A 72089-nucleotide genomic window follows, 5' to 3' on the forward strand; every position below is an offset into this window, starting at 1 on the left:
CTTTGGGCTATCATAACCTTGACACTATCCTCCTGAGAGGTGGTGGTTGGTTTGGAGACCTTTGCTGTTCAAATAAAGCCGGGATAAGTTTTCCCCCATGTGCATCACTTTACATTTATCCCCTTTTGGTTTTATTTGGCATTTTTTGCTTGATATTTGGAGCACCGTAAAGGCCCTGTTTTCCAGAGGATGCTCATCTTTACCTAAATGACTGGATATCGTTGGCAAAATTTGCTGTTCCCCCTCTTCTAGCCACTTTGTACTTTGAGGCAGGTCCTTTGATAAGTTGCCTGTAAGAATAGCTCTGGCACGGTGGTATTGCCAAATTCCTCCTCCAGGAACATGATAGAAAGTTTCACTTCATTCTTTTGCCATGGCATTATCTTTTTTTGCTCGTTCCCCTAATGTGTGGGTCATGCCTTGGCCCCATCAGCCTCCTGGGAGGTTGCTTCTGCTGTCATTGCAAGAGGCTTGATTTGCTAGTCCGGGCGTTTGCAAGTTGCTCCTTTGGCCTGCCTTGTTTTTACGTGTGACCTTCCAGATCTCAGGAACATTTCTATTTTCCTCATTTGTATACAACCTCAGCTTCTCAGAGGATGACTTATTGATTTTAATAATGCCTTTTACCCTGCTGTTTTGGTATGTTGGCTTCCCCTCTGCAGCCCTTACTCTGAGCTTCCAAAATCTGTTTGTTTTCCTAGTTTCCATGCCGCCTGCAAGAATTTCGCTCTTTTGACTTCCCACTTGGATGTTTGTTGTATATATTCGGTATAGGAAACATTCTTATATATTGCACATAGATACTCCAGAAACACTCAAAGTGCAAGAAGAAAATGTGACCCTCAAGAGGAGGTGGTCACAGGTTCAGATGTTTCTGGAGTGGCATCGGCAGGATTTAGACCTTGAGGTGTCTGTGTAACTTTCACAATCGTGGTTTCAGAGTTTAACAGCATAAATATGTTACTTTTGTCAACCCAGCTGGCAGGCTGCTAAATTTGAAAGCCTTTCTGTATGCTTGTTTGGGTGTACAGATAGGGATGGTGCATGCCTTTGCATAGGGAGTTTTTGTAGACCAGAACTGCAGAGGCTTTAGGGGGTATCTTTGTGGGGGGGAGGGAGGGGAGGGGAAGAAAGTTTCATTAAAACTATGCAATAAAGTGCACCCGAGTGTGCGTTTGCAGGGCAGGAGCTGCTGAAGTGCTTAGCTGAGAGCTGCAGAGCTGCACCTTTCACTTTCAAAGGTCTGCTCTGAAGCATGTTAGTGGGAATGTTTCCCCTGTTTGAAAATGTGCTGTGTGGTTATGTAGAAATTAGAAAAAATATTAAAATTAAAAAATATTATTACCCAGACATATTTCTGGGAGGGAGCAGAGATGCAGAGCACTGATGTCCCTTCTGGGACTGTTGGGATTCTGGATCAGAAAGTGAAATTTCTCTCTCAAGTGAGAGCAGAAACAGCATGTGACTGACACAGTGTAACTGTGTTCACAAGCGAAACCTGGAGCTCCCCTAAGTCCAGTATTTTGATCTGCAGGAGGCATTGTTGCATGTCTTGGCCACACAGCCCCTAATCCAGTATCAAGGTGTTTTCTGAGATACCAGAGACTAAATCAGAGGAAGCCTTTAATACTACTTTGTCGTATTGTTGTGATGCAATGTTTGCAGCTTTTTCTGCTAAGCAAATATACAATAAATGGGAGGCTTTAAAAAAGGTTAACTTTGAGATCACTTACATTGAACAAGCAATTTTTTTTTAAAGTACATAATCTATATCAATATAAAATTGGAGTGTATTTTTTCCCATGCAAAAATGACAAAAGCTGTTGTACTGTCCTTCAAATTTGCTTTGGCAACTATAAGCCAACTCCATTTTATTAAACAGCTCTCTTTCCTCCTAATATATACAGAAATGTTTGCAGTATAAACATCTTAACTAGACATCTGCTTTTCCCCAGATATAAAACACAGTTAACTTTTTGCCCTCTTTCTGTTCACTGGGGCTGATAACTTTTTCTGCTGGCCAGATGAAATAAATTGGTTTTTGTACCAGATGCAGCACAGTTCAGTTTTGCATTACGCAGGTGTTCCCCCAGCTGGGAAGTGTGGAAACGTGCCATTTTGCTGAGATGATGGTGAGGTTTAGAAATGTGAGGGCGTTAAAAATAATTCTCCGTGTTAACAGTGGGCTTTGTCCCTGGTGGGCTCCATATGCCGAACAGCTGACTGGGGCAGCAGCTGTTCTATATTTTAATAGGAGAGTTATAAAGTTAGAAACATGGATGATCATTCAAAACATAAGCAACTCTTTGCAGTCATGGAAACAGGATTCAACAATAAACTTGCATTTGTGAGCCTTCCAAACAAAATAATCCCACTGCACTCTGTTCAGGTGGTCTCGGAGAAGTGAATGAACTTGCATTTCTATTTCCTTAAGTTCTGTTTACTCAAACTCCTTTTTTTTACTTTTTTCTCCCTGTTTTCTATTTCTGAGAAGATATTAAACTTTGCATGTGATCCTGATTTAGATTCTTCTCCAATAGTGACAGAGATTTATATGAGAATGTTTCCTGGAGTGTGGTACTGACAGTGGTCATGCTGGTAGGATATAGCGAAGGCTGAGCAAACACTTTGCTCTAATATAATTTCTTGGTATTTCAGTGTCCCTTTTAACCCAAGTAGCTATTCAAACTCTCGTTGCATGTTTGCTGCAGCTCTGTATCCTTTGTAAGGAACATAGAAAGTCCTGCTTTCCTGGAGAATTGGATGAACCTGTGGGTTTTCCTCTTAACAACACACAGGTCTTCTGGCACAGTGTGGTGTACAAAAGCTCTCCTTGTTCAGGTTCTGAACCATCTTCTCATTTTGATTATGGGCTGCTTTCAGACACCCTCACGCTCGCTCATGTACCGCACCCCTATCCAAAACAATACCAGCCACCCCCTTCCAATTCCTCCACAGCCCTGCTGTAGTCCCTGGCTTGCTCTGCTTGCCTGCTTGTGTTTTGGTTTGGAGGGGCTGCTGTTATTTCAGCTCCCTGCTTCCATAAAAGAGCTGCGATGAATAATGTGCATGGAGAGCGGTGCCCACACCCAGTGACTGCGTTTAGGTCTCAACCAACCCGTAGCAATGTAATGGCAAGCAGCTGGATCTGCGCTCCTGAGCTGTGTGATAACCTCTGACTTGGCTAATTTGGGCTGTAAGTGGTCTTATATAGACCTGAATATTGCAAGCAGATGGGGAGCGGGGTGCTTGGCAGGACAGTTTGTGCGGAAATAAAATAGGTTAAGCCAAGTCTATGAGCATGATGAGATGTGGAGGAATGAGCGGGCTGCATGTGGCTTGGGCTCGTGTACGAGCTACAACTGCCTCTGCTGTTTGTGCCATTTGATAAATAGAGAAAAATAACATTATATACTTAGAGTGATCAATTTTGGGTTATTGTCAGGTAAGCAGAGATTTAAAAGGAAGATTTAGAAGTGCTGGTGACGAAACTGGTGTAAATATTGGCAGAGCATGAAGGTAGAGTAAATCCTTGAGGCAGAGCCTGGCAGCTTGGGGCTGTCAGGAATGGTTTGTGGCCACTTAATTGACTGCAGGGACCAGCCTGGTGCCCTGCCAGTCCCAGGGCTGAAGGAGGCAAAGCAACTTCAGCCTCCTCTGGGCACCTATCAAGAGAAAACTGCCCATTTTAAACCTAGAAACAACAACATAATCAATTGTTTCTTGGAATGGGCAGTGCTGAATTACACAATTTGGCAAGTTAAAAGTCAGTGTCAAAGAACAGCGCTGATGCTGCGGGTGGAGGGGGATGCTTGAGGGCCAGCACAGCTCGTTTGGGAGGACAGACTACATGGGAAATGTTGGTTGACACTAAGTGTGGAGGTGAGCGTCTGCTGCTTGCCACAGGAATTGGAGGGAGGAGGAGGAGGAGGTCGGGGGCATTTTGCTCAGGACATGCACAGGATGAGGAGCTGCCTTTCAAACCAAGCTGATTTGTAGTGATGATGAATGGGGAGGAATCCCTCGGGGGAGAGGAAGGAGCTTCCTACAAGCCAGACTGTCTGCATTGGAGAGTTTTCACCATGGAAAACACCAGTTAAATCCCTCTACAAAGCAAGTGGGCTTGTATTGGTGAGCTCCTCTCTGAGAGGGATGAAGGCTATCTGGGGTTTCACCCCACAGCTCTGGGGCCCCAGGCAAAGAAAATGCGACCCGGTGCCAGCACTATTTTTTTGGCCTATGCCACAACCATGTGCTCTGACCCTTTTGGCAGATGAAGTATTTGTTTAAAGCCACAAATGACTGCCTGAAGGAATGATCATTGGATAATGGAGTCCTGCTCTGCAATTTGTCTGAGCGTGAGGGATGTGTCACCCTAAACCAGAGCGGTTGTGGCCTGTTCCAAGTTATATTCTGGAGCAAATTTTTGCTGTTTTGCCGTGCAGGACCTCTGGATGCCAAGTTCTCCAGCCATGCTCGTTGCTTCTTCGGGCACATCCCCCCCGAAAGCAATTGCTGAGGGTGATTGTCATAATAAATACAAATTCGTGGGTCTGCGCCACAAGAGGTTGTTTTTTTGTGTATAATGTATGCACTATTCACAAATATTTTCTATAGAAAATGAATTTTAAGTAGAAAAGAGGCTCCTGCCTGTAAATTGGCAACTAACTAGCAATGTTTGTATGTTGGTATATTTTTTCCTTTTTAACAGCAGTAAAACTGAAACTCAGTAGGTAATATGTTTGTCCTTCTACAAAGGAATTATGTTTTTAGTCTTCCATGAACTAATACTGTACGGACTGAGATCTGGGTCATTCTGACTCTGTAGAACTCGACGGGGCTTTGCTGACTCCCACAGCAGCTGACAATTCAGCCCTCTAACAAACTACCTCCAAAAAGACTAAATACAATATGGTAAGAGATCTTTATTAAAAATTTTGTACATCAAAGGATTAACTGCTACATTTTAAACAAGAAACAAGATTTTACATATTACAAAAGATGTTATTAGTTCTTGAATTAGAAATAAATTTTATGAACACTGTACATGATACATCTGAGTTGTAAGAGCAGGAATAGGACTGAGTGCCTGAAAATGATATAACTTAATAAGCAAATGCACTCAATTCTTAGTGTACAACATAATATTTCTGGAATATTAGCATGTTAACTTCTGTCTGAAAATGCTGTATCCCTCTAACCAGTAACTACCAACAGTGTTCTCAGGAGAAAGCATGGACACATGTGCCCTGCGTGGTGATTTTCCATTTGGAGTTTCTTTCGTTGTTGGAGAAATTTTCTTCCTATGGTCTGTTTTTCTTGGAGAGAGCAGAATGTTATTCCGTGGTATGGTTAACACAATCTGCATATAAAAACCCAATGCAAAACATTTCTCACAATGTAACTTTACCTCCAACCCAGACTAGAAAAACCAACTGATAGCACATAAATGTCTACAGAAATAGATTTTTATTGACTGTTACCTTTTGTTACAAAGTAGTTAAAAAGAAGAAATATATTTTAGCTTATCAGATAACCGTTACTTTGTGTATCATTCATACTATATAATTTTTTTCTTTTTGAGATTGTCAGTGTAGCTGCATTAGGATTTAAAATAAAAACAACACAGAAGATCACCTTTTAATTGCATCACCTATTTGGCTAGGAAGGGTGTGTGAAGTTTTACAGGAGAGTATGAGCATACAGTTCTCATACAAAAGTGTAGTATGTATCTAGTCCAAGAAAGGTAATAAAAAAGATGTAAATCTTTATACAGAAAGTGACAATGCCCATGTTATACTATGGAACACATCTACTAATTTTGAATTACAGGTGTAATGCGTGGATTAAAGAGATCAACTTACTAAACAAATCTTAAAAAAAAAAAAGAGAGCAAAATCTATAAATAAAATAGTAAGTGCTTTCTTTAAGATAATATTCTTTGGCTGCTTTAAGTGCCAGTGAAGGGTTATTGAAAACCACTAAAATGCATAAGGTCCCACTATTATTGTTAATCTTAACACCGAGCTTGTACGATAGTTCAAACTGTTGACTGTTAGCATCTCCAGATCCACAATGTGTTCTCTTGGTCCTGATAGTGATTTCACCAGTACAAGCATTGCACTTACGGCGCTTGTTTGCTGAAAGAACAACAAAAAAAAGAGTTTAATTCAGTCAAATCTAGAACGATTCCCTAGTTGCGTCAAGAGTGTGCTTGTGTGTTACTACACTGTAAAAATGCTCTGTCTCAGCACAGAGCGACATAATGCAAGTATTCTTTTAACATTTTTAAATGGCTGTGACTAATCTCACACCTGGCTTTGCTGCAGGGAAAACTTTACCTGACTAGGGCTCAGAGGAATAAACTGCACTGCAAAATCTGTTCCTGGTTATGCTGACCCTTCTGAAGGATGTGAAAAGCGGTAATCTATCCCAGGATGGTCTTTGTTTTTATCCCCATCTATCAGCTTTTAAAATATATGGAGAATAAGTAAAACAAGAGACACCTAATGTCTTTAACAGTGATATAGCTTGTTCAGCGGAGGGAAACTCGAAGTCTAATTCATGGCTCATACTCCAGAAGTCGTGCTTGGTTCATACTCCAGAAGTTGTGCTCCCCTTGTAAACACTGGGAATTTTTGCAACTGGTGTGCCTATTGCCATCCCCATCTTGTACTGCTCCGAAGCTCTTTTCCCAGTCTGGGATCATGCCGCTGGGGAACCTTGACAGGCCTTGTCTGTGGCATGCTGCTAGTTTGTTAAACAGCTTTGTAATTTGCAGATGATGATAAAAGGGTAAACTCAATCTCTCCCTTCACTGACTACAAATATTTTCTCACTGTGTCAAATGAGTAGGGTATACAGATGAATCCAATCCCTCTGCTGTATCTGAGACCCAGCTCAGACTTTTACTAAAACAATAGGAATAACTTCGAAGCAAGCCTTTGTTTACCATAGTCCCTTGGCAGGAATAAACACATGCTTCCTTATTTAAGGCCTGTGATTCCTTGTTGGGTGGCAACTGAAGACTGGAATTGTTAGTCTAAAGCAAGCCAGTCCGAAGGCTAGATTGGGGTCTAACCCAAGCTAGAGTTGCACTGATCTTGGTCTTCTTTTAAGCAAATAACTGTTTGTATTTTGGGCGTAGGTATGGGGTTTTGATGTCTAATAAATCCAGAGAAAAGCACTGGATTATAGGTTATACCAGAACAAGCGAGATACAGATGAGTAGATCCTTGTTCCTATCTTGGGGAAACATGGTGTAAAAAGGCAATGCTGTATCTTGGGACACTTTTTGGATGTATTATCAAACTGCCCTAATCTTCAGATTTGAAGAAAAATAAAAATGAAAACCTTCCAATTAATGTATTTCTGATTTAAGTATTTTTGTGCTGATTCTGTTTTACTGAGTGTAAAGCCACATATAAAGCAAAAAGGATTTCCCAGGAATTTGTAAATATTACAGGTGTCTAAGGAAATCAGATTTCCTCAAAAAAAAAAAAAATCTTAAAAAGCAGATGTTATAGACACTTTCATGTGTATCTCCTTGAATGCATTATACCAACAGGAAATACTGCTATTGTAAGTCATTTGAACTTTCTGAAATAGTTGCAGCACTTTGGGAAAATAAAGGTTTAAGTATGTCTCAACGCAAAACCTTTGCAAGTTGGTCTGAACTTAGCACTCCAGAAATCAGTGTGCCATCCCAAGCTATTATTTGTCACTTTTTCACAAAAATGAGAAATTAATAAAAGTAATTGTACAAGGAATCTTTCTAGAATCCTCTCCTAAATACATATATATGGGGTGTTGGTAGAGAGAGTGAAAAGCATAAAGGTATCTCATTTGTATCTGATGTGGGTGTCACAGGATTGCTAAATATTCATGATTGCTACTAGCATTGTATTTATTTGAAAGAAACGGTTTGATTCTCAGTTTAGGGTTTTCAGGTAGAGAAGTAAAAGGCTTTTTAAACTTGGAAACCAGACATATTTAATAAGGAATTATGATAAAAATTTATAAACTTTGAGATGCCGTGATACTCTTATGGGAACATCTGATGGATGTGTCAAAATGTGGCAAGGCACTGTAACACCTTGGTAGCACCAGTGGTCTTCATAGCCTGCTCAGGGTCCAGCTCCCACCAATACTTACTCTCAGGTAAAATTCTCCATTTTCGTTTCCAGACTTGATCCGGAATGTGTTAATGGTATTAGGGTAAATAGTGGTTGCCTGAATCTGGAAGATATCAGAGGGCACTGTTCTGTCTGAACGGATGCTCATGTATTTATACACAACAGAGTAAGGCAGCTCTCTGCAAATGGCATTTGAAACGGGGCAGACACAGCGGCTGAAAAACAAAAATGCATGGAACTGTGATAGTTGCAAACAAATGGTACTTGCTTTTGGTTGTATTTGATCATGTTGCCTGTTGAGGATGATGCTAAAAAAAAAAAAAGAGACTTATTTTTCTCTTACTTCTCAGATGTAAGGACATAGGGCTCTTGACAAGGATTTCTTGGGTAACAACGAAATCCTCCGTGGTAATTCCAGCAAATTTCATCCTCTCTGCATTCATTAGTAGTCTCGCACTCATTTATATCTAGGAGGAAGGAAAAGCAACTCTGTCAAAGCAGATGGAAATGAGTTTGTGACAAAAACAAACACAATGTCCTCAAAAGAACCACCAAAAAAAAAAAGCCATCTGCTTCTCTGTTGACACCCGACAGGTTTCCATGTTCTTTACCTGCTTTTCTGGGGCCTGACTATAATGGATTTCTCTATGTAGAAATGGAATAAATTTGTTTATTGAGTGTTAATTAAGTCTGAAGGTTTTTTCAGTTGACTAAACATATTAATCATATGTAATGCAACTGCAGAAATACTGTGAAGTTTCTAATTAGCAAAGTGATTTTATACCAGAAGATACCTTGTAGACAGAAGAAAAAGGTTTTGAGGAAGAACTGTGATTTCCTGCCTTTTGCAAGTTCTCATTTTTAATTACCTGAGTTTCATGGTCTAACTAAAATGCTCAGTTAATGGCTACATTTTAATTAAAATAGCTTTGAATAATGAAATTTTGTTTATTGTGCAAAGTAGAGCTTCCTTTTTTGCTGGGGAAGATAACCCTGGATGAAGGTGGGGACTGTGAAACTTGTGCTGTATTAATGCTCTATTACCCTGTCAGTGCCAGAACCCCACTACTGCCTACCTACATGGTCTCCCCAAATTAACACAGTCACAGAAAGGCTTTATTCAAATGTACTCTCTCAGAATGCACACAGGTGTTTAGATGGTCAAACTATCTCACAATGTTCAGTATCAGCTGCTGTTCTTAAGAAGGGAAAGAAATTAATCTGAATTTTGTAACTAAATTTTTTAATTAATATTTTTTATTTCCTCATGCCTTCTGCCAATAATTAGCGCACCTATTTATGTCTAAAAATGAGTGTTAAATCGGTTTCTGGATTACATAAACAATGGTTCTTGCACTTAATATGTTGTTCTGCAATATTCTCTAATAAGATGCACAGACATTTAGCACCAGTGAGGAAAAAACACAAACTTTAAAAGTCTGGCGTTTGGTGGCACCTGACCAGAACATTTATTTTCTAAACACAAATTAGCTAAGCTGCTCAAGTCTTGCATTTTTTTCTCCTGTTATCAGAAGAAACGTATCTTTCATTTCTACTGTGGCTGGATTTAGGAACCTCTATAAAATGAAACATGGCATAAAGCCATGTTTATTGTCTGCAAAAAAAAAGGCCTGATTTTTTTTTGGAGGTACTTATCTCAAACTTAGACTAATTAGACATCCAAGAACAGTTTTACCTGAGGGTTACAAAAACTGAAATTTTGTCCTAGGAATCTGAAGGGCTTAGAGTTTGAGCTGAAGGATTCAAATAAGAATTAATGTAAGATATGCAACTAGTCATCGAATGCTTTATCAACATTTTGCTAACATAATGGTAGTCCTGTCATGAAATAGAAACACTTAGATAGTGAGCATTCTCAGTTCTTGCCTGAAATGGTGGTGTTAATAATGCAGTATCGAGACTGCTAAAACGAGGGCACTTACCGTGACATGTTCTGCCTCCGACTACCTGGTATCCTTCAGGGCAGATACACGAGAATTTGCCTGGTTCGTTGACACACTGATACTGACATATATAACTTGAGGTTCTGCATTCATCAGTGTCTGCCGAGAGCAAGAGAGCTTAAAGTTACTGGTTTTTAACATCTACCTTGTTATAGAACTAAATATAATAGCTAAATGCCGGTTCTAACAGGAAGAAAAAAAAAATAATTCTGTCTAAAAAGAATAAGTTGTCAAAAACCTTCTGTGTACTGCTTAACACCTCAAAGTTGCAAATGGAAGTGCTAGTTCTACTGGTGTTTTATCCATAATCTTCCAAAATGAGAATTTTGGATTTGAGGGAAGCAAAAGCTAAATTAGACTTCAGAACAAGTTTGGGAAAATAAATCTTGAAAGAATTTATACTTTCAGTATTCCAAACTGTGATTACTTTCACAAAACCCACAGATTTGCAATTAGTCAGTAAGGCAAAAACACTGCCTTTGTGTTTGTGCCCTCCCCTAATGGAGCAGCTCTGGGAAAAGGGGTAAGGCCTATTTTTTGCCTTCAAATATAATATTCAGTGTATAGCATTCTCTTTTGCTTTTTTTATCCTTGTGTAGCCATCAGTCCCTTGCTAGACAAGTGTGGTGTGAAACATAATGTAGCAGTACATGCCATTAGCTGGAAATTAAATTAAACCTATCAAAACCAGGGAATGGCTTGGAAAACAGCGGAACTCCCTTCTACTACCTCTGAGGCTCGAGCCCAGTTCTTCATTTTTGTCAGGGATGTCCTTGGAGGCTGCATACTTGCTGCTCCCTGTTCTGTTCACTTGCAAGTAGGATTAGCTTAAGCAGCTTGGAGAGGGAGCATCTGTAATAGCTCTGCTGGCTTGTTTGGGAGGGCAGTGGTAAACCAAAAAGACCTCTTTGGCTCAAAGACTGGTAGAAAGGATATGGGCTTTAAGGGTGAGATCATCATGTGTCCAAAAGGAGATTAGAGGACCCCTGTGGAGACTCTGGCAGAGGAAATAAAGTGTTGATTGTATAATCATGAGGAGACATGCTGTTTGTATACACAGGCTTGAAAGCACCTCAAAAGCACAATTGTTGCTTCCTTAAAATCAAAAATTTGAGGTTTTATTTTCAGAGGAGCTTAACAACACACAAAATTGCACTTGTTTTTGGTTTGCATTCCTTTCCGATTCATTTAATGGTCATCAGCATTAGACCACACACAATTCAAGTGAGTTTGTGAAATAAGAATTCAGAAGCTTTATTCTTCCCAGCTGTGATCTGAAATGTAGTAACGTCTGTCCTGTTCTGCGCTTACTATTAAAGAGATACTCATATCTACATGTACCTGAATGCAGCTGCAGCTACTAAGGTGTGTATTAGCAACCACATTTGCAATGTAAAAAATAAATGGTTTAAGGGTTTTGGCTATAAACTGCACCCACGGTGTGGCTCCACTTGAATTATATCCCTTAGTTCACAGAAAGACTTATGGGAAAATAATAATAAAAAAAAAAATTGCTCTTCAAGATAAAAAAATAAAATTGCTTACCTTCACAGTTGATTCTGTCACTGCTTAACTCAAATCCTGGATTACACTGACAGATGAAAGAACCCAGTATATTGTAACACTGTTGTGCACATGGGTTATTGGCATCGCATTCGTTTATGTCTGAAAGGAAAAATTATGGATCTTTATCTTGTGTAGCTGGTGATTAGGCTGATTAAGTGGATTAGTCCTTAGTCTGGGTCTATTGCTTAGCAGAAGCTCAGTTGACTATATCAATATAGATCTGCAGTCACTGGAACAATGTCAGATCTATGCTTTACATTCCATGTAGAAGAAAGAGTATTTTTCCAGGAATGAGAGTTATTCTAATGTGTGATGAATTCTTCCAAAAATGTTTAGTGTGGCTATTAAACTCCACATTCCACTGTCTTTTTTTCAGGTATGAAATGCCAAGTCTCTATAAATAATTGATATAAGGAACACATACTGATAAGGCCTCTCAGCATGCAGTGGTTAAGATTTATTTGAGCTATTTATTACTCTTAAAATTTGTTCTTTTAAATTCCATTACAATTATAACATGAGTCTTTGAGGCCAGTAGGGTTTTGCAATGCTCTAAGGCCTAGACCATATTGGGGGAAGGTATGTTTCTGTGCTAGATTTTTTCCATGATGTGTCCACCCTAAGAACATATGTGGGAACACTGTGGTATGAGAAGAGAAGCAATTTTTAATGGGAAGTTTATATAACTGTAATCACCTCTGGAATCTATAACACTTGTGTTTTCATAGGCTGTTGACTAACTGCTGCTCCTCTGTCATTCACTCTGTAGATTTCAGTGTATTTTTTCCCTTGTATTCCTCCCCTGCATGTTTTCCATTCATATTTGTGTTTATCAGATATAACCATTGGTAGAGAGCTGCATTTGAAAAAAAAAATCTTGAGTTCATGGTTTTTGCAAATGCTTATAAATGTTAGCCACACTCAGTCATTTACAGATGCAACTAAAAACTGACAAAGATGACCAAGATTAGGCATTCACAAAAACTAAGCTAATGAGGAGGATATAAATTCTCTATATGATGAACCTCCTAGTCCTGAAAACAAATGGTAATAGAGGAAAACAGATTACAAAGTTTTTTATTCCTCCTTTTAGTTAATTTCTGGCAACAGTGCAAAGAATGTACATCATGACAGTGCTACCAGAAGGAATAAATAAGCTAGCCAAAGCCACAACTCTGTTTTCCTTCCAAGAAATATTGACCCACTTTCGATATATGCAAAAGTTGTAACACAAATGCAATCGGTACAGCTGTCAAGTATCACTTCTGCCAGATGACTGTTGCAGATGTGGAAGTCTGTCTTGATGCAGCAACCATTCATTTACAAATTTTCTTCTAAAGATTTACTTCACCTTTCCTGGTGGGAGTATGCTGCCTTAGGCTGCTAGGCCAGCAGGTCAGAGAAGGGGTTTTGGTGAAACACCTAGCAAACTTAGAGCTGTCGTGATTTGTGAGTGTAACTGATGGAATACACCTTGCATTTGAGCCATGGAAAGGGTCAAAGTAGTAATAACTTGTCACATGCTCATGTTGCGTCCATGTGCAATTTTTTTATCTTTTGGTGAAAAACAAGAAATTCCTCTCTCACTTCAGTGCTCTGCAGTGTGCCAGGGCACTTGGTAAGATATAGCAATGCTTGGAAGTAACGGTAGAAGCTGGAAAACCCAGATTGATTTTTCTATATATAAAAATATGTATATAATACAAATTTTATATAAATGATAGCCATAAAGAACTTCTGACCATCTCCATCACCAATCTCTTGATTTTTTTTTTATGGCCATTCTCTCTACACAGCAGACAGTTACCTTTTTATTATTACTCTAATTCAGCTAGAAAACAGAACGTACGATTTCAAACTTAACAGTAGTCTTAAAAGTTTTACCGCAAGGCTTCCCTTAGTGTTTTACTTCTAAAGGGAGGGTCACTCTTTAGTGACCCTCACTCCCATTTTTGACGTTATTTTCTAATATTCAAATGTGACATGTGTAGATGCTTTCTTTCCTTGCTACGTTTATGTGCTGAGGATAATTACACTTAACTGCAGAGGTATAGTATTGCTTCCCCTGTTTCTGGTTCCAGCCTTCATGTTGCATGAACTGGGAATAATATAATGACAGCCAATGATAATGCAAAGCGATCCACCAGAACTGAAAGAATAATTAAATCTAACATTGAATAATGAATATAAACCTCCAGGGTTCCAGTTGCCAAACTAGATGCTGCTCAGAAACCTGCTATCCTGACAAAATAACTGCTTTTCAGTAAGGCTCCAATTTTCTCTCTAACCCTCCTGTGCTTCTCAGATCACTTGCAGGAGAGCCTCTCAGTACAGCAACCGGTACGTCTTACTGGTTGGTATTTATTTCCTTTAAGTTGGGATGAAGATAGTTGAAATTTCAACCGTGGCAAGTCACGTGTCAGTACATGTCTCTATACTGAGGGAGCTCATGTGTATGTACGTGCAGAGAAGTTCTTACCCACACAGGTGTGGTTGTTAGATGCTAACTGGAAACCGGCGTTGCACTGGCAATAATAGGAACCAGGAGTGTTCACGCATCGGTGGTGGCAGTACGGAGGCAGGGTGCATTCGTCGATGTCTGAGTTACCAAAAAAGAGAAATTAGTTCAAATAGAATCACGGCGGTTCACCGTTGCTGTCTTGTGTCCAAGGAAACTGTAAAGTTAATTGCACTTGATTAAAAGCAGGGGGCAAAAAAGCTATTGTGAGCTAAGTACTGGTTCTATGGGTATTAATGGCAATACTCTTATACTTTTTCTGAGTAACTTTTGTACAGATCTGGGTTTTTGCTGATTGTCTTCCAGCCACTGAGATCAATACACATTCCAACTTTATTTTTTTTATTCCATTCCACAGCATTGCTTAGTCTTGTTGATTTTGTATAGGTAAAACCCAGAATGTTTTGTTCTGCTTTTCAACCAAGACTTCTCATGATGAGACACAATGCCAACCAAGACAGCAAATGTGGCTTGTAGCTCTTGTTCTTCCAAAAACTCACACGCGGCACTCTTGGCATGTACTAAATCTTTTCAGCTCCGTTAGGAATGGTCCAAATTTTCTGTGCAAGTACATGGGAACGGCAAGGACAGAAGATTAATGGGCCTGAAAAGGAAACAGGTGGCTGTGCTTCCGCAGGGATCCCCCAGAAACTGGCTTGCTCCCCCAAGGGGCTGCTGTTGCTCCCATTCCCCTCCCTGCCTCTCCTGCGTACCTTCCCGCTGCGCGCTCTGGTGCTGGGGAAGGTGATCAGGCTGGCTGAGGCTGGTGCTATCTCAGGCAGCATTAACTTTCCGCGGACTCTCCTTGCAGATTAGCCCTGGTTTTGAGGTGGAGCAGGCTGCCTTTCCAAGTTTCAGCATTCCTAATGTGCATTGGAGCAGGGTTTTCACCTGCGAACTATACAAAATGTGCGGCAGCCCATTCTTTTACTTCTCTGCATTTTAAAAGGTTTCCTTGCATTCTGGAGGAGATACTGCCTCTGTTTCTGTCTGAAAAACAGTTTTTTTAGTATGCCACAATGCTGAGCATGCATGTATGTGCAGCAGCCGTCTTCAGTTGTGGCCTGCTTGAGCTTGGTGAAGAAATCCATGCCGTGTTCTGTACATGTACACAATGTGAGATTTCAAAGGCTCAATGCTCAGACAAATAAGACCAGTTTTCACTGGAACAAAGAAAGGCACTTCCCATATCCATGCCAGATCTTGAGTTTCCTACCTCCAGCTGTTTCCACCATAGATGTGTTTAAAAAGAGGCCAAGGCTTTTTTTTTTTATAATGAGGAAAGTGTTTGTTTTAATATCAAGTGAAAAAATAATCTTTAGAAGTTAACCCTTTCTTTGTCAAATTTGCAGTCACTGTTCGGGGCTAAACTTAGCAGTGGAGTGTTTTGGATTGTTCTGAATGAAAAGGCTTATGCTAGAAAATTCCTGGCTGTCCGTACAGTAGCGATTGTCGCTGTAACTCTTTTGTTGCAGAGAGAAATTTGGAAGTAGAAATGGAATAAATTAGGAGGCACGGTAGATCTCTTCCATCCTGGACTTTTACAGGACTAAGCTCTTACAAATTGCTGTTTAAAGATCTGATTATACAATGTAGACATATGAGCCATGCTTTGCTGCTTAGGCACTGCATTTACGCACATAAACGCTTCCAGGATCTGACTCTAATTCAGTGGGAGTTTTCCTTGTGGGATTAGGCACATCAGCTCCATGCAGATCTAAGGGCTAAGCATTATCTAATCAATTCAGCCAAATCTTCTGTTTGAAGTAATGCTGGAAAACAATTCATTCTATCTGCAGTCCCGCGTTTCAGGAAAGACTAATTCTGCAGTATGTGAACAAGCAAATTAAAAAATCTCAAAGATGACAGAAAAGATTAGTTGACTTTAGATTAAAAGTCAATTGTTAGAAATGAGTCCTTTTCTCCCTCTACCTTGAAGCCAAAATAGTCTGGAAAAATTTCTTTCAAATTTGAGAAACATTTCCTCCCATATGGAGAACCTCTATCAAGATCTGGCCCCAAGAACATTTTCTGGCTAAGTTGTTATAAAAATCCCCAAAGACAGGCTTTATTCTGAAATGCTGACAGTACTAAGTGTAGGGATGTACTTATAATTTAGGTCAGTGTGTAATATGTAACACAGGTGTTATTCTTGGTTTTGACCTAAATAGGAGAAGGGAAATTTCACTTTCCAGACATCTTCATGTATAGACTTAGATGCAAAAATGCATTCACGTGTAGATATAAGGCTGTATCATTCTGCTTCTTTTCTTTCAAGTGCTGTAGTATGTGTCCCGTGAGACTTTCAGGTGGTACCACAGGTCTTGACATTAAAAGTGCTATTGCGTAGCAGTAATATACTTTACCTGCTCTGAAAAATCTAGATAAATCCCAGATATTTAAAATAAAAAAAAAAATCAATGACTTGTCAAAACTATTCCTCCACCTACGTTCCAAACTACTCATCCTATTCTTGCACAGAGAATTGAGGCAAAATCAGATACATCTGTGTGTGTCAATCTGTCAGTTCCAGGCCCTGATCAACATCATCTGGGATAGAGATAAGAATATTTGGGTTGATTTCTATAGCCTTTGGCTCAGAACCCTACAGAAAGAGCCATGCCCTGAAATTTAAGTTAGTCTAGATGTATACTGAAATTTTCCCAGTTTTCTTTGTGCTCATTAGGCAGTGACTACCTATAGCCTTTGCAAGGGTTTTTGAAAGAGATTAAAAATAAAAAAATTCTTAAATGCTTTCAAATGCAGGATCCCTAACACAGAAAAAGAGGAAAACCTGAAATTCTCTTGTTCCTGTTTTGCTGAGGACAAAAAAAAAAAAAGCTTTTCTCCTAGGCTGCATAAAACCAGTCTTGTGTCTTATTCAAGACCACCTCTTATATCACCTCATGATGTATATATTTGATTCTTTTATTTCATAGTTGTTTTTATCTCTGACAAACCTAAGGCTTAAGGCCGGAGTGCCTATGAAAGCAATTCATCCATTGAAATCTCGATTAAAGAGGTGTTAAAGGCTGGAGGAGGACTGCGGGAGCAGAGTAATGGCACTTTTGCATAATGTGCCCAAATGAGGATGGAATAGGAGAGATGCAGTGTTTACACTGCACTTGGATTTAATTTAATGCTATATTTGTATAGGTCCCAAGGGTGCTGATAGTTTACTTTGGCACAAGGAACAAAGCGTAGTGGTTTATAAGTTGCAAGTATCGTATACCTGCGTTCAGAGTTTCCATCTCTTTCATTTACACTCATAAAACCGAGTACCGAAACAGGCTGTGCGAGGGGGCTCTGCAGAGCGGGGATTAGGTCCGGGTGAAGGCAGCGCTTTGTCCTACAGAGCTGGAGTCAAGGCTCACCGAGCTCAGTGGAAAGACGTGCTTTAGTTTGCTGCTATAGTAGACTTATGACTCTATCTGGGACATTAGGCAATCCCCCAATACAAACAACACAACGGTAACTTAGGAAAAGTAATCTTGTGAAGTTCAACTCCAAGTGTTGATTATACTTAGAATAGTTTCTAATTCCACGTTTTAGTGAATGGTCATTGCGATAAAGTGGTAAATCCATTGCATTTCAAAGTTATACAGCTATTTTACAGTACACATACCTATATGCTTTATAGTCAGTATCAAGTTTGCAACTGTAGAAAATAATAACTTAGTCTAGAGCAACACTTACCGACGCATTGTTCCCCTCGTTTCTGATAGCCTGGAGGACACTGGCAGCTGAAGGACCCTCTTAAATTTACACATACTTGGTCAGCTCTACAGTTATGGGTTCCAGTTGCACATTCATCTATATCTTTATTAAAAAAGCAAATGCAATGTTAGTCATAAAGTTTACTTAAAATATTTAGCCTGTTGAAATGCTTTACCCATCTCCAAGCTACCTAAAAGTGAAGGCAGCAAAGTTCAAATACAGTCCAAGGATGTCATCTCAATGCTTATTCTGTTTGCAGGACAAAATGTTATCAGATTTCTAATAGCTTCTAATTCTGATATACTGCATTTGGAAATATTTTCAGATGTGGTTATTTTAAACAATCAGATACTTTTCAGAAATACCATTAATATTTTGTACTCAGAACTATAAAACTTTCTGTAAACTTCTTGCAACTTTATCACATTTTTATCATATTTCAATCATTTGACTTTTTTGGGGTTTTTTTGTGTTGTGTTTGTTCCCCCCCACCCCCGCTGATTGTTTGTTGCATGCTGAATTACTCTGGAAAACTTCAGCAAATGTAGTTCAACCCTCTCAAGAATGAGATGAGTTAGAAATATGTTCTTTTGCTAATATTAAAAAGACTCTGGTGATCTCTTCCGCATGGTTCCTGTGCTCCATACTTTGGACAGGGACTTGGAACTTGGTACGTGGTGGCCTTCTCATCAGGAGAAGATCTGCCTCTTGTCATTCCCAAGAAAATTCCCCTAATTCAGTCAATATATTAAAGTCTTTGGAAACAGTGTACGTATGTTTGTATTTGAAGAGTACAGCTACAAATGCAAATACCGGACCGACACTTTTCAGTGTAATTCAGGCAGCTTTTTAGTTCACATTAAATGCAGGTTTATACAAGCATAACACCAACATTTTGATTTTGCCTATTCGTTGTAACTCCTGGAGGTACTTAATTATAATTAAACTGCATGTGCTGACAAATAGGTTGCTTAAAATGGAATTGCAATTTGCTTTCTCATCTGAATGTCCCAAATGGATGGAAAGCTTTTTATTGTAACCTGACACAGTACAGTGAAAGGACTTTTAAATTTTGGCATTGTACACAATTTGGAGACTCTAGGCTGAATAAACAAATTCCTTAAAACTTATGATCTCTAGTTGACAAATCTCAGCTGACCTCTCTATTTGTATAGGCACTGGGGACATTAGAACATCACCAGTGGCAGATTCTGGGTGGTGCTTTGGAAAAAATGATGGATTCTTTCTCATAGCAAATGAAAACAATTTTGACCACAAGATTCAATAAAAAATAAACCATCAACAGTTTGAATTCTCAATGTTTGCCCTCTCCCCAAATGTCCGAATATTTTATACCTATCTTCTCATTATCTGACAGGAAAAATAAAGTCCTTTTATGTTAGCCTGCTCTTTGCATTTCTGCATAGTATCAGTCCTGAAGCTGCTGTGTTGATGCAGGAGTTGCTGACTGCATTGTTCTGCACTGACAGCTGAAAAGCACATTCTCAGGTGTAAAGACTTTCAGGGACTCTAGCTGGCTGCCTCATACCAACCTGACACATCATTAAACGCTTGAGCCAAAGCACGGTGGAGTTCAGTGCAAGTCTTTGCAGAGACTTCACTGGGCTTTGCGTGTACTTCTAGTTTCTAGAAAAGTTGAAAATAAAATGGCTGTGATACTCATACAGTTCAAATCCTTTTTGTTGCAGAGCATACTGGAACAAAGAAAATTGATTTGATCTTTAGGAACTTCATATATGAGTAAACTTGAGTTACCTTTCAAGATGAATTAGTTGAAATGCATTAAGTCCTTATGTTGCCATTTGCATCCACAGCTTGATTTCTCTTTAGCTTAATTTCTATGGAATAATAAGCTACACCAGCTAAAATGAAGCAAACTCGATTGACTTACGTGCTCAAGGTCTTTGATTTTTCCAATGGTAAGTTCAGTTTGCAAGAAAAACATTTATTCAAAAATACTGTTTGACTGCTAGCTGCCTCCTCATTTGGAAACTCTTGGCCGATTTGATGTTATGGACACAAAGATCTGTGTGTGTAAGAACAACCTTTTCTTGAGACTCATTTAAAGGAATCCTTTAGAGCTCTCCTAAGCTTCTTACTCAAGTTAGGATCCTGAACTGGGTTGCATATTAGCTGTGACTGTACGTCCTGTCTCTTCTACATGCTGTGAAAATGCATATAGGTGTGTGGTGTATTTTGGTGGACTTCAGAAGAGCTTTATCAGTGTTGCTACTCTGCATCGTCGTGGTATTTTTTGCTCTTTTGGCTGGTTTTGCTGGATGGCTTTTGTTGAGATGTGAGTTCTTAGGCAAGCTAGGGAAACAGATACATGGAATGAAGTATCGATGGGAGTTCTTTGAAAACACCAACCCTCCTTTATTTTGTGGATTTACTGAACTGTCTAAGGTGGGGAGTGAAGGCGGACAGGAGAGCAGCCTGTAGCCTTCACTGGGGAAGGGCAGTAGGTTGCCATGCTTGGAGCAGTTCTGCTCGCATCTGTGCAAAGAAATCAGTAATGTTAGGGGAAGGCTGATGGCCTGAAGATCATGTTTAAGTGCTTCAAGGAAAATATTGTGGGAGGAGAACAACAGGCAGCTAGAAAGGTTTCAGTGCTGGAACAGTCAGTCCTGAAATCTCTGGTATTGCAATAATTACAGATATGTCTACTGTTGTGACTGATACAAGGGTGAGGAAGCGAGTGGAAGATTTCAGTGCTGAAAGCGGTGCCAAATGTGAATTGTATTGGTGCGATACCAGAAGCAGCCCAGCCCTTGTGGAGTACAGAAAGAAGCGCTGGTGGATTTTGCAATGTGACGTTGCTGCACAGATCTTTGCATCTATGCTTTTGGTGAGCGAGGGCCAGAGAGAAGTTTTCAGCTTTTTGGCACTTGATGTGACCTGAATCATCCTCCATTAGAGAAACAGTCTTTTTTTCTAACTGTCCTGAGAGTTATTAGAGCAATAAAGGAGTGGAAGTCATAGGAAGGAAGCAACATCGATGCTGGAGGTCTCCTTGGGATGAGGCAGATCAGCTCCGTTTTTCTCCGAGGTGGCACAGGTAGTTATCTACCAGTACACATGCACACACTTCTCCCCATATGAAATAACGTAATCTTACGCTGGCGGTGCTAATATTGATCTGGGATTCCCACTTATGTGTTCGTGGTTCTTGAACGGGTAGAGTGTCTATCTGCAATTATTTAGGGTCTGACTGATCTGAAGCTTCCAGACTGTTTTCCCAGTTATGTCCCCTCTGTATGGAAATCAGTAACTCCCAGGTCTTCATTCCATTATTCTAAGAACTTCTTTTTGCAGTTTAAATCGGACTTTTCCAATCCATTAGATTCCTAGCTTGTTTATCATAACTTGCACAGTGCCCTCTGATTCTGTGACAGTGATCTGGAAGCTGCATCAATTCCTGCTTTTAGTCTGTATCAATTGCAGTAATGCTGGGATGAGAGCGCAGTTATACAAAGCGTGTGCTTTTCCTTAAATCCTACTATCTCATCCCATTTAATCTTTCTTGACAAAAATCCCTGGACTTAAGTGTGAAGAGCAAATGAGGGTATTGGGAATCCATACTTTTGGTTTCTGCCTATTGCAGACACCCATGAGCAGAGTGATTTGGTATCTGTGAAGACACAGCAGTCTGGGGCAAGGGTGTGATAGGAACTTCTACAGGACCATCGCAGAGCTCACCAGCTTTAATCCGAAGAGCAAGATAAATTTGTCTGACCTCTCCTCTTTAGCGTGAATGTTTAATGATGTTACGTGCATGTGTATTTATAACAATTAAAAAAATTAAAACAAGACACTCCACTGCACACACTTGTCTCTGGGGAGAGGGTGAAAGAACAAACATGTGACAGATGTTTGTCATGTTGCTTAATGCACTACTGGAAAGCACTCAAGATACCACAGTGATGAGTGCAGTATAAGAAACAGATCTAGAAAGAAAATATTGGGCTTTTACAAGCTCATTCTTGAGCATCTTTCCTCTGCATCCTCTTTTCCAAATTTAGCGTCACCAGGATAAAGTTGGTTTCCCTGAGTGTTTTGACAACTGATGCCACAGCTGAAACTTCTACCTTAAGCAGGTATCTTGTAAGCTGTACCTGAAAACACCCTCAACTCAATCCTCATCAACTTTGTTGTTTAAATTTCATTTCTGTATGTTACACATACATTTGCTCACCCAGGTAGGCAATTTAAATTACATTAGTAACCTGTATTGAAAATTATCTTCTAACATTACCCTTTGTTTCTTTCAATTTTCTAATCTCAGCTACCATTTTAAAAGGTTGTGCTGTTCGCTACAGATAAACAAGAGCTGTAAGTTTGTATTAAATTGTTAACCAACCTGAATGGTATTTGATTATTGATGCATGCAACCTGTGAAATATAGATTAATCCTTAAACTCACTGTATCTTTGAGTCTGACCTCAGATGTTGCTCACACTTTTACTCCCAGACAGTTATTCTCTGGACAGTTACAGCCTGTGTAGTTGGAAAATTTCCTTTGAAAAGGAGCCTGGGTGTCTCTAACAATCCTTCTGCAGATCAATCTTACTTGAAAATGGAGCTGGGTTACCTTCAGTGTCTTGATCACTGTAATTGAACTCAGATAATTATGCAGCCTTTCAATAGGCCACTCAAAAGCAAATTTATTATGTGATTTGTTTGGACTTTAGTTATAAAAAAATTAACAAAACTTGTTAAATGTGTTTGGCTTGAGTACTTTAGTTTCCATATGTTGTTTATAGGTGTTGCATCCAGAATACTGCACTGAAAGAATGTGACGGTTTCAAAGTCAAGTACATGGGGGATTGCAAAACACACAATTTGGGTTGTCTGAATTCAGATCTATTAAGTATCACAACACAGTCTTTAATTATATGAATCTCATATTCTGTTTTTCGCACAGGCTCAGGCTTGGTCAAACCTCACCATTCCCCAAATGGGTTAGGTGGTATGGTCCTCTATCAAGTTGCAATGATTACTGCTATATAAAAATCTTAAACTGATGTAAAGAGTCAGAGTCAATAGAGAAGTGGCGGGAGGAACATTAAGGACACTGGTCTCCCAGTTAAATTACATGTAAACCACACTGCTCTTTCAGAAATGCTTATGGAAGTCCTCAACTGTACTCTGGTAAATATGGCCATCAGACCCCAATGATTCATCCTAATATAAGTACCGCCTTCTGCAGTAATCTCCAGGGCTATTCTAGAAAGTCCATTTTAGAAACTTTCATATTGAGAACTACCTGCCGGTTAAGATAATGCTCTGATTTGCATAGGCTACTGTTTGAAGTTTGCAGGGTGCTACAGAAATAATGCAAGAACCGTGGAGGGCAGCAGAGCCTGCTCTTGTATTCCTTCAAAATATAAATCAACTTGCATTTCATAGTTTTAATTCCACAAGCCTCACTAATAGCTATACCCAGTGATTCTCTCATTTTCCAAAAATGTACCCGCGCTCCCTCTTGAAGTGATTTACACAATTATGTCCTTCCATTGCTGACTTTGGCAGCCTGCTCTATATTTCAACCACCAGTTGTGTACAAAAATTTTGCCTGACCTGCTTTTTAGCTATAGCTTTCTCTAAATCTAGCGTACGGTTCCCTGTTTTAGAGCTAGTTAGTTTTTCTACTGCAATGCATTCTGTCAGGCTCTTATCTACATCCATAAAATTCTTTCCTAGTCTCTCTTTCTGAGCTACAAACCTGGCTCTGTTCCCTTCATGCTGTGACTCATTTTTCCCAAACCCCCTGACTCATGCTGCTTGCTCTCTTATGCAACATCTTAATCTCTGTAATTTTCTTTGTATCATTATGAGAAAGTACATAAATTTGTGAGATGCATTTCACCGGTGCTTCAAACTTTTGTAGGAAAAAATCAATCCACATCTATCCTTCATCTTAAATAAGCCACTTAAACTTTTCCTCCTCTAGCTCATACCTGCATGTTGTGCTCAGAGCTGGAGAACGGCATTCTTAACTAACTCAAGTATGTCTTAATCCTGGAATTGAAGTGCTCAGCTTCTTGCTGCTCACTGGCTCTCAACATATTGCACTTCACTACAGCATCTTCATGCTCTCCTTGCTTCTGTGTATATATATATTCATCTGTTCAAACAAGTCACAAAATATTTGTAGGTTGCTTTCTCTATTCTGATCTGTAGCAAACTTATAAGCAGAATATTCCACCAGATCAAAAAGTGGACTCTTAAAATGACCTTATGGGACTCAAATTCTTACTTCTGCCCCCACTGAGCAGTGCCAATGGACCAGCTTCTGAATGGTTTATACAAATCCAAACCCAGAATGATTCCACCGATGTCAGTGTTGCACTTGTCATTGACTCCAGTGAAGCTGCTCTCAAATTGTTTTGAATGTAAATGATAAATATTTTAGTTATTCAGTTTAAATTTTTTTGAGTTCTCAGTGTGAGTGAGACCAGAAAATGGCTTGGTGTATTTTTCTAATAGATTCATCTGAACTGAAAACACTGCCTCCCACGTGAGCAATGGCACCAGTGAGTCTGATGTCAGGCGTACAATGATTGCAAGGTACTGCAGGTATCGTGGACACTTTACTTCAGGATTCTGTAAAACCTTTCACTTTCTGTCCACTTTGTTAGCTTTCCTTCTGTAAGACACCTATATTAGTATTTTTCAGAAATAAGCAGCTGAAGGTAAAATACTTGAAGAAATTAGAGCACTAGGGTTCTTCCATGAATACGGGCTTGCTTTATTTTACCAAATTAAGTATTCTGTCTTATTTATGTTTCTTATATAGTTCTTGCAACTGAAGCCAAACTCACTGCTATGTTGTTTCCTGGATCCTCCCTGATCCTTTCTTACACATAGGAACAACATTAGCAACCTCCAAATTCCCTGGTTCCCTCCCCAGCCTTAGCAAGCTATCAACAATTTCTGTCAAAGGCTTTTCTATTTCCCTTGCTACTTCCTTCAACATTTGGGATGTTATTCATCTGGGCTGGATGCCCAGACAACTTTTAACTCATTGGTGTTGGGAGGCTGTGCTTTGCGGTGGTAAATACCAGCAGAAAATCTGTTACATAACATCAGGTCAGTAGGTACCGAAAAACTAAATATTTGGAGAAATTTCTCACTTCTGGAGTGGCAAAACCTGCTAACGTAGAGCCCTGCACTCTAACAGTGCAGTCACTATCCAGTAGTGTCATGAGGTAGCGTCTATAATTCTGTACAACTGTAGCAGCCCATAAACTCCCTCTTTATTGCTGGTTTTTCTCCTTCCCTTTTACATTTTCCTTTGGCTCTTTCATGTTAAGTATATTGGACTGATCGCCCTGGTAACAAGTTTTCACAGTTGAGCGAAGGTAACCTGCACAAATACTTGTTTGCACAGGAAAAATATATGTAAGAGCCAAGACCTACATTTAAGCAAATACGTGAGGTAGAATGTTTAAATTAATGAGATTTTCATGAAAAACAGCATGACTTCTTTTGGTGTGCCGAAATATTTCCCCTCTCAAATTTTGGGAGTACAGCAAAGCAAGCTCCCAGTCGACTTGTCTTTTGGTACTCCTGGACATCACGGCACAACGAATACAAGTAATGCAAAGTATTAATGTAGAAAATCTTAAAAAAAGAGAAAAATCAAATGCAGTGCAACTTCTTGTTCCTTGCATGATTTCTGTATTTGGACTGCAAACGTGTTAGTACCTACCATGAATTTGGGAAAGTTACCCAACCACAGTGACTTCATGAATATGAAGGTACAGGAAAAGCATCCTTCTATTTATTCAACAGAGTTAGCAAGGGATCAAGCTGTAATAATCAAGTCGGGACTGCAGTACTTTGTCACAATTATGCATTGTCTTTGGTATGTCCAAACTGAATTGACTTATCACATAGAATAGCTAAATAAAGGAGTTAGCCATAGCTTTCAGCACTAGAACATCTCCCACGTTTGTTTGGGAGTGGCAGGCAGCTGAAAAGGGGGGAAAAAAAAAAATGAATGAAGCTTTGAATTGATGCATTACTTCCTTTCTCCTCCACTTTGCCTCCCTCTGTGATGCTACCTTCCTTCTCTAGTGTATGCTGTGCAGCCTGTAAATTACACTGCAACAGGTAAATGGCTTTTAATTCTGAGATCTATTTTTTTGACTTTGAAGACTGAGATGCCATATGCAACTGAACATGCTTTTTCTACCATGTATCTTAACATAAGACAATACTTATAATCGTTATATTCGGGACAGCATTTCAGAGGTGACAAGGTAAGGGTGCTTCACCCGAATCAGTGCCCAAACGTGTTCTGCTCCTATGCCTTCTGCACAGTAGCTGTCCATGCTGGAAATGGTACGGCAAGTTAAAAAGCCTAATGCTTAGTACAACTTTTCCTCTGTTGTGCTCTGTACTTTGCCAGGCCCCACCAGTACAAGCCATGGTTCAACACAGCTTGTAGGAATGTGCTCTGATAAAAAGATATACTTCATTATCAAATCACAACCATAGCGAATTCAATGGATGGGACACATAAAACAGTGTTCAAGTAATACAGTAATTAAAATGATTATTACAAATAAAAGTGGTACGGCTAATATGACAAAAATGTTAGTCTGATACAAGGCCACAAAAACTATTCCCAAAAGACATTTAACAATAGTATTTTCTATCCACTGTTACTTCAACATGTATCCTTAAAACAAGAACACAGGTGCATTAACACCTGTTATATATATTATCTTTGTGTCTCAAGTTTCTCAAAAGGAAGAGTACTTTATTCCCAATAGAAGACCACAATGTTAACTACTAGTCTTCCTGCTCATCAAAAAGAAAAATATGCCATGATTTTGATCTGTATTAATTTAAAGTTTGTATTTTTGGCTTTATTTCTCCTGGGGCAATAAATGGAGCCATACTTGCTTTCAAGTTACAATCCAGTAATTCAGTGCAATGCATCTGCAAGCCTCACAGTGCTTCAGAATGTGAGTTGTCATAATGGTAAACTTTTTGATTTGCCTTGCAATAGCTTATTTTTACTTTCAGTAGAGTATTTCCTGCTGTTGCTTTCTTGTGACTTTATGCTAGAGGTCTAACAACTTTGTGCTTTTTGGTTCATGCCTGCCTAAGTGAGGATCACCCACCCATGATGACCAATACACTTGGACTATACTCAAAAACAACAAGGGTGGATTAAACTATTCCATTATTGCAGATGAAAGAGTTCTCCCCGACATCTGGCATATCATCTTCAAAACTGATATGGAACATTTCCATAAATTCAGCTTAACATTGTTTTTGTGAGTGTTCCAAAGTATTTTTAACATGAAGAAATAGCATGCAAACTAATTTCCTATTTGAAAGTAAATCTTGTTCTTATTTCTAATTCACTCAGTTATTAAAAAAGAAAAAAAAAGATGTTCACTTAACTTGAAGCATACTGGTTTGTTTATTTAAGTTAATGGAAAAGCTAGTCAGTGTTTGATGTAAAGCTGCCCCCTTGCTTGAAAGAAAACCAAACAACTGGTTATGAATTATGAATATCTCCTAATAGTTTCCAGAATTATCTGAAGGATGTATTTTTTTCTTAATTATGTACACTTAAAAGTTCCAAGTTCCCTATTCATTTCCATTTTGTTTATTTCTCTCCTTGGAAACCTCATAAGCATTTTCCTTTAGCTAGGCTTGACTGAACAAAATATTACTGCTACAACCTGTAATATTAGGGAAATAAAGGCCTGAAAGCTCATTGTGGTTTTTAATTAGGAAGTTGAAGAATCACTCATTAAATCTCTGCAAGCCTTTTCACAGCACTTACACTGGCAGCTGCTGGGTCCCTGCGAAGGAAAACACAAACTTCTACCTAAGAAGTGTGCTTCAGAGCACACTTTTTAAAAATCAACTTTTAGTCTGAGATAACACAGAAAACAGTTCCTGCAAAAAAAAAAAAAAAAAATCTTGCTTTTCTTGTATGCTGGCATGTCTTCAACTGGCTTAGTCCTAATCAGACCGTTCCTCATGTGAGGAACCAGTGTCTCCTTACGGTGAGGGAGGCATCTCCACGTGGGAGCTGCTGGCAAAGGTGCCGCAATGGGGGATGCGGTCCGAAAACCTGCTCTGTCTGTGCAGCTCTACTGTGGTCTGCAGGGCTGACAGTAAAGGCAGCTGGTTATCCACCGAACAAAATTAACAGAGCGAGCAAATGATGCACTTGATCATCAACTATGTCATACCCAGCCCTAGCCTGAAATACAATAGCCTGATTTTTTTTTTTTTTTTTTTTTTTTTGGGTAGTGAATGCATAGCTTGTCAGTGCACACTTTGCTAACTTAAGGGATCTTAAGACATAAGGGACTTAAGATATAAGAGAAGGGACTTAAAATATTTGATAAAAGGGAATGTTTTATCAATAAAATCCTATTCTCCTTCAGCTTTTGCGGGCTGAATGAGCTGGTTTAGGAATTATAACTGTAGTTCCCAAGCCCAGAACATTTAAGTTCAAGTCGAGTTCAATAGCAACTATCAGAAGGAGAAGGCTTATCTAAACGATGATATTGTTTTTAGCACTAATCATCCTATCTGTTGGCAGTACCAACATGCTGCAATCTCCACAGCTCCCTACGTAAATAAGCAGATTCCTGATGCTGTTCCAACTTCAGAAATGCCTTTGAAGGCATTATTTAGTTATGAATTTTTCCTACGTGGTTATGTGATACTTCTAGCGTGTTGCTCTCTGCACCCGCAGATGCCTCGTTTTGAAGAAATGTATCTAAAACTTATTTACTTTCAAAGTATAGTTGGGGGGCATTGTACCTTCTCATGAGAGAAAAAATGAACTGGTTAAAAGAAATTCCCTTTCACGCCTTCTACAACTTTTCAATGATAGAACAATAAAAGCAAATTATGGAAATAGTACTTAAAAAAGACACATCAGTTGATTTGGTCCAAAATATACTCCAGGGATGGGAGGGGATTGGAAGAGCTGGGATAGAAAAACACAATGTTCAGGTTGCACAGTTCAAGTGCAGTGAAATGGATGTGCGAAACTTAAGATTCCTGTGGCAATATTGGTTTGACTGTGCTACAAACAAGCAGTGTTATGTGGTACTGATCTAACAAAACCACTGGGAACAGTATCTTGTAAATTTTTGTTTGTCTGTCTTGCCTTAAGAATTCACATTTGCTGGCTCTCCATTTGAACTTAAGTGGAAAATCCAATTTTCCATGTAATTCTTAACATGAAGAAGGCTTAAAATGAAGTTTTAAAAATTGTTTGTTTGAAAGAGAACAGATACAAGAGGCGAAGCCAGGCAGGATCAAAAGAGAGGCAGAGGCACCAGGGAAAAAGAAATCTATTCTTTGAAGGTGAAAGGAAAAAAAAAAGGCCGTATGAATATTTATGAAGGAAGAAAAATGAACATCAAAATTCAAAAGATGTATCATGATAGAGGTGACTAAGTGGAGGCTAAAGAAAAGAATGGGGGGGAAAAAGCAAGGTACATACGTAAGAACGCTATTAATGCAGCCGCTTTTCGCTTACAGAAATAGCGTTCATCAAGCACTTCGTTCTAATTCAAGCCTAGCAGTGTGATCTGGTTAGATCACCAAGGCGTTTTCGATGCTCACGTTTTGACCGGAGAGCTGGTAAGTACCTGCCAAGGTCTGTGTTTTGCTGCTGTTTTTCCGATTCAAAGTATAACGGAGCTGTTAGAAGAATGCCTAAATAGCAAGCGCGGAGGTGGTGCCAGGCGCCCCGCGTAGCGCAGGAGAACGTGTCCTGCTGCGGTTGCGCGTGCCCGGGACGTGGCGAGAGCGAGACACGAGCCCAAGGGAGGCGACGGTGGGCTGCGGGCGAAGGGGGGATGGACGAGGAGGGTAACCGAAATAAGTTGAGGGTGTGCAGTCTACTGAAGATTGCAAGTTGGAGCGGTGCTTGGGAAGTATTTGTTGTTCTTTCAAAAACCTGACAAAAAAAAATCTTAAAACTGAAAATTATTATTATTTTTGGCCCCAAACTGAGATTTTTCTGGGGTTTAGCCACATTTTTTTCCTGTGTTTGGGAACAAAAAAGAAAAAAGACACCAAAAAATACTTTGTTCTTTCAATGAGCCAGTAATAAATAAAAACTAACATTTTAAAAACCAGAAGTTTCCTTGGGAAGAGAGAGCTATTTTTTCTTCCAAAATTACTTTGCCTTGAGATTGTGATCAACTCTGCTCTCAGGCTAAGGATCTGACTTCCCAGCTGCCTTTAAGCAATCAAGTAGAAGTAGCAATTGGGACAGCTTTTTTCCCCCCCTCCGCCTCCCCGGTCTTTGGCTGGGAAGTTACATGGGTTTGCCTCAGAATAGATGCTGTGCTACCATAATCCTGGCACTTTTCACTGAAAATGAGACTTCGGCAGTGTTTCCTAGAGTAAGTAGAGTACTCCTGAAGTCTGCTCGCAGGGCTGTTGGGATGGTGAAATGGAGCAACCTGCTTTTGTTTGCCTCAGCATGTGATTTTTTTTTTTTTTTCAATACCTTGTGATCTTCACAGACTTCTGGCGAAGCTTAAAAGGTTAGTTTGAGAAGGGAGTGGCTATCATTTGTTTAGAAAATAAATAGAAAAAAGTAGGCCAAATACCAGTAAAGTTCCAGTTTTAAAATATTAAACTAACACACACCATTGCTGGCCTGAAAATGTCACATGAAGTGGGAGAAAGGATGTATTTAGACTATTGCCAGGCAGGACATGGGATCTCTCACTGACTTGGCAGTAGATACTTCAGCTCTATTTGCTATCAGTGCTGTTTCTAATGCTCCTTATTTGCTAGGTTCTTAAGTTTGACAAGATCCATGCTTTATTTTCCAGTATTTACATGGTATTAAGCAAGTGTGTAAATCCATTCAGAGAGTAACCGAGGCCGCCCCCTTTTTTCTGCTTCGTCTTTTGTTCAGTAGGTAGGATGCTCAGAAACCTGGGAAAATGGAAGTTTTGAGGGGTTTTCCTTTGGGGTGTGCTATCAGATAACAAGGTTATTTTGTAATGTGTTTAAACTTGCTAAATATGGTGGAATAGGGCCCTTTGCTTCCAAATTTGTCAGTGAGAGTGAAGAAAGAAATGCCTACTTAAACTACAATAGTGCTGGTATGATTTCTTCGGAAGAAAGCCTAAGATTTAATGAAATGTAAGCATCCCTTTCTATGGTCTGACTCTAGGGTACTTGGCTAGCACGAAGTAGAAAACCTAACGCAGCAGCTAAATAATTGCTGCCACATCATCTAAGCACATCATTATCACTGCTGGATGAGATGAAAGGTATTTACAAATGAGAGTCTGCCAGGAAAACACAGTCAGCACAAGCTTGCTCCAGCTGTAATCAATAGGAACCTTCAACTACGCTAGAGCTTCAAGAACAAACTAACTTCTTTTTGAAATGTACTACCCTTCAAGTTTTGCAAAATTAAACCTGGAGCTCATCAGAAGTCAGATGTAGAGGGATTCAGTGCCTAACAAAGCCCCTTGGTTTACTCCATTGTTTGATGGTGGTCAAAATTATACCTTCCACTCTGACAACTCAAGCCCACTTCCCCCCCCCCCCCCCCCCCCTAAATTTCCCACTTTTACTTTTCGTCCTGTTTTTCTTTCCCTGTTCCTCTGGGTTCTGCCCTTCTAATTTTTCAAGGCAGAGAATGCGCCTTTGTGAACAGCAAAGCGAGTTTATGGCACCCTATTCATTATATTTATGAATCATATCTAACTGAATTTTTCCCATAGCCCAAAGGTGGCTGTTTGCCCAAAGGCGCTGCTCTCAGCGCCTGTATTTTCTATTTATAAGGTGTATTTTAGTTTACATCAGAAGCTGAGGGAAAGACTTCTGCTTGATATCACTTCTGCCAAATGAAACCCACAGAGAAGCTGTGGCCAAAGGAACTCTGTACAAAAGTTGTCTGGGCTCTGTAATTTTGTTCACGTGGGTGCATGGTAGTATACACTAGCTGCCAATAAAAACAATCTAAAATAGATACAGTGCTGTGCAAGTCTCGAGACGATCTCAAAATGTACAGAACACAGGTAAGTGAGCACTGGGAGACAAACACACTTTGTCAAAACACAGTTTGGTGAGAAAATCAGCTTTTGCAAGATGGTCATGAAAGGACAAGAAGCTCCTCTGACAATCCCTTCTACTCTCTGCAAGTTGATGAAATTCCTGAGAGAGTAGTTTACAACCGAATTAAAGAAAATTGTTGTTTTTGAAACTATTTGTGGTTGTGACAAAGTGTGGGCGCTCCCCAGAACATGTTGATGTGAAGTAGGCAGTATAGCCAAGGACATTGAGGAATTAACCATTTCGGCCCTCCGAGGGGTACACTAGTACGAGCAATTGCTCAATGTCAGGCGAGTCTTTTGGCTCCGGGTCACTGGCAGGCAGTGAAAAGCAGCAGCCGTGTGGAGCCTAGTATCCGTGTAGGAGGAGATCTACTCTGGGACAACTGTTAGTACAGATGCCCATCCAAAGCAGGCTTTTTGCCTCCAGAGACCTGCAGGAATAAATAGGAATCGGCTCTGTAGCTACCATGGGGAAGGGAAGGAACACGCCCTGACAGATTCACTGGACAAGTTTTTTTAATACTTTGTGGCATGAGATGTTTCTCTCGCTCCTGGCTCCAGGAAGAAAGATGAGTGGGAAGCTTTCGCCATCCTTCCTGAAAAGGTAGCATTGAGGCCCTTCCTTCTCTTCATCTTTTTTTCAGAAGGTATTTTGCTTGGTTTTCAGTCTATTCCATTCCCCCTTTAAAAGGCACGAGGTCCCAGATTTTGATTTTTGTGCAAAGTGAGTGTATGAGCTAAATGCCAAGGATACGTAGCCTGTCCGCATCTCGGCATTTCTGAGGGATGTCCAGAACATTGTCAGTGCTTTGCTCAGCGTAACTGTTTCATTGCCCAGTTGTCTCTAGCTCTAAGTAGAAAGTCCTAAATGTTTGATTAAAGTCTAATCTGTCCTTTCCATGACCATTGCAGAGGTTAACTAATGAGCACAAGCCTACAGGGGAACATAAGGGCCTCATATGCTATTGAATACAGGCCAATATTGGTTGGTCAAAATAAATTTTACTCATAATAAATTCTTGCAGGATGGGAGAAGAGATTTCTCAATTTAGACTTCTATCAAAGCTATTGGAAAAAGCTGTCAATCACACTCAAAGTTTTCATAGATGTCTTGCTGCCTCAAATGTTTTCCAGATGGATTTAATTCCAGTGTGATTGTCCACTCAGCTTTGCAGCTGTGCACTTTGGGGGGGAAAGTCCATGCCATGCTGCTTCATCTGCTGGGTGGCAAAAAACTGACTAGTGGCTCTTCATGAAGTGCTCTCTTCCAATAACTGATGAGGCAAGAGATGAACTGACAGAAGATTACTCTAGGGGAGACTAATTATATCAAAATAATTAATGCCAAGAGCAAAGAATAGAACCAAAAGGTAAAGCAAAGAGATGGGTACCTAAGTATTCGTGAGACGGTCTATTTATAGTGGAGGAAAAGTAAACCTCTACAAGCACACTCATTTCTTCCCAGTAGGATAACGGGGAGAATTGCTTAAAATTCCGAAGCTAAAGTGTTTTAAAATAACTTGTTTGATAATTTTACCAATCCTATTATCATTTATGCTACTATGATTGTTGTCAGCTTGAATAACCAAAACCTCTGTTTGCGACGTTAAGCCTTCTTCCAGGCTAATCAAATTTATTGTGTAAGCTCAAGAGGTCTAACGTGGTACTTGTATTTCTCTGTGCTGTTAGCTTACAGAAGCCCTTGTCATGGAGAAAAGTTTCCCCTGTTCCGCTGATATGCAAACTCTGAACCAAAAGACAGTGCCACTCTCAAACAATCTACAGTCTGAGAGGAGAGAGTGGAGGATTTCAAAGGATAGCAAGAACTGCTCTGCTAGGTAATATTTGTGGCCTGTAAAGGTATTTTTTTTTTTAAAAAGCTTTTGCAAAGTACAACATTTCCAGACAGGGAGTACTGAAGAGGAGGAGAAGTTTTTTAACAGACTGTAAACACGTAGGCTTAAGTAGCTTGAAAAGTTTCGTATATAGCACCTAACCAACTCCATTGACTTAGAGGCTGGTTTTAATTAATTGGAAGCTACCAATAAATATGCAAAACACTGGTGGAAGACCAATGACAAGACTGGTTTCTAGCAGTTAGCTGAACATGCTCTGTAGCTGTATCTGTATCTAAACTTATTTAGGATCTAACAGACTATTAGTGTGCTTTGGAGATTTCATGCACAGGCAAAAAGATCAATACGAAAGAAAAGAAATACAATGTCTTGGATAATAGCAAGATAGGATCTTCTGAACTGATTTCAGAGTTTCAAAAACACCTCAGAGAAATGAAAACTGTATCCTATTATTTTTGAAAGGACTGGGAAGTGTTCAATGTGTTTTAGGATCAAGTCCAAATGATTTTTAAGGGGTTAGGTCTCACTTTCAATGAAAGGAAAATAAAAAGGAAGCAAAGCATATTAGATAAGTAATGGCTGAATACATATTAGAAACAGAAATCTTTTCAAAGCAAAGAACAATGATCTCTTATCTACAGAACATTCAGTAAATAGGTTAATTCTGGATATTGACCTAAAACTCGGGCTTGATTTATTATTTCTTATTTGTGCAGTAATTTTTATTTACCCCATAAGGCTTCATACTGATTACGTGTACTTGTGCTTGCCCGAAATGTCCAGTAGTAGAGAGCAAAACCTCTCCAGCCAGAAAATGAATCTGCAAAGTTCATGGAAAGAACTCTCTGTGACCATACAGCTACCTGTCATTCTGTCCCAAACCAGTCATGTCCGCTGCATCATTCTGCTCCTCATAATGAAGAAAATGTATCTGATTTTCAGAATGTAACGATTTTGCGATTCAATTTCTAGTAATGGATAAGATTTTACAGAGAGGCTACTGAGGAGATGATTATTTTAGTCAAGCCAGGCATCACTTCCTACAGAAGTGGCATGAAGTATCTGGTTAGTAAAAGTGGCAATTTTTCATCTGGCACTGTAAATGGTTCGCAATCCTATTTAGAGTCACCATAAATCATAAACTGTAAAGTATCTAGTTTCCTAAAGGAACAGCTTTATTTCATTAACATTTTGAAACTCACGTTGCGATGTTGCTAATTGTATAGTAATTTATCCAGGATCACAGTGTGAACTGCTGTTTTCAGTCAGTTTTTGGCACTTGTTGCCAGTTTGAGTAAGGAAAAGAGGAAGAGAGAATCAAGAATTAAAGAGACACAAAAATGACATGAAGAGTATCTAAAAGGGACAGCACTGCTAGATGTGAGACAAGCTGGGATACTCAGCAGAATTATCTGAAAGCTGTGTCCCAGCAATGTAACTGCAAGCTGGGTAAACAGCACCGTTCCTTCGGACCGAGGCTACTCCCTCCTATACTTTCGAGCATTTCCTACCCACCCCTGAATAGGATCGGTCTGTGCTTGGTACTGCAGGCTTGCTCCGGCAAGTTTTTTGGTTAGGGTTTTTAAAATAAAAGTTCCTAGCAACAAGGTGAAGGACTAATTCAGGACAGCATTCCTCTTCAGGACAGCATTAAGTAATTGTGTAAACTTAGGCATGTGCAAAGATGTCACTGAAACTGCTGGGATCCAAGCATGTGCTTTAAATGCTGGAGCACAACTAAATGTGTCTTAATATGACACCTCGAAGTAGAAGCAGTGGTTTTGTTTATTAAAAGCAGTCTTGATATACTTTCAGTACTTTAAGAAGTTTGGTGGGCGCTAGCTAGGAATAAATCTTTGCATTTATTCAGAGCTTTGCATGCTCAGTAGCATAGACACTGAGCAGTGAAACTTTTTTTTCCCCTGGTTTGTGGATACGCATTGGGGTTTTTTTGGTGGTGGGTTGGTTTGTTTGTTTGGTTTTTTTACAATCTGAAACTGAAAAAGCTGCAGAGATTCACTTGTAACAAGAGCTGGGCCACGGGGGGCTGGGAATGATGTTCAGCTTCTCACTAGCTAGTCTGCTTTCCATGAAAATGTTTGTGCTACTCGGGGCTGCCCCAGAACTGTGTTGCTTTCCCTTATGGAAAGCACTTCCTCACCTTCACCCTTTGTAAGAAAAACAAACCAGTCTTTCCCATAAATACAGCACAGTTTTATAAAAATTTCAGTTCTGAAAAGTACAGTAGGAAATGGTCTTAGTGGTAAGTAAAACTCAAGGAGGTGTGGTTTTGGTTTTTTTTTTAATTTTGGTGAAGAAAATAGAGTAAAGAAGGAATGCAAGCCAAATATTTAAAAGTATGAAGATGGACGGCTTTCTCATGTGAGCGCTTTTGCTCATCTGTGCATACAGTGCCTTCCAGAAGGAAACTTTCCCTGCTGACTGGTACCCTCTCTGTGCTACACCCAAATGAAATAATAAATAATTCTAAATAGTTTGCTAAGTAAAACTAAGGGACCCATGCAAACGAGCTTGAAAAATGAAGGGGAGAGAGAAAGTCTGCATCTTTAGCATGGCCCTTTTGTCTGTGTCTCTTAGTCTAGGGTGAATTGGAAGGAGGGCTTCTGACTGGATATAAGGGAAAGGTGATATATAGGTGATATAAGGTGACTGAACTGTCACCATTAGGGCAGTCAAGCAGTGGAACAGGTTGCCCGGAAAGGTTGCGTACTCTCCATCCACAGGGCTTTTCAAGGCCTGACTGGCTAAACCTTGCCGGTCTGAGGGTCTGATGAACCTGGTCTGATCCCAGAGCTGACCCTGCTTTGAGCAGGACGTTGGACTAGAGACCTCCCGCGGTCCCTTCTCACCTGAATTATTCTTTGATGCTGTAAATATACTCTAAGCTATTAACCAGAACAGAGAACTGGACTACCTTTCTTTCCTCTGACTTTTTACAGATAGTGTTCTTCAGGCAGTAGTTGAGTCAAGTGAGGTTTCCGATGAAAACATTTATGGAGGCTGAGTCACAAAACTTTTTTTTATGCAACCTAAGCACCAAGCTAAATAAATTCAGGACAGCTGTGAACTGAGAGGAAAAAAAACTGTAAGGAAGCCATTTGGTCATCACTGGGCTAAATTGTGAAATTAGTGCTAAGAATAGTTAACAATGGGACATAAGCATTTAATTTTTCAAATTAAGGACAAATGATAGGAATGGAAAAACCTGCATATTATCATTCCAGTTTTTAAGGGCTGTTGTCTACCCAGCCCATCCCAATTGCATCCCAATGGGACAGTAATGCTGTCTTGAATCTGAATTTGTGTGACAGAGACGGTTCTGTAACTTTATGCCATAAAGCTGGAGTGCACGTTGATGCGTTGCGTGAGCTTCTGTGGTGTTCCGCAAAGACGTTTTTGAGCTGATCCAGGCAGATCCCACGGCTGTCATGCTTGGAATGTTACGGCCAAATTAAAAAACATTTTTGTGTCGCCTTTTTGCCATTTTTCATATTTTTAGACACTTAGGATCGTTCTTTCTGGCTGAACCCCCTGAGTGGCCACTCAGTCTGTGAAAATCCCAATTGGTCCCTTTGGTCTCTTTAATATTTTGCTTTCAGCCTAATGATCATAGCTGTCGTAGGAGTGTGACTCCACCCTGAGGACAAGGCGCTGTGAAATGGCTCCTTAGCCCCTGTTTGGTCACAGATGAGGCATGTGTATGGAGCCCCCGGGGCTCCCTACAGCATCCACGAGCCAGAATTTGCTGAGGCCAGTTTTTGGCTAGGTTGGACATGACAGATGCAAAGAATGATATAAGCTGCTGCTGCTGCTTTTGTCCCAAATACAACACTAAACGCAGTAATAGTGTTGTGTAAAGCGTGCGCTTGTTAAGGTATGCAAGCGCATGCACCGCTAAGCTGTTCAGAGCAGGACAGATTTCCTTCTACATGCACGTGTTCTCCAGAAGAACGGAGCCTGAGTAAGGCCCCTGAAAGCTGGGGCAGCGCAAAATGATGTCACTGAATTTCAGTATTGCATGCTTTTCCCTACAACAACAAACTGTGATTCCTATGATGAAAATGTTCTGATATTAATACTTGATTTCTTTTCAATATAGGAATGTTTTAAATTGCATTTGACAGCTAACACTCAGAACAGATTATTTATACATCACATTGTCAGAATTACAGAAATTTTTGTCTGAATTTCCCAATGGTTTTAATTTTCAACACAATTACACTGTTTTGTTCTGTTAAAAAAAAAAGTCTCAACCTTCTGCAGCTTGTAGGGCAGGGAATGGTTCCATTAAGATACTGAACATCTGATGTCCACCAGACAGATTAATCAAAGCTCTGGGGAATGGGCTTTACGCTCAGTCCACAGGTAGCAGTCACCAAATGCAGAAAGGTGCAAAATTTAACATGCTATGCTTTCTCAGATTGGGCATGAGATACCTCAGAAGCGTACAGATATTGCCAATCTACTTTCCAACAATTAACCTCATCCTGACATTCTTTAATAATTAAAAATTGCTTTAAATGTATACATTAGGTTTGTTATCCCTTTCAAAAGTTTGGGTTTTTTTTTTTTTTCAATTTCTGGTCTCGCTGTATAAAATGTCCAGACCTTTGTTTAATGAAGTTCTTAAATTGCTGGCCTTGTGTCCTACAGCAGCAAGTTCAGGAAGCATTTCCTTTTCTGGGGTCCTCTGACTATACCCCCTTTCAGCATCATAAATGAAGTTTTGAATTGCCATGTTCCAAAGTGGGAAATGGCAGCTGCAAGTCTGCTTTCTCCAACCCCTTCATTATTTCTGTACGGTTTTGCCATGCTTATCTCTCTCAGTTGTTAAAATCTCTGCTCATCCCCTAAGTGCTGCTTTCTCCTGCTGTGAGCTGCTCTTGTTTTGCAATATTCCCCTTGAAATGGGCTGAGCAGTATTGCAAACAGCCGCGCGCCTCATGAGCTGTTTGATAGGTAAGAAAATCAAGCACGGGAACTGTTTCTGCATCACGAACAGCCACTCGCATAGCTCCGGCTTCTCTGCTAGCTGGGGAATCCCCCAGGAAGCTTTCACCAGGGTGGAGAAAGCGGAGACAAGATCAAGACTAGCGCTCTAAAGCTGTGCTTAGGGGAAGAGGCTGAGGGTGTTCGAGGGTGTTGCTGGGTGGATCTCCTTGGCTAGTTTCTGGTTTTGGCTTTATTACATGACTGTGCTTTCAATTTATTTCAAAGGTGCCTGGAGCCTTATAAATCTGCATACATAGTAAGGAAGAGGTTCTCTTAACGGTGAATACTGAAATTTGAGTGTAATCATAATGGAGAGAGCATTTTGATTTAAATACATAACGAAGCAAGCTTTTCATAAAAGATATCTTCTAGAAATGGAGAATTTTCCCTCTTATAGGCATATAGATCCTTCTGATAGAGGAATACTTTATCTAGGAACACAGAAAAAAGCAGCCCCCTCCCCAGAATAATAATTTGCCAGACACTGAATAATAGATTAAAACTTATTAATACATTTTTCCAGATTGCTTAAATAATGGTCAAACAGTGTTTACGATGGGAAAAACTAGTAGTTTTCTCCTGCACCCAACTTTTGGAGTGCACAAGCCCTATCAGGGTGACGGTTGTAACTCTCTTCCACCTCAGGCACATTTGAGCTGTAATGCTCTCCTGCTTCTGCAAGTCCAGCAGCCCAAGAGGTACTCAACCAGTACAATGTTGCTGGCTTAAGACCATCATTTTTATCTGCTTGCACAGTGCCTCTGCACTGGGTAAAAAATACTGGGCCTAGAAGCATTGGCAATATCTTTACTTAGGGTCTTGCAACCATCCTGAACTCCTTTTCTACTCAAGTAACACCCAAAGAGCGAGCTGGAAAGAAAATCTGTCTTGATCCTTCAAATTAAGACAGGTAAGACTGAGGAAGATCTAGATGCAGAGTAAATGCAAGCAGCATGACTTCAGATAAGAATGTTTTTTTTTTTTTTTTCTTGACCCCTGGGAAATGGGAATGACTTTTGGATTCTGGACACTTTCCTGATTTTAGTCTCCAACAACTTCTGGGAGCAATAAAGGCATCTTCCACAGCCTATGCCGGCAGATCAGTGCGTGCTCCAAAGCATTGCTTATTTCTGATGTGACTATGCGCTAACTACAACACTTCCTATTGAATATTACTGCTTTTAACGAGCCCTAAGTGTGACAGGCAACACATTGTTTTATCTGGTTTTACCTTTATCATCTAAAAGCTATGTGTAGAACTTGTTTGTGATAAGAAAGTCCATTGAAAACAAATTAATCTACTGAGAAAGTGCTTTAAATACTACGAGATATAAAAGTACAAGTAAGATCTGGTAACGCAGATGCAAACCAAAATGGTTTCAAAATTGATGCAGAACTTGGTAACTATTTTTTAAGGCACTTGACAAAGATATCTATTTCTTGAAATGATGCTCTTTATCAACTTAGATGAACCTTCTCCAAATACTGAACTGTATTTGTTGCTTCTAAATGTGTATTTAATTCCAGCTCTTTTCTAATGCAGCCCAGATATCCAAAATTCTCCACTGAGTAAGTATAGACAAGAAAGATATTGCTTTTTCCATCTTTCTGATAAACTAGGTTGTCAACTAAAATCACACTTAAATTTCTGCTCACTTTGCCATGTTTTGTTCCTTTCCCTCTGTGCTAGTCTGTTATTAAACGTTATCTTATTGGCAATCTCTTTAAAACCATACAGAAAATTGTTACCTGTCAAAAGTCCTTGCATTTTCCAATTCTAACTACTTCAGTTAGAACAGGCAGCTGTTACAGTATTGACAAGGATTTCTTTTTAAATTGTTAATGCTAAGAAATATGCAGTAACTGATGATCCCTATTACTGTTTTTCTGGCATCATGGTATTCTTTCATCCTATAAGATGTCTTATCTTTTTCCCCCGGATTTCTTTAACTCTTGTGAATTTTAATTATTGAAACCCAAACTTCTAAATCTTCGTATAAACACCAGTTTTACACAGCAATCAGACTTATCAAAAGTTTTTCTTTTGGTGCAAGTCACAGCTGGTAGTGGAATTTAGGTGTCAATAGTATTGAAGTAATGAGATCAGTATTTACTCAGAGGCCAGCAGAAGGCCAGTTCTCCTCTACAAAGACCATCTTTTTGAAAAAGATTAATGGGTAGACAGTGACCAATTACTTTGAAAACTCAAGCTGAAGATTTTACTGGTGTTGATGGACAAAAACCATTCCTGAAGCCATTCAGGCTTGAAACTTTGAAATCACCGTACTCTCTTGTTGCTTTCACTATCTATTGAGGTTTGATTGCATACATTATGACCGGTTACCTGTTAACAGAAATCCCACCCATGCAGGCATATGAATATAAAATCCTTGAACAAGTTCTGTTTGTACTCAGGAAACTACACAGAACATCTGTTCGTGCATGGACTAAACACGCTCAAGTGCAATGTCAGATTTGCTTATATCATATCATACCGGGTCATGCATTAGAATAGAAGTTTACTCCAGATTAAATTCAGCTTGTACAAGAAAGCTCAGCCATGTCTTCTCCTTTTCAGATCTGTTTTAAATAGGCTTAAATGATGCCTGGATATGTCCACTCAAAGGCATGAATTTTTTTTAATTGGGAGTTAATAAAGACAGGTTCAGAGCTTCCCAAAGTAAACATCTCTTCCCATGAGATACACCTTCATACACCGTAATCCTTTACCACCCTATTTAAGAATTTTACTATTTCTGTGCTTAGCCATCTATGGTCATCACCACTATCCTTGACCAAACGAGTACTATTTTTTCCACCTCCTGAAAACTAGTGTTCTGACAGTAAGAAATGAAAATTAGAAAGCCATGTAAAAAACCCCCAAAACCCAAACAAGAAAACCCACCAAAACCCAAACCAACAAACAACCCCCCACCTTCTAACTGCAGAATAGTTATGGGGCATTTTTCAGTTAGGTGAGGTTACTTATTTAAGGTATTCGGTAACAACAACAGATAAGGGTCTACTGAATATCTAGTTCTAAAAATGCCACATTAAGAGATTGCGATACATTATGCCAGAAAAGGTCTAATTCATTTCTGGGCCTCAACAACTTTTTCTTAGCACTGTAGCTTACAAAAGTGTGTGTAACACGTGTTGTTTTCTTAGTAATTTTTCCCAGCTTCAAAGCTACAAGTTTTAATATATATTTATACATAACAAAAATTAATAATTTCTTCATTATATGTACAACAGAACCAACTTTTAACATGATTTCAGATCAACAAATAAAACACAAATCTGAATGAGTGTAAAAGGTATTTTATAATAACTACATGTATGCTAAACTACCTCATAGCTTTGTAATTTGCAAATCCCTCTATTTTTAGTAAAGTTAAAATGTAACTGAAAGAAGGTACAAGCAGGATTCTTGTGCGTTTAATATGTTCTTTCAGGTTAAATTTTGCTGTATATTGAATTATGGCAACTAGCTTTCTCTCCAAAACTATTGCTTTCTGGCTGCTACAAACCCAAAACTTAGCAAATTAAAGAGGAAAACAGATACAATCTTTGTGAAATACCATGCTTTTTATCCATGAACCTTACATGGATGGCTACCTATTCCATATATTCTTCTCACATACAGAGAGAAGAGATCTTTTGATCTTGTGGATAGAAGCAATTGAACTTGTGATGGGTATGTGGCAAACTTCCCTTTGATAAGAACCCTTCAGCCGAAAGGATGCCTAAATCTTGTATGAAGTATTATAGAATATGCATAAATGATGATAGTCCAGAAAAAAATAGTTCAAAAAGCATCACAGAAGGAAAATGAGAATAAATATTCTTGAAGTATAATGAAAGGTGATGGCCAAGCTCAACTTATTCAAAACCCATCAACAAAAAGTAATAGTTCTTACTTGGTTAACACACAGACATGGGATAAAGGGGTTGCCATGACGGAGTGCTGTACAAGAATAGCTGACTATACCACAAAATATCCAGAACATTTAAGATGCAACCTGGTAAGGTGAACTCAAAAATTCCTCTCACTGTGGCTTCGACCAGACCAACAATATCTCACTAGCATGGTCCTATAACCCTATGTTCTCATTGTCCTTGACAGTAGGAAAATGGCAAAATAGCAAGCCTAAACAGCATACTGAATTAATTCAAATAATGGTGGAGGCTGGTTCACTTGGCTATAGTGGGGCAGGCATTTTTCCTTAGTAAAGGGTATGCAAAGGAATATAGGCATCGCTAGGTGGTACAGTGAAGAATCAAACAGACCACTTTTGTATTTGCGGGAAGCTTTGTGCTTCCTTTAGGACTATTTTGCCACACACAGAAAGGCAAATACAAACAGTAGCTATCGTCTTCCTTTGCCAGCATGAAAAAGAAATGAAGAAAATCACTTGGAAAGAGACTAAAATAAGGAAAAATAACACTTCTGGAGTTCAGCTCTTGAGCTAGTTTTCCAGCTTCCTAAATTAGCGTCCCATCATTGGAGATGCTTAAGAAATGTCTTGGTCCTTTAAAAAGTGTGTGTGTCTAATGCTGAGATCCTTTAGAGATGTTCTAGGGTTAGAAAAGGTGACTTGGTAACCCAAACTTCAAAAATGAAAATAAAGCACACATAAGAGCATTTCCATTATATACTAAGTAATCTGAAGCAGGAACCGGGTTTGAAAACAGAAAAAAGTGTTGGTTGAGAGAAAATTACCTTGAGCAAACAACTGGAGAAAGAAGGAACACGCAATCTTTCTCAGCAGGCTAAAGAACTCTAATGCAGTAGTCTGGGATGAAATAACTGCAGACCTGCTCAAAGCAAACACATTGAGAACATTGCTATATTTCTTTCATGGGAGCATGGGAGGGAGGATCAATCCGCAAAGTGGCAATGGTATCACTATAAAATTATCCAAGAAGGGTGCTAAAGCAGCTGCCAGGATGCTCTCACACGGCTGTTACTGCTAGGGAAACCTTCTATATCACTGCAACTCTGTAGAGCGCAATTCATCGACAGCAGGTATTGAAATGGGGAACAAAAGCCAGCCCGTGCTCCCACAAATCACATTTTATGCTATTTTATGCTATCTGATGCTACCGAATGCAACAGATGATAGCTATCATTCCTTGCAGGGTTTACTGACTTTTAGGATGCTTGTGTCCGAGTGTTTGCAACAGATACAGGGAATTCCTCGAAGAGATAAATAAATACTCTGTGCTTTTTAATGGGGTGCCAAGTATAGTGGGATGCCCAGTCAGGATCAGACATAAGCACATTCTTCCCCTTTGCTATCTGGTGTTATTCCTGATTGCGTTATGAAAAAGACCTCCAGCTTAGAGAGTGAAATTCTGAAGGAGGACAGATGGCTGGAGGCTTGGACTTTCTTCAGGCCATGTGCCTTCTGAATATGTTTGCTATGTTTTGTCTGTCAAAACATTAGCCTCCTCAGAGCTACTAAGTGAACAGGCTTTACAATCAACAAATCCGGTTGAAAGTATGACAGTTGACGTGACTACTGTATGATCTCATTTTTCTTGACTAAGAAGCCCTGAGAACTGCTAATGAGTTTACGTAAACTTGAAGCCTAGTGCTTGCCGGCATAATCACAATTCAAGAAGCTAAGGTAAATACAACTTTCGGAAGCTTGCCTGAATCTAGGATGCTTAGCGTGATTAGCATATGGTATGAATCTTTAGCTGCAACGTATGGAGCATATTCCTGCAGGGGTCAGAAAAATGGAAAAGCAGTAACTAACTAAAGGAAGTAAAGCAGCTGCTAGTATTTATGCTTGTGATGGATGTTCACAGTAAAATGGTCAGACAGAACGGAGAATATCCATCCAAGGTCTTGACATGACACTCGCAGCTGTGCAAATAGCGCAGATGGGAAGATGATTCAGAGTGGCTGAATTTTGAAAATGCCCAAAACCAGGCCCTCAAAACAAGATGTTTTTTTGTGACCTCCCCTCTGGTCCCTCAAGGCTATTAGAGATGCTCCAGAAAGGGCTCTTTGCAGCAAAATGCAGCGGTTTCACAGATGAACAGCCTGAACAATTGGTTCAGGATGGGCTGATGAAAGATGATCTCTGCATGATGTACCCAAATGTACGAGAAATCAATTGGTGTCTACGAGCGCTCAGTACAAAGAGCTGTGAAAGTGTCAGCTTGTATCCTTCTGTGGATTCTTTTAGACCTGTAAAATTCCTACGGCTTTTCCAAGTAATTAGTATTCAAATGGCATGTGTAACCAGGTCAGTCTCTTACGGTGGCTACCGCTGGCAACAAGCATTCTCCACTTCCTGAAGTATTGCGGCAAACGTGTGTATGAACTGTGCCTAAATAAGCACTTTGATGAACTAATGGCATCCTAAATCAGAGAACTAGACCCTATTTTTCCTACCACAGCCTCTCCCCTCACCCTTTCCTCAAACTAAACAGGTCTGGTGGTGTTGAGAGGAACAATTCTGGAAATAAACTTGTCACAACTCAGTTTTTAATTTATGTCCTTCATATGCTAGTTCTGCATCCCTCATATATATATATACACACGTGTATAGAATATAAAGTGATTTCTGTATAGAAAACAAAACATCATGAACTGCTCCCCCTTGTCCTTCTCTCCTTAGGGAAAAAAAAAAAAAAAAAAAAAAAGAAAGATGAATTTAGGCTTCTTCTTTAACTTATTTACACTTAGTTAACTACTTGAGGTAAAAGCCTAGATTGAGCATGGTAAGTAACTTTGAAAAGTAACAGAAAATTAAACAAAACCCTCTCCTAACCCCTACCAATGAAGGGATCCCTAAAATGATTTTGCAGGGGAAAAATAACCACAGCACAGAAGACAAGTTAATTCCTTTCCTCCCCCCAGAAGGAAGGAAGCAAGCAACCAATGTCCACCAAGTCTAGGCAGAACTATCTAGAAAATGCATCTCTCTTTCCCACATAAGAAAGCACTGATATCTTTTATTACAACCTCTCTCCTCCCTGTATTTTATAATCACAGTAGCATAAAAGGTTATAAGGAAACTAGAGAAATATAGGAAGCTAATCTTGCTGAGGAGCAAAAAAGTTTGCTTACTGTATTGCTTGTATTGCCAGCGTGATAGGAAGGCAAAATAAAAGTTCTTTTCCCTTCTCAAGTTTACAGGTTATTTGGTACCTTTGCTTGGTCTTTTTTTCATTCAAGTGTCATTAACAATGTAGGAAAAGCTACAAGGAGTTTCTTGCAGACTAGATTTGACAAAATTGAATTAATTGGGTGATTTTCTTTTGACTTCAATAGGAGCAGACTCAAATCACAGAGAGCCTAACAACACAGTAGAAATACAACTTGGTCTCGTACGCAGGCAACAGAGTGCAGCTATTTATGTTTTTTAACCAGGCAAAAAGTGGCTGTGAATATTAGCTAACTCAGTAATTTGCTCAAAAATATTTCTTACTTTTTTTTTTTTTTTTCCCCTTTTCCCAATTTGAGTGATACTCTTGCAATGACAGGTCAGAACAGCTTCCTGGAAGTGCTGGCAGGTGCTCCATATGGGAATCTACCTTAGTGACGAATTCAGCAGCCCTTTGAGTTAAAGACAAATTTAGAAATGACAGGGAAGTGGGAACAGACTACAGAGATGGGATTAGTTAAGGTCATAAACTCAGAATATAAGGTACAGTTAAAGCGTTTTAAGTTGAAGCACGAAACTCAGTGCTCTGTATGTTTTCTACGCCAGAGATCTTCCAGAAGAATTTCCCCTCATCTTTTCATTGGTTTTGGGGATTCCTGGCACTTACTGCTCACATACAGTATCATAAGAATTTCCCAGGAAATTTTTGCTACCCATGCTTCTAACATCGACGCAGTTATACTACTACTGATCAGAAACATGCTCTTGTACTAAAAATGATGGATATCATAGGAAAGTGCAGTGATTTCCGTGGAGCTGTCTTCTGCAAGGCAGCGTGGTTTGCTGTCAACCTGCCATCCGTGCTATTCGTGCGCTACGCGGTCTCTAATAAGTAACAGCACGCATTGCGGACAGAAAACTCTCAACACTGATAAATATCATAGTTGTCACTTGTTTTCTCCAGGTCAGAAGTTAAGAAGGTATTAAGTATCTTTTGTAACTCAGGCGCATGGCCATGTTTTGGTAGATTAAGAAGGGCAGAGAATCACGCGCCCTTCGGAATGTTTCTCATTCCCGTCAACAGAAAGAGGATCTGGCCACGCTGCATCGTGCTTTACCCAACGATGGAGCTCGGCACGTCACTCGAGCCTCTGAAAGCCCAACAGGACTAGTGTCATTTACACGTATTTATCCCAAGCACAGAAACCAACATGAGCGTGTTTGGCCTATCATACCCTCGCTAGTCGATGTTTAAAAAGGGAGTGGACATTCGTATTAAAACAGAAGGCCCCTCACGCTCTAGTATGATGTCAGTAACACAGCTCCGCAGAGCATGTTATTGTTTTAAACAGAGGTCTCCACACTTTCACATTGGTTATAAAATACTTAGTGCTGCTGGACTGGAAGGAAAATGTCATACATCTGCAAACAATTAGAAGGAGCTGGACTTCATATTTGATTTACTAAACAATAAAACAAGCTTAAGTGTGACTATATGTGTAAGTTACACTCCCTAGGAGCCTCAAGCAGTTATCATAGCAAAGTCTTTTAACCATAATTAAATAAATCCACAGTGGGACCATTGCTGATCAAGATTAGCTTTTATAAGGAATTTTCAGCAGTGAAAAGCATGCAGATCATGAAGTTGAATGCATGCTTTAAGTGCTCCAAAAGTCTTTTATCCTTTCTTTCAAGCACACTGTCCACTACCCCTTTTCCAGCTGGAATTCATTCAGTACAATACATTTCAGCTTTTAAACACTAATATTTCCATGCCTTCTGCATTTAGATTGAAATTTTGGCATGAGGAAATTAGTAGCAAAACTCCAATTCAGTCAAGCCCAAGATTTCACCATAGTTTGTGTTTCTGCTAGTTAAAAAGTACTGGTACTATAATAACAGTTAGTAGCCGTTACAAATTAACTAAAGATTTATGAATTGAACATAGATATTTACTTGCAAGTTTCACAAAGCCAGAGCATGGAGTAAAATAAGAGTAAGGCATCACCACCACTTTTCTCCTCAACAAAACAGAAACCTCAACCAGTTGTCAGTCTCCAAGTTCACCCTAACTCTCACCATATATTTGGAATATAAGGTATTTGCACTACACGCTGTTAAACTTTCCTATGCTATCCCCGATTTATACACCGGAAGCCATTGTAGCAAAAGTGATGTTCACGTTTGGAAATTTTCTAGCATTCCTTGCATTTTTTTTTTTTTTTTTTTTAATCAAACAGAAATGTTGTCACACGCTAAAAGCTGAAGCGGTTTATTGCAGTTCAGCAGCGAAGATGAGTGCCAGCCACAGTAACGCAGCAGCACCTGAAGGAGGGAGTGCCGGATCAAACACAGGAGCCCGGAATTCTGTTCCCGGTTCTGCTGCTGCTTTGCTAAGTTCAACTGAGGAAAAAACCATTTGCCATCCTTGGCATTGATCTTCCCTCGATAACCCTAAGTGAACGCTGAGGGTTAAGGGGATCGTGGTGCTGACCTCCTGCGGTAGGTTCTTTACTTGACATTCTGGAATTCGAGTGACAGAAATGTTGAACATTAGCAGATAAGCCAGAAACGCAACTCTGAGGCTTCGCCTACAAAAATAACTTATCCAGCCTCTGTGATGATTGCTATGCTTCAGAATGACAGGGGATTTACTTACTAGTGATAAATAATGTTCTGTATACATGAATACCAGAGAGAAAGGAGCTACCACTATATATTACAGCTTGCCCTGATTATAGTCACTCAAGTACTATTTTGTATGATTATACTGTTACGGGCCACAAAGTGGAAAAGATGAACCATGGGGTCAAGTTTTGCCCCCTGTTTGCACGGGTATCCCACTAACATGCTTGAAACCCAAGTTTATGAAGACGGAGTAGAATATATTTTTATGAAAGAAAACAAAACAGCGGACGAAACATTTGTTACTTCAGCAAGTATAAGAGTAAACTATTTATATGAAATAATAAATGAAACGGTCTTAGTTTACAGTAGTGCTTGCGAGTCTGGTTCCTGAACGCATACAATTAACATTGCTAATACCCTGAGAATTTTGGCACTGTGTGTGGTGTCTGTACACTCAGATGAAAGCTCTTCATTGCCATAGTTTCGGAGACTGGCTAGACTATGACTGGAAGTAAGCTGGCAGGGTCTGCGCAGAAATACTTGTGCAGAGATCAGAAGAGCACAAGCTGTTCAGATGGTTGGTTCCTACTGCTTCATCATACAGAATAAAAACACTGTATTCTTCTGCATTACAATCTGGTCTACGCAAAAGTTCATACGGTGGTTAATTTTTGTTCCATTCAGCATTCACTTACTGAAAAATACATAGTTTTGCAAATCTTTAGAAATCATCTGCAATATGACTTGCTATGTTGCCTACTTTTTTCAGAGCACTGCCTCTCCTGGACATACTTAATATAATACAAAGTGTTTGACTAAAGTTGCTTACTTGCATTAAGTTTGGTTTTTTGAGGATCTACAGATGACAGAATTAATTCTATTCATTCGCCTGAAATAGATGGAACAGAATGTAAGGCTGCAACAAACTGCAAGTTCTGTTACCTTGAACAATAACAACACGCACGTACGTTATTTGCGTATCTTAAGGAAGCATGTACGTGTCCAGTTTAACGGTGCAACAATATATGCTATTAAATGCAAGAGTTAAAGGCTGTCATTTTCCAGGCATTAGATTTGTTATCACATACGCTCCAATTATACGGAAAGTAAAACATAGGGCAGCTTGCTTACCCTGGCACACGTTGTGATCGCTTTGCTCGTACCCAGCTGCACACTGAATTTGATGAGTTGGGTTTGGAGGGGCACGGTGAGGATCAGCTGGAGTCCGCCGAATGACGTTGTTTCGACCACTATTGGATTCAGCTGCTGCTTCTTCTCGCTCATTTACAATAATTTGTGCTGTTCTAGGTAGACAGAGGTATCCTCCATAGTGGTTAACACATTTCATCCCACCTTTACATGCATCTGGGACTATTTCACATTCATCAATATCTGTGGTTAGCAACAACACAAGTCATGCTTTTAACAGTCGAACCTTCTGCAACAGCCATTAATACAAATAACACAATGAGACATGCAAGCACACCTCCTTGTCCAAAACAGGGGTGTGTAATGATAATACTTGAAAAATACCAATGGCAAATCTGTCTTTGAATGTTATTTACTGTACCTTTGCACCGTTGCCGAACGGGATCCCATTCGTAGCCATCTGTGCATTGCTGTAGAGAGGAAAAAAAAAAAAAAAAAATTAAAAATTAGGCTACTCGGGATTCCTGACTTTGGAAAAGTAATCAAGCATATTTCAACAAACTCAAAGTTTGCCACTAAGGGAAATGCAATGCTATTTACCTTGGGAAGCTAGAAAAAAGGCTACTGGTGCAGCACTGCTGTGCAGGAACAACAAGCATATACAGAGAGGGCCTCTATCTCGGGAAGCGACTAAGATACTGTTTGTTGTGAGTACGTCGGTTTTACTGGGGCTGGGGAACAAAGTGAGAAAAGCATCACTTTCTCCTTGCCTTGTTCCTATATGCTGTTTTAAAGCATCTGTCATTGGCTGAATCCTGGAATAAATGAACCTCTGGACTGACCCAGCTGACCAGTATGAAAATCTTCTTATGAAAAAGCAGCCAGTTTTCCTGAATTTTGACCTTGTTCACTGCCTTCCAACAGGTGAACATCCATCAATCCTGGGGCCGGTTTCCCAGAGGGACCGATGGGCCTCTATCCCCCCGTACTTCATCCTCTCTCCCATTAGCACTCTAGCAATGGGGAAGGATCCCATGACAGCTGGAAATTCATTCACATGCTTTTTAATCACATGACTCCAGGAACTGCAGTCTAGGAAGAACAATTTATATTGTGAGACATACAATAAACGGTTAGAGTTTATAACAGCGGGACTACATATATAAATAAGACTTTGCAAAATTCAAACAAGACTACGCTCAGCAGCTATTCATATCAACGCAGACTAATAACTTCAGGAAGAATTTTAAATATTCTGCCCTGCAGTTAGGTAGGCATCTTCATTATTCCTGTGCCCAAAAGCACTGAATTGTCTGCAGTGCAGGAATTTTAATCGCAGGCAACAATTACGGAAACCAATTAGCAAAGTATCGCAATGCTACCAACTGCAGCAGACGCATTTAAAATATCAATGAATCCACTGAGCTGTACTTTGTAGGTGCATAAGCATGCTATGCTGCTTAGGATATTACTTTAATAGCTCTATAGAAAAAAAGAATCGAGTCGGCTAATGTAATTAGTCACAGTCAAGCAAGCTAAATCTTGTTGCAACTCCTCTGCTGCAGAGGAACTATACATGTGACAAATTTGTCCTTCCAATGCCGAGATCCACTTGTTCCATCTACTATCCTCAAGTTATTTTGAGGAACTTGTTACTAACAGACACTGACTCAGCATTAGGATTGAGAATATTTTCTTCGTTTGTAGGTGACACCAGCGATCTGCCAAACGTAGCAGCGAGCTGTAACTTTGGCGGCTTTTTCTTCCAAAGGGGTAAGTGGACAACAAATTATATTACAATTCTCAATCTCTACAGGAATGACTACATGCTGAGTTGACAACACCGAAGTTACCGTAGCTATGAAAACGCAAACCCAAAGGAAAACAGCTAATTCATGCATTTACTGAATCACCCAATTCCTGTTAATGCACAACAGAAGTACTGTCTATTTAACTGTAAGGAGCCAAGTCCGTCTATTACTGCAGCTGAAGAGACTTTTGCAACAGAAAAAGATTTGGCCCCACATGAATACAATGTACGCCTGAGAAACAGTAGCATCCTACGAGTAAAATTTCCAAAAGCTAAGTTTGTTAAGTAGCTTTACATGATTAGAGTCTAGTGATCATTCAAGCACCTAAATGCTAAAACCTCTTTGAAAATGGAGGATAGGAACCCAAGTCACATACGGATGCTAGAAATTTTCCATTGGCATAAATAGAACTATGTAGGCTTATCAGAAAACGCTACTTAATTTTTTAAAAAGAACGCAAATTAAACGCGGAGAAGGAAGGGGATGGGATCCCTATGTTAGTCTGGATTTTCGAAAGGTACTTAGATCTTCAGTTCCCACTTATATATAGGGACTGAAAAAAATCACAGAAGCCTCTAAATAGGACTCCCAACCTTCAAAAATCTATTGCTTCTAAAGCCCAGTGTTAAAGTATTTTATGACTGACTTCCTGATGCTCACTTGAGGCTTCTTTGAGCCCTGTCTTCTACGGTAAGGTCCAACTCTGCAATACTTAGTCGCTTGAGCCATCCCGCTGACTTCAGTGGGATTACTTGTATAAGACACAATCTCAGTCTTTGGCTGTGGTTCTCTAACTTTTTGCATATGTGCAGAATTTTCTGCTTGTGTGGCATTGCGCTAATGTCTGTACACATATTCAGAGGTCCACCCATATGAAGCAAGTTGCAGGGATTACAACTGTAATCAGATGTGAAAATGCAGGTTTTTCCCCAGCCCAAGCCGATGTAATTGCCACTCCTTCGATGACATGCATTATGCACGCCAAAGACTGAACACAAGCAGATTAAAAAAAAAAACCCAAAACTGACAAAAAGGCCTTTAAAATCTCTTACCCTATCACTTGGTTACAAGCAGAATCTATTTCCAGTATTCTTGTACAATTTTATCACGCCATGCAAAACCCCTGCTCAAACCCAGCTGAGAAACTAACAGTCCTACGATCACTCCAGGACTCAGATGCTTCACTAAGAGCACTGAATTTTGAAGTACTTGCATTTTGTTAGAGACAGCTTGAAATATCCAAAAGAAAACACGAAAGAATGTTTGACCTAATTATCTGTCAAATTCCATATGTTTCAAATGAAGGTCCCAGGGACCCTGTCTTTATGAAAATGGATTAAAAAAAATACTAAAACCTTGTAATTTTGTTCAGCTCATCAAGCTCAGTACATAGAAAAGCTTTTCAGAGCAGGCAGTCGTAGCCTATTTTGCTCAATCCTGTCAACTTCAACTTTAAAACAGCATTTCAGTGCAGGAACAGCTTATTTTATGGTTAACGTTCGAACTCAAAGAACTTTATATTGCATGCTATACATTGGCAAGAAACTTGGTTTTTCTCAAGGGTCATTTAGAAAAGAATCCCGGCAAAGCAGTAATTATCTCGAACTCTATTAAACCTTACCGTGTATGTTATGGTTTCCTCAGTTTCCTGCGAATGTACTGTAATAAGAATGAGAGCAGCCAAGAACATAGCTGTCAACATCGTGAACCTTGAAAGAAAGAAAAACAAATAGAAGGGGAATATTTTTAGTGCTCCCCTTTTGCTGGAGGGACCCAGGCAGCACCTCCGGGCCCGGGTCCTGCCCCGGCTGCCACCTACCTGGGTGAGGCGGCCCTTTTCTCCTGCAAGCAGAGGGTTTGGCGGTGCCTCCACTCCGTTGTGTTTTATCCAGCTGAGGGGAGGAAGGCGGGGGGGGGGGGGGGGGAAATAATTAGTAAATGGAGTTTAAAATAACGTAGCGCTTCATGCCACACTGGCGGTGCAACGCCGGCGCGGCGCTGGGCGAGGGGCAGGCGGCGCGACCGCCCTGCCATCGCACGTTTTGGGGCGGCAAAGCCGTTTTTTGGGGGGAAAAACTCGCCGCCTTAAGGAGGAGGGAGGGCGGCCGGAGGGGAGAGCGGGACCCACCTCCCCGCGGGGAAACGCCGGGCCGGGCTGCGCCGCGGCTCCCTCCCGCCGGGCACCTGCTGGGCTCGGCCCGGGGCCCCGCGAAGCCGCCCCCGGGGAGCGGCCCCCCCCCGGCCCGGGGGGCAGCGGGGCGCGCTGCCCGCTCCTACCTGCGGCGGGGCCGGGGCGGGCGGCGGCGGTCGCTGCTCCCGGCGGCGCGTTACCGCGGCGGCTCGGCCCCGTCCCTGCGCTGGCTCCGCTGCGCTGCCGGCGCCCGCTCGCTCTCCGTGCCCCCCCTCCGCGGGCCTTGGGCTAAATAGAAACCGGTGCCGGCTGCTACCGGAGCCCCCGCACGCCCCCTACCGACCCCGCGGCCGCCCGAGCGCTTCGGCGGGGCGGGGCGGGGCACGCAGGGCCCCTCCGCCGCTCCCCGCCGCTCCCCGCCGGCCCGGGCGCCCCGAGGCGGGGCAGGTGCGGCGCCCGGCCGCCATGTTGCGCCTGTGAGGGAAGGGGGCGGCGGCGGGACCCCGGCCGGCCTCCCCCGGGCAGCCGTGGCCGGAGGCGGCGGAGGCGTCCGGCGGGGAAGGGCCGCGGGTCCGTCCCGCCGCCGCCCCTGCCCGGGCGGGCTGCGAGGGGAGGCCGCCGTACCCCGCAAGAGCCGCTCCTTCAGGCGGGGCGGCCGTGGGTTTTGGGGGGCCGCTGCGGGCCGCGCGCGTCAGGCTTCGAGCCTTGGCAGCTCGCCCCATGAGGCAGAGGTGGGAAGGAGGGAGACGACGCGGCGCGGGCTAATTCACCTCACGGGGAGCGTAGTAGGCCTGTAGTAGCCCTACTCTGTAGCGTAGCGTACGGCATGGCTTGCCCTGTTGCGTGGAGGAGGAGCGCGGTGGCCGCCTTGCTCCCCGACAGGTGAGCGTCGCCATCTTCTCACCTGAGCTTTCACGCCGGGCTTGCTCCTTGCAGCACGTTTTTAAAAGCCCGTGTATAAAGACATACGTATATTTTTTTCAATTTAAGCTGAATTGCGACTTTGCAAGCGACAGCGTGGGGCGTTTATGCAGCTAGGCAAGCTATTTGAAATTTAAAATAGCAAGACTGATGTCTTTTCCTGCCCATTCTGAATCGAGTAAATAAAACCCGCGAAGAGCCCTTCATGGGGGAATGCCTGTTCCTTTAGACGCCGTGTAAGTTCAGTAATCATTACTTTAAAGAGCTTCTTCTGTATGCGAAATGCTGTTATTCCCCTACCTGGTGGGGAAGTCGCTGAACTGAAGGGAGGATGAGCAGGTGCTACGGAGATTGAGAAGCTCTTGCAGGTGTCATGGTTGTGGTGAGGAGCAGCATGCCAGGGAACTCTTTCTACAGAGGGATAAGCTGTGTCTTTATTTAAAGTCCCCAATTTTGTTTCTGGGGGCACTGTGCCGTAGTAGTGCTACTACTCTGTTCCTCTACTCTAGTTGAACACAAGGTCCTTAATTTTAAAACAAGTTTTCACCTCCTTAATGTTGACCATGAAGAGCCTGGAGAACTTGAGATCTGAAAAAAGGTCACACTAGGTTGCAGACCTCTGGCAGTGCTGGCCTAGAGAATAGCTTTCCTATATAATCCCTGAAATTCTTGAGATTAAATTATATTTGATCTTACGTAAAACATCAGTCCTTTTTTGGATGGCCACACATTGCACATTAATTTTGTCTCTGAACCAAATAGCTTCTTTTCTTACCCGTTTTAGAAAGAGCCAAGTTGGGTAGTTTCAGAGTACTTTTAGCTGTAACAGTATACTGCCTTTTTTTTTTTTTTTTTTAGGTAGTTATGAGAGAAGACAGGATTTTTCCTCTCTCACTGCAGTTTCTGTGCTTACAGGTAAGAGGGTATCCTAAAACTGTAGGACTTTGAGTCCACACACCTCACTGGTAATTAAAGTACAGAAGCAACAGCATGGTGTAATAGAGAAAACAGAGAGGCTGACTGCATTTTTAGGACATTTTGCATGTACTTTCAGATGCCGGCCTATTTAACAAGCTATCTTTTGACACCTACTCTCACACTCCAAAAAAGATTCCGTTAAAGCCTGTATGTAATTTTTTAGAACTACAGTGTCAAAGTCTTGGGTTGGCTTGAAGTTACCAATTCCTGTTAGTGTAAACTGGATTCGTATTTGTGGCATGCCCCCTAACATATTTTGAAATTTTAACATTTGATGCTTACAGAAAGCAGTACAGACATTTCTAATAATCTAATGAATGCAAAATAGTAACATTAATCACTTCTATATGCTGGCAAGAACGCTTAGTAAATTTTGAACGCTTTGTCATATTTGCCATGCAAAGAGCTGAATTTAACTTGTTGGAATCTGGATTAAGTCGAAATTTAGAAAAGTTTTGTCTTAATCTACCACCTAGGGAAACATTACCTTTATCACAGAACTGCAGCTGGTGTTTTCACTCTAGAAAAAGCGAAGCAGATAATGGCAGAAACATCATTTTGGAGGATGTATGAACGCCAGCTGAGCATAGATCCTATATTTGCCTTCAGGCAGCGTTATACATTTGCTGAAATACCACATTCTGCCAAGGATAGTTCTCGATCCTTTCCATGGAGGTAGTAGACTCAGTTCATGATTTTGTAGTTCAGATATTTCCTACTGAGGCAACTGGAAATTTGCCTGACGTAGGAGCAGGGTTTAGACCCTTGGGATTGTTGAGGAGTGTGTGAGGTATGTGACTGAGCAGCTCAGCAGCCGAAGAACTTACATATCTGAAACGTCTGAAGACGTCACGGAAGAAGTGGTCAAACCCCCTGTTCTTTCTTGCTGAGCGTACAACATGGCATTGCTGAGGCCAACGCCTTACAACAGTCGCTGACAGCGCTTCCTATCGAAGCAGCCCCGTGAGGCTGGCCCCTAATTACTTGCTTTTGGCTCCTTCTGAAAATGGTGCACTCTATTCCCTACTGCTTTAGTGAACTCTTTGTCACATCTCAGTTTTTGCTTGCTTTAAAAACCACGGTTTTCATACGTTCTTTGACTGAAATGTGTTTACGACTTAAAACGTTCGCGTTTTTTTTTCTTCCTGGCAGGACTCCTTGCTGCCCCGCATTGTCCTCAAAAACCCAAGGATAGGTAGGCTGAAGGAAGACTGTGTGTGGTCAAAATGTCACCGCACTCCAGCTAATTCTGGCTGCTAGAATTGTCCCTGGGGGCAGTAGACAGCTGGACATAATTTAGAGCAGGCTGAGATTGATACTAGAGGCTAGCCTGAAAATGAGGAAAACAAAATTGCAGTTTAATCTCTTCTACTCCCAGCTCTGACCCCCTTTTCCTGTTTCAAACATAGCTCACTGGAACAGAAAATCAAGCACACGGCAAATTTAAGCAACTTGTATTTGTCAGCTCAGGGGACTATCAGTGTCAATTTAGGATGATTTCTTTTCCCGAGCATGTCATATCAAGTAACACTGGAGTTGTCTAAAGTAAGAGCTGGAATGGTGGAGATGTTATTTTCATGTTGGACTCACAGGAATTTTAGAACATAAATTATTTTGATAACATGGCAGGCTGCCTTTCTGCCACACTGCCTGCAAATGTCAGAATTTTTTCCACGTTTCAACTTGGAAATGACATAGTGTTGGTGAGGGATAAATTGTGAAGAATTGCACGTCTGACTTTATTGCTGATTAAAGATGACAAATGTTGAACTTTTATTCGAGGTAAGATTTTACAAGTTTATTTATCTTCAAGGGAGGTATCGTGAGCATATTGTATGTGGCGTGAGGTGTTACTTTACTGTAAACTTAATTTGAAAGAAGAACTGTGTTAGTACATGACTCTCCCTTTTCATAGAAAGCTAACGGTGAGAGGTAAAAATGTGTCATATCAGTTTCTGATCATAGATGTTGAAATTACAAAAAGTTAGTAAGGATCAGAGTGTCGGTAGCAAAGGACAGAGAACATATTCTCCTTCTTCTTAAGCCTCTCATTAAAATGAAGCATATATTTGTTGTTATTACTTCTTTGCTGCTTTGTATTACAGTAGAGTAAGTGACAGATGATACAAACACATAATTAGAGAAAACTCCTGCCCCATAATTCTTGCAATTTGGTGAGGAAAAAAGCATGTGAGTTGGATTAGAAAATCTGGTAGCCTAGAATTTCAGCCTTTATTTTGCTAAAATTATCTTCTGTATGGGAGATCTTGCATGAGTTTTGTTGTGCTGAGGCCTTTGGCTAACTTAGGCTAACTGTGATTTCATTTCTAAATGTCTAACAATGCTCTGAGGATATTAAAGTATAATGTTGTTGCCATTTTTTGTTTTAACTTTTACTAAAGATCAAGTGTGTGGTTTGCATGCAATTTATCAAGCATGCAATTTGCTTTTCTTCTGCAGTTGATAGGGATGTGATCTTGTATTTTGTATGTTTCTGTAAACTCCAGCAGAAATTTGAATGCCCAGAGAATGTGGTAATTGTATTCTCACCAGAGTCCTTTGACAGTAAAAGAAAATGTGAGTGAGAGCAAGCGAGTGAATGAGAAAGCCGTCTCCCCGGAGGCTGTCCGTCTTTTTCATTGGTGCAGTTGTACAGCCATTATAAATTAGAAAATTGAAGGGCTTCAGAAGTGTGAACAGTTTTCTGATAGAGCTGAAAACAACACATGAAATGAGGATGTGACCGTGTGGGGGAAGAATGAGTCCATTTTACTTTCCATGTGTGGTGAACCACCTCTTGTGTCTTGTATGGATTCACCACACAGGTAAAGACTGTTTGATGTGGTAAGAATTTGAGGTGTGACAAATGTGGGCCTTAACTTAAATTGTACCACTGTTGCGGTGAAGATTTTATTTTGCTAAGCGATTATAGCTGGAATTTGAACAGTCTTCCTAGCTTTTGCTTGTATGGGTGTTTCTAACTCATTCAGTCATTTTATTCTGTGTAGCAGCTCTTTTTCCATTGCTCGCTCTACCAGTGATTTTCCTTCTCTTTTTCTCATGCTAGATAAGAGAAAGAGCAAACCGGGGAACATGCATCAGTGTAGATACGTGGCTTTTTTAACACTGGAGTCGTCGTTCCTTCTTTCCTTTTTTCTGGAAAACCAGCGTTGCTGCATACAGGAGTTTAAGCCTGATGCTGTACCAGGTTTCAATCAGTTTGGTTAAAATGAGAACTGTCTAGAACCTTTTCACAGAACTATAACCCATCTGAGGAATAGACAACTTCCCTGATGTTCAAAATACTAGCTGGAATATGTAGTTTTCTTCTGATTAAACTGTGTCAGTGCAGTTCCTTGCTCTGGCTAAGAGGCAAAATAGAAATGCCAGAACTCAGATCCAGTATTACCGAGAATATGTTGGAGACAGTTTTCATCTCTAGTTTTGGCTTCATGTGAAGCTTTGTGCAAATCTTTTAATCTATTTCTTGGTACACTCTCTGTCTGTGAAATGAAGAAAATATGTGATGCTTGCACAGGGAAGTGGGGAAATGCATTCCCTTAAGTATCTAGGATTTCCAAAGACAGTTAATTGTCTTAGATACCCAGATCCCTTTCAAAGTCAGTGGAATTTGGATGCTTATCTGTGAGGTTGACTTCAGGCGGCAGCGACAGGGCCTGCCGTGGGCACCTTGCCATTGACTCAACTGAAAGGAGAATCAGGCAGAACTTTGTCTACTGCAGCGTTCGTGTTTCAGAGAGAAAAATGAGTGTGGATGAGTAAAAACTCTGTGTCCTCTATCTTCCCTCCACGTAGGAAATCCATTTCCCCTTCCTCTGAGCAGTAGGTGTCTCTTTTTGACCTATAGTCTTTTTCATTTCTGAGAAAGGGAAATGTGAGCTGATTGGAATAGAACACGTATGTACGACTAGCATGGATTTCTAATTGGCAGGTCAACTTCAGCAGGCTATGCAAGCTGTTAATATGCCCTATTTTTAATTTTCGCAGTTTTCCAGTATTGTATTTAGCTCCAGATTTTTTGAATTATTTTAAATAATTCAACCTTTTTTTTCCCTCAGTCAGGGGGACATAGAGTGTTCCTGATTTTCAGAAAGTGCTAAACGCCTTCAAGGCAGACATCCATATTTGATCACCTTAAGCTAATGCTTTCTGCAGAACCTCATGGACCGAGGATGGAGCGTGACAGCTTTGTGATCTTTCAGCGCAACAAAAATGAGGCATCTCGGAAATGCTGCAGTGGAAGAGGTCCTTAGAAGACCAGATTTGTGGGGCAGAGCTCTCGCTAATGACTGTTCTGCTTTTTAGAATTCATAAACATCAGGATCAGTAGATATGTTAAACAATAATTTGGTTTCATAAGCATCTTCTGAACTCTCTGAGTTTGCTTTTCTTTTTCCCTTTTGAGAAAAAGTTATTAATACCGGAAAAGCAGCAGCATTTCTTATTTATATTGCGTAGGGGTGAACTTGGCAGACAACCTGCCCGGTTAACCTGTTAATTATTGTCCAGAGACACAACTTTTCTGGTGAATATCTGCATGTTAATACTAAAGGATATATGTCAGAGCATTTTAATTCCGTAGAATATTCAACTTACTTAGTGCTAGCCTGTATGCTTTCATACAGAAAGCGGAAGAAAAATAACAGTGGGGATTTTCCTTTCTGTGAGATTGAAGGGGTTGTCCTCTCGCCCCTCTTTGCAGATACATGCGGTTGAAAGGCATCAAAATTCTGGAAAAGGCTGGAAGATGATCCAACTGAAAGCTGGCACAGAAAAGCCCATATCCCTGTGTGCTCCCAAACTATGCTCTGTAGGAGTTCAACCACATCAGGGTAAAACTCCGTTGGAGACAGAGGGAACACCACTGCTCGAAGTCACTGAGGTGTCCCTTTTAAGTGGCTGCAGAACAATACCAAACATCTCGTCTGTGTAATAAGCTAACAAATAACTTGTAATATATACTTATTTTAAATTATGTGTAACATGGGATTTTTTTTTTTTTAATTAATCAGTTCAAGTTCTCGTTCCCTGCAAGCCCGAAGCCCTGACAAATTAATTCCTGCTCATTCATGCCTTCCTGTGCTTTAAGGGCTATTAAAATTTAGAAGACTGCAAAAGTGATACAGGCCCCAAATAAACCGATCGATACAGAGAAGAAGGAATACCCCTCTCCACCCCCATCCTGAGCAGCCTAGCGTAGTTCAGTTAACTTGCTTATGTCACTCAAGAAACCTCAGCGCTCTGTTTTGCCAACAATAGGCCCAGTGTGTATGGGGCTGTGGGCCTCTTTGGCACCACAGCTGCAGGTCGTAAATACAGTTCTGGAGATTAAGATATTAAAGTGTCCCTCTTTGGAGGCTGCAGAACAACGCCTGAGGTATTGCCCCTGCCTCCGAGGCAGCCTGGTAGCTCCCAGGGCTGTCAGGTGACTGTACGGAGCACACTCAAAGAGGTGCCCACGTGGGGATTAGTTCTTCAGAAAAATGACATTTCTGCCATTTCCTGTGTTAGCCAGGGAGCGCTTGGTATGCTGGGCTTCCATTTCCTGCAGAAGGCTCCTTAAAGTTAGTTAAAGTGCTTTACTGAACGCGAATTCGGCGTACATAAGGTAAAGGATAGGTGCGCACTTCAAGAAAAGCACTGGACGCTTTGTGCAGACCGAGTTACAGTTGGAGCACCAATCTGTCCCCGTGTCTTTCCATGGATTTATAGAATAGTAATAAAAAGAGAAGGGGGCATGTAGAAAAAACCACTTGCATCAGTGCAAAGGAGGAGAATATTTGCCTGGATCCTACTCACCGTCTTCCTAGCACTCACTTCCAGACTCCTTATTTATTACCTCTTATCCCATGTAGAAAAAGTTTTTGCTTTCCAACTCTCTTACTCTTGACAAGATGTGCCTTTCTTAGTGTAATGTTTGACAGCACTTTAAACAGTGAACTGTGGTTGCAGAAATTTTGAATTTGAATAAAATTGCTTCTAGAAGCAATAATTAGAATGTGTCAGAATTTTAGGCCTTGGTCATTTATGCTCGTGTTCATCGATCATTTTTCAAATGTCTCTCTCTAAGAGAGAACAGACTTTTATCATATAAATTCAAGCTTTACAAGAAAACACTAGAGCAGGAAAAACATAATTGATTGAGCTTGCCTGTGCTTTTCTCAAATCAAAGGAGAGCTCTTGGTTCAACATTTTGCCAGCAAATTGTGGCTGAGATTAATTATCTGTCTCAGTTATTAAGTACCTGGAATTTGTAAATCTTTCAGGAAGGCATTTAATATACAAATCTCTGAATGTTACTGGAGCTCCTGACTGCTGTCTCTAAGTAAGCTGTGGACACTAAGGAACACGTCATCGTGAAGGTGAATGAATGAAGCCTGTTGAAGTGGATTGTTTGATTGCTCGATTGTAAAGTAGCTTTTTTGGCACTTGTTGCTTTAGGACCAAGGGTCAGGTTCTTTTTCTCCCTTGCACTGCAGATGCGTTGAAACTCGGTGGTCTGACTGCAGTGGGTTAGGAGCCTGTTAACATTTTTGTGAGTAACTACTTTTGGGGACAGGTCTTGTAGTTGCTGTTAGCTGATAAATTCCTTCCTGCTTTAAAGGGGAGGGCACAAAAACAATGGAGGTGACTTTGGCCTTAAGACTGCGGCACTGCAGTTATTAAGAAGGACTTTTCCTTTTTCCCATGCTTTTCTTCAGTCCCCTTCCTTATGCTGATTCAAAAGAAGATTGGCCAAAAGCAGGAAGAGAAAAAAACGTTAACTACTAGAGCACAATGTCATTCAGCGGAGTCATTGCTTAAAACTGTTTTCAGGAAACTGTAATAATTACTGAACTTAGTGTTAATTCAGAATCGGTTCTCACCCTGCGTGGAAATCGAATGTAACTGGTGTGAGTGTGCGTGTGGATTAACTTGCACGTGTATCACAAGATCGGTGAAAACTTTGGGGGTGGGAGGTCAGAATAAAAGGCAATGTACCCCGACAGCCATCGTCCAAGTACGCAGGACTGCTCTGCCACTGCGTCCCGATCTCATCTACAGGGACACGTCGTCTTATCCAGAAGGGAGTTCTTTGTGCTTAATACGGTCTGTTCCCTTAGAGAGCTTGCAAGGCTAACGTTTAATTCTGTTTTAAAGGTGGTTTTGTGTGACAGCACCTACATTTTATGAGTAGAACTACATGAAAATGAGCAGTTTTCTTAAAAAAAATATAAAATAATGCTGTGAATGGGTGAAAACTTTCTAATGACGGTTCTAAGGAGAAGACTGTACAACAGTCTTACCAGCTACTCTTCCTATAGCTTCTTGCCTTCCACCAGAGATTTTCCTTTCTTCTTTAACTAGCAGGAAATTTTACAAGAGGATATACAATTTTGTTTCTCTGAAGGTAGAGGGTTGAGTGGTTTTACAACATTCCTTTAGAGCTAATAATGATTCAAAGTTAAGTCACGTAACATTCATTTTAGAACAAACGTGTATAAAAAATACTTCTATGTAGAAAATTACAGCTTATGGCTGCGGCACAAGGCATTACTTTGGATGGAATTACTCCAGATTCTTGACACGCTTCATCCAATTAACTTCAGTTTTCATCTCCGACGCGGCTGCCATTATTTAGTAAAAGCCTTCTATAATGCAGGAGACGTATCTGTGATGTAGGCCTGAAGTGTAGCAAGTTGTGATGTTCAAAAGTTGGCCCCTGTGGGCTGGGTTTAAATTGCTACAACACACTTTGTTGTGTAAGTCACATTTAGCACACTTAGGTGAAGTGGTAAGGGTAGTATCTTCTTTACAGCAGAACAAATATTTACATGGGGTGGATTAACAGTTTCTCAGTTTTAGGAGGGGTTTGGGGTTTTTTTAAGTGTCCATTTTAGGAAGGTAAATGGGAGCTGTTACAATACTTCATTTGGAGTCAGAAGACATTCTTTCACTGCACTGCTGCCTTTTCAGAATGACTTCCCAGTGTCAGGCAAAGAATATCATGGAGGCACGGAAGAAAGCAGAATGGATTTATTTGCAGTAATCTTTATTAGAGTAAAGCTTTTGATTTTTCCTCCTTTGTTTTCCAGGAGGAAATGAAGATCACATTCATTTCCTTCATGAAAAAGTAGGTTTGGTTTTTGTCCACCTCGAGATCTGAATGAAATCTTTATTCCCAGCTGGCAATATGTGACACAGCATACCTTTTGTGACAGGCTGTGTAAGGGATTAATCATCTTGTGAATTTATTAGCAGCAGTAATAAATTATTTTACAGCTATTAGGGATCCTCAGTAATTTTACTAACTTGAATTTAAAAGTATGTGAGTGGTACAAGTGAATTACGAGATAATACTAAATAGAGATGTTTGCTTGCAATTTAAATTCTAGTTCTCTAGCTATCAGTTGTTTACTGGTCTGGACCAATGAAGTGCTAAAAGCTAAATACTGTGAAATGTTAAACTTTGATGAAAGATATGAGGAAAGAAACTGTTTCTTTTGCCAACACTGTGGTCAACAGCAGTGCCCTGACCTGATTACTTAAGCTGATGTTTTTCCTAAATCTGTCATGAATCAGTAATTATCAAGTTTTGCAATACTCAATGATTCTCTTGTGAATAGCAAAGAGATTTGTTATTGTAGGTTGGTATTTTCTAAAAAGAAGTGTTCAACTAGCATCTGCAAGCTCTATACAGTATGTTTTGCTTTTTTGCCTGGAGGACTGTGGAATGCCACAACAAATCTCCTGAAGAGTTTCACAAAATGTGAGGAAAATTTAATCTGGCCTAATCTGGAAGTGACCCCTCTGGTGTCTTTTAAAATAAACTTTTGTGTCAGTGTGTTTTTCTATTCATGGTTGGAAGAGATCCAGCACAAGTATTCAGTTGTAGGGCTTGACTTGTAGGGCTTCTAATAGGAAAAGAAACATGTACAGCATGTTATTATTATTAGTGGGGTGTTCTCATAGGAATTTAATATGCTAGTCCCAGAAAAATTTCTCTTTTCCGTTGCGCCAAGTGCCATGCAGCAGCGTGAGGTGTGTTGTGGATGGGGTCAGAGGAGGGACTAGGTCCCTGAATGAGGCTGGAAATTCAATCCATGCTTCCCTTGATTATGGTGGCAAAATGCTAACAACTGGCTTCGAAGCCCCAGTAAACCTTGCAGCTCCTGGCTCAGTTTTCTGAGAAGTAAGGGACAAAAATTAGGGGAACTTCTCAGTTAAAAGGAATGAGAGATGTGGTAACATGATGCATTGTCTGTTTAGTCATTTAAAAAGAAAAGGATGGGATGGCAAAACCTCTGTGGGGCTTATCTGAAGGATGCTTTCGGTTTATGTCCGTGCAGATCTGTGGCTGTTGCCCCGTGGAAATCGGACTTCGCTTCAAGCTTCACGTGAAGTTTCTGTGGAGCCTGCCATCCCCCAGAGCTCGTATAAGGAATGCAGCTGAGTATGGGGTAAGTGGAACTGCGCTCCCCATGTGGCAGAGCTCCTCTGATCTGATTGACAGCAATCATTTGTCGGCTGATGGGTGAGCCTTGAAGGGGAGAATGTACAAACCAGCAAGTCTAAATGCAAATGTTGATTTGAGGGCACAGTCTAACACTGGTGGAGATTTGTCCAGATGATAGGGTACTTGATAGCGGGGGGGGAGGGGGGAAGGAGAAAAAATGAGGACACTTGAACCAGCCAGTTCTTTTCTGGTGAAAATTGCTTAACATAGATTTGTGGTTTTACGTAAACGTGCACATTGAAAGAATGCTGACCTTTAAAAACATGTTTTTTGATAAATGGCTATTGTTGGTGTTTAAAGCATATGGGCTTACCAGCAGCAGAAAATACCATAAGCCTGTGAGATCGAGAATGCACCATGGAAACAAACAGCACCCTGGCAAAATAAAGAGATGTTTCCTCAACGGTGCTCTCCATGAAAAAGTCAGCTCGGCATAGTTCCTTCTGAAATCTGCATGCAGGGATACTGCGTACCCCTCCAAGATAAATGCACGACACACCGGTGAATTCAATGGTAACCACTGTGTTTTGCTGTCAGACAAAGAAGGCTTTTATAAGATTCTTGAGCCGAAGTGATATGTTGTGGAGCCATTGTGTAGGAATGCGATGAAATTAATTCCTCTTTGAGCTAACGAAAAAGATGTCGAAATATAGAGCTGCCCTCTAGTGGCAAAATGGCGGCATGAGGTGTGTTCACTCCTTCGTGCTCACACTGCTTGAAAAGCGGAACGTGAAAAATGTGCAAATATTTTCGAAGGGGTTCTATAGTTACAGCTTTAATGCCAGGCCAGCAGTGGAGAAGATGGAATATTAGGCATAGAGCAGAGGCGTAGTGCCCTCCGGGGAGGCCGTCTTTCACAATTCTCATACCATGTGAAGTACAGAAAAGCTCCACAGACTTTATATGCAGAGCTTGTTCCGAAAATTCTCAATGTATTAAAGAAGTTTGAATTTGGACATTTGCTTCAGCTCATTTTGGGAAGAGAGATCATCTGTGAAACTGGGATGTAGCTTCATAGCTGAACTTGCCCCAGTCTGGAACTGTTGAAATTGATGGCTTTGTCCAGGGTTATTCTCTGCTAGCTGAAAGAACTCTTTCCTGAATGCTACATTAATCCTCTTCACTTCTAGTTTGCATAGTCTTCTGCTCTGGTTAATGAAGGAAGGAACCTTCATGGATGAAATGAGCCAAAATTATGAATTCTCTGAACAGACTCGTCTTAAAAAGGATGATAATCTCTTTATGGAGAGTGCCAGCATATTCTAGCATAATATATGCAATTAAACTAATTTTCCTCTTGTTTAAACCGTTGTAATAACTACCCCTCACCCCCCTTAAGCCAATTTACTACTTTAAAATCGCATGAAAGAGAAGACAATCAGAGTAAGTTATATAAGTGATGTAGCAAGCTGTTACATACAGACATTAGATCCTTTGCAAGTCTTCATTTGTTGCCTTGTCAAAGCAATTAACTAACCCTCTATGATACAGTTATTTGGAAAAGCCCGTGAGTTTCTGTAATGACTACAAAGGTGTCTTTCCATGTGACATTAGGAAGAGCTAGACTGGTTAGCGAGGGTTAAACTTTTCTGTCCTGGTATGGTATTTTCTGAAGCTGCTGGTGTTTCTTCATCTTCTGTGCAAAATGTGTTTTTTGTTTCAATTTGGTTAAACAGAAAGTTGGGTAAGATGAATTCAGGAAAAAAATCTGAACCTGGCAAGACTAGGAATCCTAAATGCAAGGATTTGCCTTAAGGTTCGGGTTCTGGGAATTACAGACTGTTTCAGATTCACAGAGTACACCGCAAGGGAATTTGGGAGTGGCTGCATTACTCCAGTGTATTTTTTGAGGTGACAATGGATACATGTGCGGGGGAAGAGTGAGACACAGAGGAGAAAGGTATGAAAGGTTCTTGTTGAGAAGGTTCTTTGTGTGTATTAATATCAGCGTGGATAAAAGGAGAAGTAAAGATAATATTGATTGCAAACAGTCTTAATCACTGTTTACTGCCTGTGCAGAGTCTTCAAAAGATTAAAATGAGAGGGAAGACTTCCGCTCGGAGAAGTTGGTGTAATAAGCAGAGTCTCAGGAGTGTTGGTGAATCAGGTTTTCCTTTATCCACACTTACCGGCGACATCTCCCTCCCATTCATGTTTCCTACAGCCTCTTTTGTTTTCCTCTTAATGAATGCAATGCTTCTTAGAAGGCAAAAATCAATTTCTCTGGGTGCAAAAGTCCTGGAAGTATGGACAGACCTATGAACACACATGTACACGTGCTGAAAAGCACATGCTTGCATGCATGCACGCACACACAGGGCACGTGCAGCTGTGTAAGGGCCTTTCTGGTACCATCTGCTACATTTGTCTCTATGGGTTCCATGGAGGTTTCTGTGTGCTAAGCTACGCAAAGCAGGTTTGGAGAAGGCTGGAGGAATAGGTAGCTCAATGGGGCTACCCCTTCCCACATGTTGTGGACGAAAATTACTAAAGATAATGGTGCTCCAGGTTATCTCTGGGATTAGGAGCTAGAAGGAGTCCCTTTTAATGTGGGTCTCATGTAGCTGCATAACTGGGAAGTCACAGGGCGGTGCTGGGGGCCACAGTCAAAGACCTTTCTCCAGAAAATCCTGGCCTTCTCTAAATTGCTGCAAATGAGGCAAAATCTTCTCTTCCTTGGTGGGCTGATGTTGACTAATCTCTGTGACCGTTCCCCTCCGAGGGCTGCTTTCTCGCTTTTAATGTAAGAACGGACGTCTTGGCTCAGTTCCATTGGTCAGAGTATTCTTTGGCCTGTCCTCAATCTGATTGAATGAAGAGGCTGACTGTAGTATCTACCACTGATTTTTGACGTGGGGAGATGCAGATGCTCCACAGAAGCTGCTTAGTGATTTCATAGATACTTGGAGGCAGACATGGGGTGGAAACTTCCAGGGATAACTAAGTCCAGTTAGACTCTGTGGCAATGGTCAGAGACTAGAATATCTGTTAATTCATATGCGCTACACTGATGTACATGTAATATGCTCATAATAACAGCTTGAGTCTTTAAAACTTATCAGACTTCTGTGCTTCGAAGGTTAGGCTCAAGCACATGACAGCTGAAGCTAGTACGTATGCTTCGTTTGAAGCAACAGTGAAATAATAACTTGATAATATTTTGTGACATCTGTCCCTTCACGTGGGATATTTTGTTCCCCATCTCACAAGGCAACATATCCAGGAGTAGGTGGTGGTTTCCTTGCTTTTCGCATCTGCCCCATCACCCATACCCACTTGCCCCCCACCCAGGGATCAGTGTTCCCCCTCTGCTACTGCAGTTCAGTGCTTCTCATTGGTGCTAGTTAAGAAGATAGTTTGGGATATCTCAAACAAAAGAAGACAGTCACCAGAGGAGCAAACAACTGCTTTGTGCTTAGGAAAGTCTTCACCTTTCATCAAGCCTTCCAGAAGTGCTCTGAGGCTGGAAGTAGTTGCTGGCTCCTCTGGTGCCTGTCTTATTTTGTGTGAGATATTTGATACAGATGATATCTTCACCAGACTACCTGTGGAGGTTAATTTGCATGAGAACAACATTTACAGTATCCTTCAGGCATATGGTAGAAGATGCAGCCGTTGAATCTCTAGGGAATTTCACATTGTCCTGTAGATACACAGCCAAGAATATAACTTAGATTCCCAGCACAGACACGTTCTCATTCAGGCATTCAGTGGGGAGTATAACCTCTGGAGTGGACCTTACTGTTAGTTCCAACAGTGAAAAAACTGTAAGCGTCATGAGCTGTGATTTGTTTTCTGAAAAGGCTTGGCAAATTTCCACAAACACTAGGTGTCTGTCTAACTGAATTTGCAAGTTCCTCCAGCTGCCCTGGGGAGCTTGTAAGTTCCTTGAACCTCATTCCTGCCCGCATGGAAGTTACAAGATGTGACTGCTTTGCCAGCAGGGCTGGTAAATTCCAAGAACCCCAGATACTGGATTCACAGAAATTACAACCCTGCTGGCCACACTGGTCAAACTAGAAATGTTTTGGAGCTTCATGAGCCTTAGCTGTTTCTACATGTAATTTACAAGTTCCAATTGTGCATCTACGTAAAGGACTTTGGCACAAACAGCTAGAGTTTTTGGTGGTTACGATCTCAGCCAGCACAGTGCGTAAGGAGGACTTGGAGAATTTGCAGTGCTGATGGTTTCTCAGCAGAGCTTGTAAACCTGGTGGTCTCTGGGCAGAATGTTTTTGAGACTGTCCCTCCTGCTGATTTAGCAGAGGAGATGTTCCTCTGGTGGTCCTCAGACTTCAGGGATGGGATATAATCTATCACATCATTAAATGACCTTCTACTCTTATTGGAGCCTAAAATGAATGATTTGTGGAGATAATGAATTCTGCCTCTCAACTGGCAAGTTTGGAAACATCTCTGTAATGTCTTGATGTGAAGGAAGATTGGAACTATAAAAGCCAAGTTATTAATGAATGAGAATATGAATTCTGTGAGTTTTCTACAGAAAGATTTAGATGACTTTTGTCGGAAAGTTTTCCTCTGGTGAGAGACCAGACATGCTGTCGTTAGATGGCAAAGAGGGGGATTTTTAGTTTTATAAAATTAGGGTAAATTGGGTAAAAACATGTCTTACCCTAATGCTTTGCCTCACAGAATGTAGACGTTCCCTATCAATTGTAGTACTGCATTTAGAAAGAAGTAACGCTCCAGTTTTCTTATATCTGACATTTGAAGAATCTCTAGCAAAAGAAATATAAAGATGCTGAACTTTTCTTATGGACAACATGCATTGTATTACAACGACAGTTTGGATGAAAGTGTCCTACGTAATCTTGATGTCTTTTCCCTTCGTATTCCGTAGACACCATTCAGAGGTAGAAACAACTTTTTTTCCTAAGTGTGTAGAAATGTACAAGTTGAATCTTGCCACTTTGTGACATTTGGAGTCTGGGCTTTGCAACATTAACATTCTTTCAACATTGTTTTTTATGTGTGTGGTTATATATGTGAGTGTTCGTATATAATATAAATTGATGTGAACCAGTAGAATATGTTACATGTATAGAAATAATATGGCTGTCAGAATAGACTGGAAAATGGCAGGAGAAAAAAAGGAGTTAATAGACAGAGTGAGAAACTAATTGATCAAAAAGGGATATTATTTATATCTGGATAAAACCTTCTAGAGGCCAAGGCTTTTGAGCCAGTAACCATCCCTTCTGTGACATGGAATAACACTCCTGAACTCGCTACTTAAAACAAAAAAATGCCGTGATGCATGTCTCTCCATCTGTCAGCACCTGCTGTGCCCAAGAAAAATTCGTGTCCTATGTTATAAAAATTTATTTCCTTTACCTTACTAAATATTGTAGAGAAAATAAATCCTGTAGTCCTGTTTGCTAATATGTGCTTACTGTGCAAATGGTGCGTGCTGAATATAGGTGAGTGCCTGAGAAAACGCAGCTGCAGAACTGGAGTCTAAACGTATAGTTTTGTATTTATTGTTGTCTACGTGAAGTGTATGCCACAATGTGTTTACACTTCACCTTGGCATCTGTGCAAAGGGGCTATAGGAATCGCCTGCTTCCATATACGCACATTTTTCCGTGTACATTATCTCCTAAAACTGTGTCTGTGTCATCAGGCAAACAACAGTAAAGATCTAAAAGGAGGTTGCTAATTGGATCTGCATTTCCAGTGTCTTCCTTCGTATTCTTTTTGCAAATATGAGCAGTATAGCTCCGAGGGTATCGCAGTATTGTGGGGAGGTCAAAGAAAATGATCGATCGTACAAAATATTCTGGAAATGCTTCCCTCATAAAGATCTGTCCTCTGTTAGCTGACACATAGGTTGTTAATCTTTCCCCTTTCTCTAAAAAAGGGAATGTGGCAATATATCTTTATGTCAGAGCAGTTTTTCTGTGTCCATAGTCTCTCTCATCCTAGCTGTGTGCATTAGATTAGCTGAGCTGTGTGCCAATGTAATCTTCTGCGGCCATCTTCTCTTCTGATGTAACTCTTTCTTCAGAACGTTGTGGGCAGTCATCTTCTGGGTGGCTGCTCTGCACATGTTTTTTCCATTATATTAATAGTAAAGTTAACTGGCAGTTCTGAATCTTCTTGCCCCCCCCACCCCACCGCTTTGATTGGCAACTCTTCCTCTCTTTCATAATTAGTGATTGAAGAGAATTTGCTGGAAGGAGCGAGGGGGCAGATCTCCAGTGATTTGAAAATTGGACTTGATGTGCATGACACTAAAGTTAATGTTGTCAAAGCTATTGATGAATAAAACTTTCCTCATGTTTTCCCTTGTTGATTAGTTAACTCCTACTTTACAAGCTTATTACTCATCTTGTATATATCTCAAGTATAATGGTTGCAACTGTTAAGAGAGTAATTAAACTTCAAAGCTATGTTATTAAAGACTCAGCAAGAACACCCAAAAGCAGAAGAATTTGCAGTTAAGACTATACAAATCCATCCTTAACTAGTCCACAGTGAGCAGGGATTATGTAGCACAGTAAGAGCATTTGCTCTACAGAGGATCCCTGCAAAATCTAGACATAATGGACTGCACGGAGTACAGTACACAGCTGAATGTTCCAGGATTATGATTCTGGGATTTTCTTTATTTCTTTTAATAGACATGGCTTTGCCTTAAAGGGTGTAGCTGAAAATCGTTTTAGATAAGCAGGACTCTTCAGTCCAGGATTTTGCCTTGACAGTCATCTGTAAAAAATGTTAGCTGATGTTTCATTCCAAAATAATGAACAAAAGGCTTGATTCTGCTGTTAGATCTGGGTTTATGAATCATCAAAAAGTGCATTAACCTATGCGTGTGGGTGGCTAGCTGCAGCGTGTGCCCTAAGCTGTTGCTCCATCAGGACCGTGGAGTCATCTAAAAGGGTGGACAGCTTTGCGCGCTTTCCCTGTCTGTGCTGAGATATGGTCCAAGT

The 72089-nt window shown here is 40.6% G+C and overlaps 1 protein-coding gene across 1 annotated transcript; it reads right to left on the reverse strand.

Annotated features, from left to right (window-relative positions):
• Window positions 1–5981: 5981 nt before the first annotated feature.
• On the reverse strand, window positions 5982–53288 carry EFEMP1 (EGF containing fibulin extracellular matrix protein 1). Its single transcript, XM_009477928.2, has 10 exons — window positions 53208–53288; window positions 50197–50245; window positions 49758–50018; window positions 17880–18002; window positions 14145–14264; window positions 11645–11764; window positions 10079–10198; window positions 8479–8602; window positions 8155–8350; window positions 5982–6140 (listed from the first exon to the last, which is right to left on the reverse strand). The coding sequence occupies exons 1-10, from the start codon at window positions 53286–53288 to the stop codon at window positions 5982–5984; spliced, it is 1353 nt and encodes a 450-aa protein (XP_009476203.1).
• Between the last annotated feature and the right edge of the window lie 18801 nt (window positions 53289–72089).

Source organism: Pelecanus crispus, chromosome 3, assembly GCF_030463565.1.
Source record: "Pelecanus crispus isolate bPelCri1 chromosome 3, bPelCri1.pri, whole genome shotgun sequence".
NCBI classification, from domain to species: Eukaryota; Metazoa; Chordata; class Aves; order Pelecaniformes; family Pelecanidae; genus Pelecanus; species Pelecanus crispus.

Bases quoted from the DNA above. Each gene is read 5' to 3' on its own strand.
- EFEMP1 (XM_009477928.2), bottom strand. From the start codon at position 53,288: ATGTTGACAGCTATGTTCTTGGCTGCTCTCATTCTTATTACAGTACAT. The intron at 50,246-53,207 runs GTAAGGTTTAAT...TCCTCTCTACAG, and splicing joins AGGAAACCATAACATACACG to CAATGCACAGATGGCTACGA. The intron at 18,003-49,757 runs GTAAGCAAGCTG...TTTTTAATAAAG, and splicing joins CGATCACAACGTGTGCCAGG to ATATAGATGAATGTGCAACT.